General features: G+C 53.5%; 2 protein-coding genes across 2 annotated transcripts; one reads left to right on the forward strand and one right to left on the reverse strand.

Moving 5' to 3' along the window:
* Positions 1–19,480: 19,480 nt before the first annotated feature.
* Positions 19,481–36,832, forward strand: LOC111142498 (proline dehydrogenase 1, mitochondrial). The gene is made up of 13 exons (XM_022495715.1): positions 19,481–19,741; positions 25,114–25,148; positions 25,649–25,798; positions 27,310–27,374; positions 27,541–27,657; positions 28,112–28,191; positions 29,371–29,452; positions 30,122–30,214; positions 30,309–30,455; positions 31,298–31,473; positions 32,611–32,709; positions 36,059–36,147; positions 36,222–36,832. Exons 1-13 carry the CDS (start codon positions 19,584–19,586, stop codon positions 36,407–36,409), a joined length of 1,479 nt encoding a protein of 492 aa, XP_022351423.1. The 5' UTR covers positions 19,481–19,583; the 3' UTR covers positions 36,410–36,832.
* A 619-nt stretch (positions 36,833–37,451) lies between these two features.
* LOC111142467 (DiGeorge syndrome critical region gene 6 like) lies at positions 37,452–42,625 on the reverse strand. Its single transcript, XM_022495641.1, has 5 exons — positions 42,469–42,625; positions 42,229–42,389; positions 39,391–39,491; positions 38,475–38,615; positions 37,452–37,992 (listed from the first exon to the last, which is right to left on the reverse strand). The coding sequence occupies exons 1-5, from the start codon at positions 42,576–42,578 to the stop codon at positions 37,909–37,911; spliced, it is 597 nt and encodes a 198-aa protein (XP_022351349.1). The 5' UTR covers positions 42,579–42,625; the 3' UTR covers positions 37,452–37,908.
* Positions 42,626–64,519: the final 21,894 nt, after the last annotated feature.

Raw genomic sequence — 64,519 nt, forward strand, 5'->3', positions numbered from 1 at the left:
CCCACCTTTGCGCTGAGCTAGGCTGCCTCCCTTCCTGTGGGTCAGTTTGGTCTCTCATGTGTTTGACTTTGGGGTCTGAACCATGAGGCGGGGGAGGGAGAGCTCCAGGGGACCAGGCAGGACGAAAGAGAAAGGGAGAAGAGAAGGCAGCCGACAGGCCTTGGGACACGTGCTCAGTGAGCACACACCTGCACACACACACACAGGGGGAGGAGGATGGCCAAGGTGGACTGGGAAGCTAGCCCAGAGCCTATCCTCCCCATGGGCACTGTGTCTGGAAGAGCACCCGCCTCTTCATTCCAAAGATGGGATCCTACAGCCCAGGGAGCCTAGAGGTTTGGTTCCCCAAACCACACTGCCAGTGGCAACAAATGGTGTATACCAGTTGAGCCACTGCCCACCATGGCAGGACCCCAACCCAGACAAGCCCAGCTCCTCCTGATGCTCAGAAAAAAAGGCTTGTGGCTACCAAGTGCGTCCCCTCCCTCGATCCCCCCACCAGATCCCATCCACCCTTCTCCCATCCCCACTGAGGGTTTTCTCTTGCCGGGTCTGCGATGAGGCCGGGACCCTGCCCACCTACAGATACGGTGGCGGGGGAGTGTCCGCAGCAGAGCCACCCAGGGTTCGTCACACCTCTGCTGGCCTCTGGGTGGCCAGATTCGCCCTTGTTCAGCTGCAGGCCCCTCACACCTCCTCCCCCAGAGGGGCTGCTCACAGGCTGCCAGGGTGGGCCGTATTGCCTCCTGTCCACCCTCCCGGAAGCCACTGCCCGGAGATGCTCTCGGCTACGGCCAGTGCCCCGCACCAGCCAGAGTCCCCATTCGCTAGGGGCCGTGGAGGAGAACAGTAGAGGAAGGGGTCCAGGAAACCCAGCGACAGGATAAGAGAGCCAAGGCTGGCACCAAGGGCAGGGGAGACAGCAGGGTTCCCTTACCCCCTCCCAGGAGCAGAGCCTGGTAGGAGGCCTCTGTCTGCACACAGAGCCTGCAGCGGGGCTCTATTCAATTTGTTGCAAGTGAGAAGTTGTTTCTGTTACTCATCAAATGCTTTCATTACAAAATGCCCTTGTCCTTGAAAACACTGTGCTTTGGATGGAGCAAAGTGAAGCTGGGTTAGACCTGTTCCCTGTGGAGAAGGCTTGAAGTGACCATCCTGCCAAACCCTCACTCCATGGGGCTGACTGAAAGCCTGGTGTCACCAGGATCAGGGGTCTGGGTTGGGCCCCCAGGTGCACCCCAAGGCTCATTCACCACCATGGGCTGTCACTTACTCTGCAAATATTTGCTGAGGAACCCCATGTAGGGTGAAGGTATTAATCCCAACACCCTGAGGAGGGAGGCTGGCTTCGGGATTTGTTTGTACCCTTTCTCAGAGGGACCTCATATGTTTGACCAGCTTCTCGAACTCATCAGAGACCCAGCCGCGGCCACTGCTCTGCTGACCTGCCCAGCCAGAGACCCAGTACCACACACAAGTCACATCTGACCTGGCCTGTCACCCTGGTGCTCTCCATGGTGGGTAGGGGGTTGCTCACGAGGGTGGACAAAATGTGCTGTGGGGCTGCGGGCCCTTGAGGAGGAGAGTGTGGACTGGGAGTTGGGCAGTGGGCACGGCCAGAGGGGTTTGAAGGGGCAGCCTCCCCTGCATAATGGAGTAGGATGGGGGGAATGGTAGGGGTCCTTCCAGAGTCTGGACCTGAGGGTCTGGGTTGGGGGCATTCTCCTCTTCTATGCAATGACTTCCAGATGGACATCCCTATTGGTTGGCACTGGGCCCTTGGGGGCCAATGGGCACCCCTGGGGCTCGTTATGGGCCAATGTGATTGTTCTCAGGTGGGCACCACTCAGCCCGCCCCTCCCCTGTTTCCTCTGGAGGCAGAGGACCTTGCAAAGAGCTGCGGGGAGCCAATTATCCCCAAGGCAAGCGGGCTGCAGATAATTGGGAAGACAGGCTTTTAACGAGGCGGGCCCGTGGAACCAAGCGCTGGCGTGCGTCCTCCCGAAATGGGACTCTGGGATTCAGTGGCTTGCTGTGCCCCACAGCTAATTGGAAGCCCTGGTGTACCACTGTCAACCTAGGGAGGTGGCTTTTTCTTGGCGACTGAGGTGTGGCAGAGCAGATACCTGGGGACTCTCTTCTTTCTCTGAGATCTACAGTGGTCCTTAACCCAGAGCTCACCATGGCCTAGAACAGCCCCTTGTCTGTGAAGGGGATATTTGCATTTTATCCTGCAGGCCAATAGGGCCAGCAGCCACACTCCCTCCTGGGCCTCCTCACTCCTGGTTGGGAAACAGAAGAGGAAAAACTAAAACACGAGTTTCCTATCAAAACAGAAGGAATGCTTGTGCCCTGCCCCTAACATGATTCCCCTGAACTGTCGCAACAACCCTCCATGCCCCCAAGAAAAGAGAAGACCAGTGTGGTGAATCCTGTTATGGGTTCAGGGTCCTCTGACTGCAAACCCCAGGGCTCCAGGGTGGGGGCGTAATGCCCCAGCTCACACTACCTCCTGGGGGGCATGGCTCTCCCAGGGAAAATCTGGCCACCTCTGACTTGAAAGGGATGTAAGAGATCAATAACGAGGGACCAACACTCAGCAAAGATCCTGGCCAGAGTCAGGGGACAGTGGGCATAGAGGCAGTAGGGTCTTCGGGTACACTCCAGACAGGAATAAAAACTGCAGAAAGTTGCAGTTGGAGTCGGAACTCATTTGGCCTGCTGCAGAGGGAAGCTGTGTCCTGGGGTAGAGGCGATGGGGCAGAAGCGGGGGAGTGGACGGTGATGATACATCCACAGTGAGTCTTTGGCTCCAAGGAACAGAAAACTCACGGCAAACTGAGTGGGATTGTGAAAGGAACTTGCAGGCTTATGTAGCTGGGAGGATTTGCAGCAAGTTGGGCTTCAGGTGATGCTTGATCAAGGCTCTGCTTGATCAGCTCTGCTCCTTGAGTTCCCCTCAGCTGTGTTGCCCTATGGGCCCAACGCATCCCCATCGCCCTCAGTCTCTATCTCTCACCTAGCCATCCAGTAGCCACCGTGGGCTCCGTTCTTATTGCACCAACCTGGACCATCAGCATACCCAGGGCAGGACACAGTGTCTTGTGTAGCCTGATCTGGACCAACTGCTATGGCAGGGACAAGTGTGTGCTGATGAGCTGAGCCAGCCAGGCCCTGGTCCTCATACCAGGAAAGGTTCAGGCCCAGCTATGTCCCAACTGTTGTAAGCAGGGAAGGGGTGGTGCTGATGCGGTTGGCAGGGGGGCAGCTGAGGTTCATTCTAAGTGCAATAGGTGGCCCTGGGAAGTTCCTCAGACATAGATAGGGGCAGGAGGACAGTTAGAAGCTTCTGTCCAGAACAGAAGCCAACCAAATGTGGAGGGGGGCAGGGAGGGGGGCAGAAGAGGGGGTGATTGAAGGAGAATGGGGGGCAATATCTCTAGGGCCAGTAGTTCTGTTGAGTGGCTAGGGAGGACAGGGCCAGGGCTAGTTTTAGAAGAGTCAGGTGCAGGGCCAACTGAGCCCAGGGGTGGGTCCTTCAAGGGGCCAGGCTAGAGATAGGGCCATGGACCTCGCTAGTATTGGTGGTGGATCCTAGTTAAGGCCAAAACACTGGACGGGTTTGCCACAGAAAGAAGGTAGACATCGAAGGGAAGGGCCTGGAACTGAGGCACGGTCAATGGTGGAAGCAGGGAGGAGGAGGGCTTGAGGTCGTTAACAGCAAATTCTGGAACACCCTCCCTGAGGCTGCTCTGCGAAGTTGCAGCCCTGTCTGTGGGGGAGGACCAGGTGTCTGTCTAGAAACACTACTGTGAGTGCCACCGGCTCACCTGCCATGCTGAGGTCTCTGGGCTCTGGAAGTTACATTCTTCGGGATGTGTGGCACAGCGGCAACCTAGCTGGGCGGTACGGCCCCTGGGATGTGTTTGTCATGAGCACCACTTGAAACATTCTGGAGACTCAGCCCACCCTCTGGGGCTCAGGAGTGGAGAAGGAAAACCCTGAGTGGGGCTCCAGGCTTGGCCAGGACAGTGTCCAGGAGGGTGATTCGTGCATTGTGTGTGTGCGTATGTGTATATGTGATGGGGGAGCGAGGCAGTGGAGAAAGGATCCCAAGAGCCTGGTGCTGGAGGCAGGCAGCAGAATGGCCTAAAGGAGAGGTAGTCCCCAGGCTAACAGCTTGCCCGGGATGGGGAAAAGGAAAGGTGAGCCTTGACATCCCCCTGCAGCCATGGGTCAGGGTCTAGGGGTGGCAGAGGAAGGGCAAGGTCCCAGTGGGCAGGGGTGGGGCTGGGGGCTCTCTGCTCTGATGGCGCCATAACCCTCTGCTGCCCTCTGCTGGTCAGCTGTGCCATTGTAGGCTTGGGACTCAACCCACTGTGGGACTGGATCCTTGAAGCTGGAGCCCAGGCCCTGCTGGGGGCCAGCATGGGGTTGAACTGCTGAGTTCTGAGGGGGCTGGGAACCTGTGCTAAGCCCTGTACCCAGCCTCACTCCCAACAGGAGCACCAGGATGGGTTCTCTCTGGCAGACCGCAGGGGCCAACCTGGCATGTGCCCGCTGAAGAGATGCAGCAGCAGGAGGACCTCTTCAGTGGCCGCAGCCTGGGGACAGGAAACAGTCACCTTGTCTGCTCTGTGCTACGGCTCCCCATTCTTGGTCTTTGAGCTGAGGTCTAAAGGGAGGAGCCGCCCTCCCACTGTGGCTTGTTCTGGGTAGCAGCAGGTCGGCGTGAGGACAAGGTGCTATGAAAGCAGCAGGAGCACAGGAGCTGGGAGCCAGGAGGGGTGGGAAGTCCCAGAAAGGAAGGTACGTGTGCACACGCGAGCACATGCGTGATGTGGGGTGAGTGTGTTGGGTGGGCACAGGCAGGTGTGTGTGGATCTGTGCACGTCCATGCACAATGTGCGTGCATGCATGTATGTCATGTCTGCAAAGAAAAGAGATTGGTGAGAGATACCCCTGCATTTCAGCTCTGGCTTCCCACCTCAGGTGCTGGGGTCTCAGACAATGCCATTGGGTCCACTGCCTTTCCGTCTATTTATCAAGATGTCTACAAAAAGCTACCTGCTAGTTCTATAATCAGAAAGGAAATGAGCATTTTCAAAACATCTGGAGGGGGTTCAAAGCAAGACAAGGCCTCCGAGAGGCTGAGGGTGAGGCCTGGGTGATCCAGCACCAGGTCCCTGGAAAGTGGGATAGAGATTAAGGCTGAAGTGGGGCGGTACTGCAGGGCTCTGTTTTAGAACCGTGTGTTTCTATATAGAAATATAATATAATTATAGATTATATATATATACCCTACAACCTCTGGGCTGCCAGTCTCTGCCAGGGCACCTCTTGGCTGACCTTCTTACGGCCTGGAGGTGGGACATCCCCACTGTGCCTCACAGCCCCACACTGTGACACCTAAGACACCCACCCCAGTCCTCCAGACCCACCCCTGGCCCCTGGGGTTTGCCTGGGGTGGGCACCGTCACTCCAAGGTTCAGCCCCCCCCCCCCCCCCCCCGAGAGGACATGGGTGGGACCGTGGTTTCCTGCTCTCCCTTCAGCCTCACCAGCTGACGGGCTCTGGGCTGGCCGGGGACGCAGTTCTCCTCCCTGCTACCTCCCCTTTCCCCCCTGCTTTCCCTTCCTGCCCCATGTGTGTTTAAACATTAATGGTGGGTGTGGGGAGGAACTGCACTGGTTTCTGTGATAACAGAGTCTAACACGGATTGCCAGCTGGACGGGTCTTATGCGTGGATGCTGGTTGCAGCCTCTTTGGGAGAGTGCCTGGATGCACAGGTGGACGTCAGCCGTGTGCTCTGCCGGGGCCAAGGGGGCCAAGGTCATTGTCGCTCAGCACCTGGAGGCACAGTGTGTACCAACATCAGAGTGTGGCTGGCGTGGGGAATGTAAATCAATGTTAGGCTGGGAGACTAACCGTGGCTTCAGATGCACTAGTGCAGGAATAGGAGTGGGGGTGGGGTGGGTTGGGGAGGGTGGGGTTACGGGGGACGGGGTGCAGATGCAGAGGGGGTGCCAGACCAGCCTGGGCTCCTCATGCCCTGAGAACCTTTCCACGGACCCTGGGCGCCTGCAGAAGGGGCAGCCAGTGAACTGCCCTGGGAGAACCCATCCACCTGCGGGTGTGGCCGGGCTTCTGCAGGGAGCAGAAGTGCTGATTGTGCACTGGGGCGTTTCCCAGAGATCAGCCAGAGGCCTTGAATAGCATCCAGAGACATCCTGGACAGAGCCAACCAATCAATCACAGATAAGGGACGGAGAGCCTGGGTTGAAGGGCATCTGCTTGGGATCTGCCTGGTGACCCACATCTCCAACTGATCTGAATGATCACATGTTAAAAACCAAGCTGTAGGGTTATTTTATGGTGTTATTACCTTTGTAAAGAAAGGGTCATCCATAGTCTTGCCTTCCTTAGTTCGTGTGTTCTTCCTCCGTTCCCACCACCTTTACGGACACACGAGTTCCCTCGTAAGGGTGTTCCCTCCCTGTGTATCAGTGACATGTGCCCACAAGGCTAACACCCAAATAGATGCTCATGTTCTCATCATAAGGATGCCCCATGATGGCCCTTGACCTTCAACCCCAGCAGTGATATTGATTTTATTTTATTTTTTAAAGATTTTATTTATCCTTTTGAGGGACAGAGAGAGAGTGAGAGCACAAGTGGGGAGGAGCAGAGGCAGAGGCCAAGGGAGAAGCTGACTCTGCATAGATCTCGGGAGCTTGATGAGGGGCTCGATGCCAGGACCCCGAGATCACGACCAGAGCTGAAGGCAGATGCTTAACTGACTGAGCCACCCAGGCGCCCTCAGTGGTGACATTTAGGGATGGCCTGAACCATCTTTATCAGGGGGTACAGGGTGAGTCCCTGGTCCAAACCAACCCCAACCCCCGCTCCAAGGACCCAGTGGGCCAGGCCTGCTCTGCCCTGGTCTCTGAGCGACCCTCAGCTAGACCTGGGGTGAAATGCCTCCCATGCAGCCCAAGGAGCCGGCCCTACAGAAGGCCTGAAGCCCCTGGGAAGCTCTGGGGCAGCAGGCGGGATCAGAGGCCTCAGCCATGCTGTGTACAACTCCTTTCCATCCCTACTTTATCCAGGGGCCCTGTGTCAGGGATCCTCTTGAAAGTCCTGATGCACCTACTGGAGAGGCAGCGTAGGGAGCCCCTTGCCTCCCCACTATGCCCAGAGCACCATGAGAGGCCGTTTGGCCCCCTAAGTTTGGGAGCTGGACTGATGGTGACTGCTGGAGGTGGGCTCATCCCTACATGGCTGGAGGGAGAAGAAGGGCATGGGGTACCCATGGCAAAGGGTCAAAGATCAAAAGCAGAGACTGTGAGCCACCCCCCTGGGGCATTCTGCTCGCTAGAGGGGCAGCTCAGGTTGAGTCTGGCTGGTAGCAGAGGGCGTATCAGTTTCTCCATCTCCAAGTTTCACTGTGAACCCCTGAAGCCCCAGCTTTCCCTCACCGAGCCAGAGTCCTCCTCATCTCAACTCAGCTGTCGCCTCTAGGAAGCCCTCCAGTCACTGTATGGTTCCCAGGAAACACAGCCAGCACTGAGGCCCCGGCTACCTGCCAGTTTGGCATACACAGCCAGGCCTGGCCCTGGGGAAAGAGGAAAAGCTTATCCCTGTACACTAGGGGCCGCCTGCCTTGGGAGGACAGACTGCCATGGGCAGGGAGTAAGACATTCTACTTATGTGAGGCAGCTGGCTGGGCGAGGGCCATTTCCACCAGTATCCAAAGCTATGAAAGTCTGGTCACGTAATCCAGACTCAGGCCAGCCTCTCACGAGCGTCTAGGACTTCAGCCAGAAGCCACTGCTTTGCTTTTTCTTTCTATGGCTGTTACTTAAGCACAGTACATATATTTTATCACAGAAGTCACACATGCCTGTTGGGATAAAAAAGCTCAAGGTAGACAGAGATATATAAAATAACAAGTGGTTGTTTCTGTCCCACCACACTCCCAGGAGACCCCCCCACGGGGCTTGAGGCACAAAGCCACCAGAGCAACCTGCCACAGGCATCTTTTTGTATCCTGCCCCGTGGCTTTGGGGGAGAAGCCAAGTGTGTCCCCAGGGCTCTACTCCCTGGGGGAGTCTCCACCTGAGCTGGGGTCATCATCACCAGGCTGGAGCTGAGAGGGTCTGGCTGGCCCAGTGTCACTGAGTATACCAGCTTCTGGTCAACCCCACAGGACCCAGGGGGGACATGTCTGTGACATCCTGCCCAGATCTATGGTCTCTCTCTCTCTCTGTGTGGGGCCCCTCAGAAAGGGCTGCAGGGAGGCCAAAGTCAAGCTTCTCAGGATAGCTTTGTCTCCAAGACTTGGCCAGAACCTGTCACAAAGGTCCAGGTCCTTGGTGACCTGCCACCTCCCCTCAGGCAACCAGCCACCATATAAGAAACCTGTTGGGGGTGGGGGCTCTGTCACTTTCTTGTCCTCAGGCCTAGGGCCAGCAGCAAGTATCCTCTTCCACGTGGGGCCCCCGAGCTCTAATCTGCTCAATTTCAAACCCTGCCTTGATCTCTCCAAGGCAGCAGGAGCTTTCCCCTGAAGCTCTACCCAGCTTGTGGGGACCCTGGTCTCCTGAGGCTTCCCTGCACCTCGCAGGGAAGTGCATTTCATGTGCACCCCACACAGGTGGCAAAGGCATAGGTCTAGATTGTCAGAAGCTTAGTGGGTGCCAGGCCTGTGCTAAACACATCTTGGCCCATCGACTCTTGGCAATGACCCCCAGGGATGGGTACTGTTCCTGTTCTCACTTCCCATGAGAAGTCCCAGACTCTCTCTGGTCCTAGATGCTGAGCTGCGGCCCGGCTCTGTCATCCATGCCCTCTGGGTGCAGGGTTATGCCTGGGTCATAATGGGAGCTGGGATGGCCGTGGCCGTAATTTGCAGTCTTCCTGCGGCATGCACACCTACTTTATCCTGTTAAAGGCATCCTGAGCCGGGAACCTGCCCCCCTTCTTCATGGGCAGAATTCTATTTCATTTACCACAAAGACGTACATGTTTATCCAGCCTCAACCCTATCATTTTTTTGCTTCCCTTCTGCTGCCAGGGGCTGAGCGTCCTCTGACCTTGGCCCCCTCTCAAGGCCTGTACCCCTCCTGGGCTCCCACATTCCTGCTTCCCCGGCTGGGATCCAAGTGCCTTTTCTCACACAGGCATTGAAAGTGACCAAGCAAAATGGCAGGCATGGCAGAAGGGGACTGCGTTCATATAAACACAGTACAAAGGATCTAGCAGACAATCTTAACTTCAGGAAACACAATCGTGTTTTACTAGCTCTGAAAACAATGAATAACATCCCTTAGCCAAACAAAGCTCGAGCAGAGTCTGCGAATTCTGGCATGGAGTGGATAAGGGGATAATGGGCCAATGAGGGAATTTACACGACAGGGGAGCAAATACTGGCCTGTGTTTGGTGCAGGCCGATAACGGGAAAACAAGCCCCAAATTAAACAAATGTGAATGAATTCCTCTGCGAGCAGACAGAGCAAATATATCAGTAAAAATGGGTACAGAGCAAGTGGCAAAACGCAATAAATCAGAATGAATTCTGATGCGGGGGCCACGATTTGGGTAGACAGATGTTTCAGGAAACATGGGTGAGAAGCATGCAGCAAAATCATAACTTTGACAGAGTTCCAATGTCAAGTTCATGGCTGAAGTGAAAACAAATATTTTACCGAGTATCCATATGAGACAGGACACAGGAGGAGTTCAGAGGGAGGGCTGTCTGGGAAGAGAGATGGCACATGACTGCAGCAAAAGGGGGGTCTGTAAGTGTCCTGTGATGGCTGAGCAGGCTGCCTGCTAAGGTCTGTCTCCTGGCTGGTTCTTCCTCGGGGAACCTCTGGACCTGCTGGCTGGCCCAAACTTGGTGGGGCGGGGTGACCAGCAGGTGACTGCCACATGACTGAATCCACTGAAGTCTGGCCCTCTTGGATCCATTTCCGTCTTCAGAGCTGGAGGACAGGAGCCCAGCCCTCTGCCCCCACGTAAACTCCCACCAGGATCTCTGGACCGGGGGCTGTCCTTCCTTCAAAATGTGCCAGCCACCATTCCCAGCAGAATTGGTGTCTTAGCATTGGCTGAACACCTGTGAAAAACTCGGTTGTTTTATTTATGTACATATTCGGCTGGCTTCTTGAGGGCCAGCCTCATCTCTGCAGGGACACTCAAGAGTAGATCAACGCCCTGGAGACCTGGTGCACGGTGATGCTCAGCCCCATTCTGCCTCAGTCTGGAGGTGAGCAGACCATCTCAGCGACCAATGTGTGTCCTGCTTCTGGGCCCTCTCCCCAGCTCACAGGCTTCCTTGAAGCAAATGCCCTGTGAACACTTCCCCTTTTATAGCAATTTGTGTACTATACAACTCACCCATTTCAAGGGTTCAACTTTATGGTTTTTAATATAATTTGCCAGGTTGAGCAAACATCACCGCTATCGAGTTCTGGAACATTTCATACCCAAAGTCCATACCTATTAGTAGCAACCACTAATTCACTTGTGGTCTCTATAGACTTGCCTATTCTAGACACTTCATGTAAATAGAATCACATAACCCATGGCCCTTGCGTCTGGCTTCTTTCACCTAGCATAGTGTTTTCTAAGTTTGTCCGCATGGGAACATGCATCAGTACTCTGTTCCCTTTTTCTGGCCAAGTAACACCCCACGGTGTGAATGTGCTGTACTTTGTTTCTCTGTTCGCTCATCAGTGGACACTCGGCTTGCTTCCACATTTTGGTTATTGTGAATTGTGCTGCCAGGAGCTGGAATTACTCATCATTGTCCCCAAGGCTGTTTGCCCCCTGGCTGAGGGGTTGGTAGATGCTGTGAAAAAGGTGGAAATTGACTGAAATGGACTTAAATTTACCAGCTTCTTCATCCAGCTGTCCCCTGGAGACTGCAAGTGGTTTACTAGGCTCCAGAGTCCCAAAATAGTTGCCCGAGACAGTTCAGTTGTTCATTCATTGGGGAGATGACTTCCTGGGGGCTCCCTACTCCACTGTTTTGCTGCCACCATCTTTGAATCCTTCGCTTTTGAGCCACAGGCTACAGAATGAATGTTTTACTGTAAGACGTTAGGTGATGAATCCAATGTGATCTTCCACCTGCATGAGGCTGGACTGAGTAAGCCTAGGGATTGCCCGGGTAGCTGGGGTGCTGGTGTCAGGACGGGCCCCACCACTGACCACCGCCTGACAATGGCCACCTCATCTGTGAGTTTTGCCTGGACCTAGCCTTGACCTTGTCAACTTTGTTTTGGCTTAGATTCCACTTTGGTTATTTCCTGAGTCAGAGCAGGAATAGAGATGCATGGCATGTTGGGGGAGATGCATGGGACCGTTAGACTCTGGGCATTTCATGTGCTCAATCATTTTGCCAAAAGAATATGTGATATGGATGGTCACAAGCCTTCTCCATTATCAGGGCAGTGACAGGTGTCATAGCTGGTGATGCCAAGGTACTCCTTTCTCCCTGTCCTGCTCCCTGGGTAGGAGCAGATAAAATCAACAGGATTATTCCCCAAATGGGCTGAGCATGGTACTGACTCCTGGTGGGGAGGGTTAGGGTTAGGGTTAGGGACCTTCTCCTGCCCGGAGTTTGCTGGCAGCATGTCACCAGCGTTGACTGGTGTGTGCACCTGTCCATGAGGCAAGACTGTGCCTCCTGCTCAGTTGCACTGTTTCCCCTGATGCACAATGCCTGGAGGGAGGCTGATTGCTGAGAATCTGGGTCCCATGTGGTACCTGGGTACAGATGCTCTTGGGAGAACATTGCAGCCTGGGCAGTTGGTATCACAACAGAGGAGAGAATGGAACATCGAAGGGATGTCTGCATGGAAAGCAGGAGTCAGGATGCTGGGCAAGGGCTGGGTTTGGTCCACGGTGATTCAGGGGTCAGGGCAGGCCCAGAAGTTGCATCTCAAACCCACAGCCAGCAGCCTAGAGCCAGAGGGTCAAGGTTCCCACATCATATGTGCTTGCTCCTTCCTTCATTCAATAAGGACACATTAAAAGGCAGTGTGGGGAACAGGGCAGCTGGCTGGGGCTCGGCAGGCAGGGTCACCAATGTGAAAATTAATAAAATGTTGCATGGAGCACTGCGAGTTATACTCAAATGATGAATCATGGAACACTACATCAAAAACTAATGACGTACTGTGTGGTGACTAACATAAGAAACAAATAATAATTTAAAAAATTTTAAAAAATGACCTAGATAGATAGATAGATAGATAGATAGATAGATAAATAAAATGAACGGAAAGTGGTTTAGAGTCAGGAGTCAGGAAGCCAGCAGGGGGCGCTCTCACACCCAACGGGAAGAGGAGCTTCCTGCAAGGCTGGGCTGCTTTAGCTGCCTCAGTACCCCAGTAGGAGGTTTTTCTCCTCCTCCACCAACGCCCAGGGAAGGAGACTGTCGCAACTCAGCCACTATACTTCAGACTCCCTGTTTACTTCAAAGGACTTCTTTGTTCATAACCGTTCCTTCCAAATTGCCCTCTCTCCTCTATGAAAGAGTATTCCGTTCCTTTGTTCTCCAGACTTGCCTATGGTTTTGCCCCATCTTCCCTTCCCTGAATTGCCATTCTCTGCTTTTCCAGAATAAACCCATTTTTTTATTGGTAAAATAACTGGAAGCTTTATTTTTAAGGTTTAAAGCCTGCAACTAATTCAAGAAGAGGGAGTTGTAGCCAAGCCGATGCCTAGCCAGGGACATGCCTGCCAAACGGACCCTGAGGAGTAGAAGGGAGGAGCCTGGGGTGCAGGGGGAAGGACAGGTACCTGAGAGCAACATGCAAACAGTGGCCTTGAGCTCAAGGGTGGGGGTTGGGGGGGCTGGCAAAATGACCAGCGTGGTTGAGAGAGGGATGGTGGGTGTGGGCAGGGGCCCGGCTGCTGATGGTGGGTGAACCAGACTGAGTCATGCAGCTTTGCCATGATGGCAGTAGGGAAGCCCTGAAGGGTTTTCAGGAGGCGGGAAGATCATCCGTGAAAGGAAAGAGGGGGGGTCTGGTGGCCACCCCCAGCTGCCAAGGCTGACCTGCTCTTGGTGAGCTAAGTTTCTAAGCTGCTGAAGGGACCCCCGAGTTCCTGCCTCTAGGCCTTGACTCACCTGTCTCTTTTGTCTCTGCTTTTTTCTCTCCAACCTCAGAAGGAGCAAGAGTGTGCAGAAAAACCATGACTGCTTCAGGAAGCCTCCCTCAACCTAGAGCAGTGATGATGCTGTCCCCCAAGGAACCTGAGTAAGGTGTGGGGGAAGGAGGAATCGGGTGGGTAGAGGCCACTGATAAACATCTGCAGTGCCCAGATCTGCCCCACAACAAAGAATTATTCAGCCCCAAATGTCAACATCAATGACATCCAATGCACTGAAATGCATGAAGCACATGGTGAGCCTGTCGAACAAGGCTAGTGAGGCTGAGCGAGGCTGCCACCTACAGTCAGACCCAGCACCTGCCGGAGTGCCCGAAAGTCCTGATGAGATGTAGGAGGGGCCAAGGGGCGAGTGATGGGGAAGAGGGTGCTCTGGTGGGCCGTCAAGACAGGTCCCTCCCAGGAGATGATATTTGGAGCTCCGTTGGCAGGTCACCCACGATGTTGGAAGGGAGGGCATCAGAAGCAGAGGGGCAGAGGGGGGAAGGCTTTTAGGAGTGAAGGGAGGCCTGAGGGAGGTGGCAAAGCTAAGGCTTTGCTGTTAGCCCCATGGGCAGCAGCACTGAGGGCCTGAAGCGGTGGGGCTAGGAACCGTGGGGGCTGCAGGTGTTTCCAGGGGAACCTGAAGGTCCATGCCTGTGCGTTGGGTGGACAGTGGGACTGGGAAGACGGAAAGAACGGAACTGAGCAAGCCCCTAAGGAGCCCCCTTCCCCTCGCGCCCTAGGCCTAGGAATGAGGAAGAACAGCTTCCAAAATGCCCCTGTACGGGAGAAGCGGCACCGCCTTCTGGCCTTGCTGGCTTCTACACCCTCCCCGCCTCAGCAGAGGAGCCCGGGTGTGCAGGTGCGCGATGGCGCAAATGCGCGGGTTCCGGACCCACAGGGCAAGCCTAGGGACCTGGGAAACCCAGGGGGAAATCGTATGACTGGTTGCGTATCCGGTCCCAGGAGGCGCGGGGTCTCCTAAGGGAAATATTGAACCGGGGATAAGCAACCGAGGCGACAAGGTCTCTTTCGGGGATGTGGCCACAGGCTGAGAAGGATGGTTTCAGGCGCGCTTGGCGCCGTTGGGCAGCCGAGGCTGCCGCAGAACACACTACCTTCGGTAACTCGCAGGGGTCTGGCCTCCTAGGAAGGGTCGCGGCTTGGAGCGCGGGGCGGGGCCTCCCCAGCGGAGGGCAGTGGTCCTAAGGCGGGGCGGGGCGAGACCTTCGAGGAGACCGAGCCGCTGGGGGCGCGGGGCGCGGTTTTCCTAGCAGGGGTCAGGGTATCTGGGGCAGGGCATCTGGGCAGGGCGGGGCCGCACTACAGCCGGCGCGACTCGGAGCGCGGGATAGGTTTTGCCAGGCCAGGAGCCTCGAATCCTAGGGCCGGGCGGGGTCTCCCGAGGAGAGGGCGCGGCTCAGGGTGCGGAGCGCGGTTTCTCCGACAGAGCGCGGTTTCTCCAACGGAAGGCGCGGGCTCTGCGGCGAGGCGGGACTTCACTAGAAGACTAGGCACCAGGCACGGGGCGGGGCCTCTCAACGAGGAGGCGTGGCTCAGGGCGTGGGGCGGGTGTCCACCGGAGAGAGGGCGTGGCTCAGGGTGGGGGTGCGCGTCCTAGGGCGGGACAGGGTGTCTCGAGGAGTGGGCGTGGCTGGCGCGGGGCGGAGCCGGCGGGGCGTGGCGGGGCCCGACGGGGAGAGGCGGGGCCGGAGGGGAGAGGCGGGGCCGGAGGGGAGTACTTAAGAAGCCGAGAAGGGAGCGCACGCCCCGCCATGGCTGTGAGGCGCATCGTTTCTGTGTTGCGCCGCGGCACTTTCCGCATCGCCCCGCTATCCACCGCGCCGGCGGCTCGCGAGCAGACTGCCGCAGGCCAGGAGGCTGCGCCAGGATGCGGGACTGCCGAGGCCGCGCGGCCGCCGGTGCCTGTCGTGGACTTCGGCAACACTCAAGAAGCGTACCGCAGCCGGCGCAGCTGGGAGCTAGTGCGCAGCTTGCTGGTGCTGCGTCTGTGCGCCTCGTCCGCGCTGCTGGCGCACCACGAGCAGGTGGGTGCGCGGGCGCGCGGGCGGGCGGGCAGGCGGGTAGGTGCGCGTCGCGGCGTGCAAGCAGGGACACGCGCCGGATCCTCTCTGTGTTCCCGGAAACTTCATGAAGTTTTACTGTAAAGCGCGGGCCCCTGGAGCATCGCTTGTAGCCGGGAAGTCAGAAAGGGAGGTGTTTCCTGCATTCCCTTTTGGGCCTCGTGAATTTTCCTATATTCCAGTCACTACTAACTAAAAACAAAGACCAGTTTCTGAAGTTTTAAGGTATATGCTGCTTGCAGTAATGCAAAGTTGTCACCAGAAATTTAAATGGAGTGTCTTCCATGTTGCCCGAAGGGAAATCTTGGTGGTGTCGAAGGGCTCATGGCCTGGGAACAGCCATTCGGAACAGTGTTGGGGGAAATGGGAAGCCACTTGAACTACAACTTTTATTACTTCAACATAGTGACTTGTGGAAAGTGTGAGGGCTTTGGGGAAGTAAAAAGCAGAACACCATCTTAGCCACTGTCAGTCTGGACTTTTGGAAAAGACAGTTTTTCCAACTGGGAACAGTTTGCAGGGGTGCAGTTGTTGGTGCTAAGGGTCTGGAAGGCTCTTCCTCAAGTGAGACTGTGCTGAGTATGTGGTATTGCCTACCTTGGCCCCTGGAGAAGGCTGGGGAAGCTGGACCAAAGAAGAGCACCAAGCCACACTTTAGGCTTAGGTGAAGATGAAACCACAATGGGTGGGAGGTGAGGGTACAGGTCACAGAGTCAGAGTTGGGAGGGTCTGAGTGCATGGTGAGGCCAGCAGAGTGTTGGACTGGGTCTTTCCAGAAGTTGTACTCTGATGCAACCTGGGACTGATGGTAGTGGAAGTGGAAGGGGAATGTGGAGGAGGAAGGGGTAGAACTGGAGAGGTAGAGGCTTCTGGGAAGCCATCTGTGTTTGTGGTAGATGTGGATGCCCTTTGGCAAATTGGTGGCTGTGGAGTGCCAGGCCAACTGGCGAGGAGGGTGGAAAGGGACACTCACCGGTCAAGGAACCTGGTTGGGGGGGGGGATGAAGGTGATGAGAACCCTCTGGGGAGCACCAACGTCTGAGGGGCAGACTGAAAGGAGCAGCAAGCTCTGGGGGTGCAATGGTCGGTCAGGAGGGAGGAGGTGGCTGGGGGGCAGGAACACCTAGGGGAGGGAGTGGCTGGCTGTGAGGTTTCTGTGGAGGGCAAGGACAGGGACTTGGCTCCTGCAGTTGAGGTGTCATGGGACTGCTGGGTGGTACTGCAATGCGTGGGGCAGGATTGGTGCGGAAGTCCTGCCTGCCGCCATGTGGCTGGAAGGGAGGGAGTGAAGGCTTGGAGCCATCCAGGCCATATTTCTCCCATCTCAGCACTGAGCATTCTTCCTTTGGATCAAAGCCAGAGGAGAAGCTAGCAGAGCTGGAGACTGTTGGGTACTGTGGGTGACCGCTGCCCAAGGGCCAGAAAGTGCTGGAGTGCAGGGACCACGGTGGGTGCCTGAAGGTGTGGGAAGGCTTCTCCCAGGCTTCCCTCCCATCCCACCTGTGCCCCGAGGATGCCTTCAGGGAGCCCACTAAGAGTGCTCTGTGTGCCCCCTGGAAAACCTGTTCCACCCCAACACTGCCAGTGGTCACACTGGTGTCAGTGGCCTTGGTGGCTGGCACTGGAGGAAATCGGGCAATGGGGCAGACACCAGGCTGCAGAACCAGTACTTACTTACCCTGTCCTCTGGCCTGGGGTAGAAATTCTTCCTGCTGAGGAACGTGGGTCTGTGCAGCTCCTGGGGGTGGGGGGCAGTTGGAGAATCATCAAATCTCTTCCCAGGGAGTGTCAGCCTAAACCAGCCCCGTTTGAGCTGCTGCATTGGTTTGGGACTCCCTTCTTTGCCAGAAGATAAGGGTTCAGAAAACTCAGGTCTTTCATGACGAAGGCTCCTGTGCTTGGGTGTAAGCCAGTGCAGACAGGGGTAAAAGAAGAGGAAGGGGACAGGCTGGATGGTGTTTGTGGCCTTGGGGGACAGGGAGGAGAGAGAACCAGCTTTAGCCCTCCTTACTCTGCACACACCTGTTTGAGTCTTTTTCAGTGAGAACAAGTATATGTGTTCCTAGGGCAAGTTTCTAAGCCCACGAAGGATGCCCCCATCTGGAGAAGAGTGTGGGCTGCCTTCCTCTCAGGCTGTGCCCCCCAGGGATATACCTGATGCTAGGAATTTTTTCAAGGGGTGGCTTTGCTCTGGAGTTAGCTTTGGAATCGCCAGCCCCGCCCCATGTGCTTCCATAGCCTTCTGTGATGGGCTGGCTTCCTATTGCCAGGGGGGAGGGTGAGTGACCTGCTCAGTGACCTGGGCGGCCTTCCCTGCCATTCCCTTTGAGCCCCGCCTCCCTTTGGGGAGCTGGTCAGTGCAAAGTGTGGGGGTGGGGGGAGGTGTGGGAGTGGGAGGTTACCAGCCCAGGGCTCCCCTGGGCCAAATTCCAACATCTGCCTCGCTCCTGCTTCTTTGATTAACATTGGCTGTGGCTGCTTTCATGCTTCACTAGCAGGGTTGAGTAGTGATGACCATGACCGTGGGGCCCACACAGCCTACGTTATTTACCATGTGGCCCTGGACAGGAGAATTGGCTGGCCCAAGAGTAGACGGCTGACCTGTTTCTGCATGGGGTGGTTCCTGACACCTCTCTGGGCTAACACGTACCAGAGCCAGGTGATGGTATTCAGGTGTCTGATTGTGCCCCACCTACCACTGGGGTGAGCTTTGATATAATCAAGACCCTCCTTTTCCTCTGGCCAGGCTGCTGTGGCCAATGGATTCCCTGACCTCTGGCCTAGGCTGGGTGGGGCCAAGGCGGCCTGCTCCGTTCTCCCTAGTCGGTCTCTCATTTTCCGTTACTCATCCTCTTTACAAAAACAGTGAGATGCAATGGAACGGGGTGCACAGAGAGGCTGTGGCAAGACAGAGGGGATGGCCTGGAGACTCAGGTTTATTCCTGAGGGTCTCGACCAAGTGCCAACCTGTGATTCCAGGCATGTCTCCCCTCTGGCCAGTGTGGGGCTGCTAAGGATTGGTTTAGGTGTGAAGGTATTTGATTTGCTCATACTTCTTTTTAGACAAGGGATTGTTCCCAAAAGGGGTTCTGTTATCCATTGGGTTTGGCAGACCTCAGGCTTTTTCTGTCTCAGAACTAAGCCTGGGGGACAGTGGACACACAGGAATTCCCAGATGTGCTCTCCCATCAGCCTTCGCTTCCAGCCTCAGAGGACTCCACTGTCCTCATTCCTTCCTGCCCTGGCTATCCCAGTGCAGGGGCTCTGTGCAACCTCTGTGTCTTGGCAAGCCCCCCACTCTGGATCTAAGTTAGCAGACATCTCCCACCCATCACGCCCTCACCCCTGTTCTGAATCACTTTGTGGAGGTGACTTTCTTCTTCGAGGTTCCTCCCCTACTGGGATATAAGCTCCTTATCTGTTTTGTTTAGCCTACCAGGCACAAAGCAGCGGCTCAGGACTTGGAATGAATGACAGCAGAAATTGGGGATGTGGCAAAACGTGATTGGAGGAGAAAGCTGAGTGATTTATGAGCAGCTGTCTTCCTCAGGGGCACGTCCACTCGAGCTGTGGGTTCGCTGTGGCCCTAGATGATGGTACTGAATCCCCAACTGGTCCTACAGTGGGCTCCCATCTCCCAGACTCCGTAGATGCTCACCTGACTTATTGTTAGCCCAGGGCTCACTCCAGCTGAAGTTAGACTCCTTCTGAATTTAGCCTGTGCTCCTCTGCTCGGCAACCACTGGAGGGCCGGCCCCTTGCCAGGCACTGTTTTAGGGACTTGGAATAAGCAGTGAACAAAACATTGAAAAATCTGGGTGCTCGCCTGCTAGGAAGCTGTATCAAATTCTCCTCCCATCCAGCATAACCCGCTGAGGTGTGGATACAAAGAATGTTATGATGAACACATGCACTGAGATTCCCAGAGAGACCTGCTATTCATTTCTTTATCCACCGAGTGATGGTCAGACACCCGCTGGGTGCTGCTGGGGTCACCTGTGAGCATGCAGGGCAGGGAGGTGAGTGGCCGTTGGCGGGGCTGGGGGGCATGCCCTGGGACCTCTTCCTCCACGAGGAGTGGATTGACAGTAGCTACAGACTGAGAAACGAGCTGCTGCCAGTGGTGTCCACTGCTAAACCAAGGCCGGGAGTCGAGTTTGGCCCAGGGGAGAGTGTGCCTAGGTTTTATGGTTGGAGCAAAAGGGGTGGGGGAAGCAAGTTGTCCTGCTGGGGACAGGGGAGGCCGGGCAGCCAGGACAGCCCTCTCCTTCTGCCTTTCAGCTGCTCCATCTCGCCAGGAGACTTCTGGGGCAAAGGCTGTTCGAAAAGCTGATGAAGATGACCTTCTATGGGCAGTTCGTGGCCGGCGAGGACCAGGAGTCCATCCGCCCCCTGATCCGGCACAACAGGGCATTTGGAGTGGGCTCCATCCTGGACTATGGGGTGGAGGAGGATCTGAGCCCCGAGGAGGCTGAGCGCAAGGAGATGGAGTAAGGCGCACCTGGGCCTCTGGTCGTTACCCTGAGGCATCCTGAGGCCAGCTGGGGCTGGGCTGGGAGAAGGCTCCCCCCAAGGCTGGGAGAGCTTGGTCAGCCTGCTCATCAGTGGCCTGCCTGGGCTCTGCCCAGGGTCCTGGCAGTTTTGTGCTGTGAGAATGACAGCTCTGGGCTTTCACAAAAGGCCTCCTGTGCACAAGGCTGGAGGAGGGGCAGGGACTGGGGAAGGCAAACCACAGTCCAGGGCCAGATGTGGCCTACCTGCCTGGTTTTGTGCAGTCTGCAAGCTGAGGTGGGGTGTTACTTTTTTTTTTTTTTTTTAATGGTTGAAACAAAGCAAGAATAATATTTTGTGATACGTGAAAAGTATTTGAAATTCAAATCACTTTGGCTCTAGAGGGGCAGAGTTGAGTAGCTATGGCAGGTGCCATATGGCCCGCAAGGCTGAAGATAGATGCTGCCTGAGCATTTATGAAAGATGTTTGCTGACTCTGGCCTAGGAGGGGCTCTGGCTTCCTGTTGTGCTAAAGCATCTCTTCAGAGGGAGTGCTGACCTGCTGAACAGGGGCCTTGCCTAGCTCCTTTCTGTCTTCTTCTTCTTCTTTTTTTTTTTTTTAATTTTCTTTCATTTCTTAATTTTCTTTTATTCTATTTTTAAAGATTTTATTTATTTATTTGACAGTGAGTGAGCACAAGCAAGGGGAACAGCAGGCAGAGGGAGAGGGAGAAGCAGGCTCCCCGCCGAGCAAGGACCCTGATGTGGGACTCAATCCCAGGGCCCTGGGATTATGACCCGAGCTGAAGGCAGACGCTTAACCATCTGAGCCACCCAGGCACCCCACCCCCCCTTTTAAAGACTATTTTTTTTTAAGACTTTATTTATTTATTAGAGAGAGAGCATGAGCCGGGGAGGGGGTGTGCAGAGGGAGAGGGAGAAGCAGACTCCCCACTGAGGAGGGAGCCCAATGTAGGGCTCTATCCCAGGACCTTGGGATCATGACCTGAGCCAAAGGCAGGTCCTTAATCAACTGAGCCACCCCGGCACCCCTTCTGGAAGGGTTTTCTAATCAGAGGGTGGGCTCTGCCTGATGAGTGTGGAGCCTGGCAGGCCTGGTGTGTACCCAGGGGTCCCAGAAGGGAATGGCAGCCAGGAGCAGTGTGGCAGGCTGACCGCGGGTCTCCTCCTGAGGTCACCAACTTGCTGTAGGACCTGTTCTCTGTGCAGTGAGCATGGGGACAGATAGGTACCTCCCTGACTGACCCTCTGGGCCACAGAACAAAATTAGAGAACGAGGCCACCCTCTGCTTCCTGGAGAGGTGGCCGCACAGGTGATCCAGGCAAGACCAGCCCTTCCTCTTTGCAAAATGCCCATTTCTATGCTGGTACTTGCACCCCTCCATGTCAGGCGTTTGCTTGCATTTGGGGCCCTTAGTTCTGAGAGCAGCTGTGCCTGATCACGTGAGGCTTGGGACAAGCCTGCTGAGTAACCTGTCCTGTCTCAGGCTGGGGTGTTTGCTCTGGCTTGGGGACAAGAGAGGCCGGGAGTAAGGAGAAAGGCATCACATGAGGCTCCTGCCCTGGGAACGGAATGTGCAAGCAGCAGCAGCAGCAGCAGCAGCAGCAGCGGATTGGCCTGGGGAGCCCAGCCCCTGCCTCACCATTTGCTGTCTTAAAGGCGGGGTTCTTCAGCTTGGCACCCCTCTGTGTACTCCTTGTGGGGCTGCAGCCTTCAGTGGGGCTGCCTGTTGAATGAGTAATGAGCTCTCTGTCCCTGCTGTGTCTGGGTTGAGGGCTGAGTGGTTTCACAGTGGGATTTTCTCCCTCTGGTAGGAAGGCTCCTTTCCCAGGGCAATCCGGCTGGCTGGCTGCCTGTTCTGCGGGGGGAACATGGGGAGGTGGGCCGGCCTTGCCCTATCATGGAGCCAAGGAGCCTGTGGCCCAGGGCGACCCTGATGTTTGTGCCTCTGATGCTGTAAGGATCCCCACTTGATGGACTTTGGGATGTGAATGTTGGCCTCTCCCATCCTAACATGGGGACCACCATCCGTCATTGGTGACAGGTGTCAGAGACTCATGCCTGGCTCTGCTGCCAGGTGGTCCAGTGCCTTTGGAGAGCTGTACTGTCAAACTGCCTGGCTTACTGGGTGTTCTCGTTCTGGAGTGGCTCCGAACCATGCAGTCCCCATCCACACAACCCCCATGTGGAGCATTGCTTCTGTGCCCTGGTTGGGCAGGGGGCAGAGGTCTGTCTTGATAGTCTTGTCTCGAGGCCCATAGACCCTGCTCTGGGGAGTGATAGAGAGGCCACCACCCCAAGTTAAGGCCATAGGAGTTGGGGAAGGGAGGGCACAGGTGGCATTGGGCCTGCCCTGGACATGACCATGCGAGGCACAGAGATGATGGACTTGTCTGAACGCACAGGGTGCCCAGTAGCCTTCCCAAGGGTCTGAGTAGGGGGCCCAGGAAGCAGGAGGTGGGAGGCTGTAAGTGCTGGACAAAGAGAGTAGCCATCTAGGGCTGGGGTGGGAAGATGTTTCCCAGAACACCTGCTAGAAGGCAGAGGACCGGGCCCTGGCTCTAGAAGAGCCCCACAGAATCTCCCCAGCAGGCTGAGAGCTGTGGGGAACAGGGGCTAGGGTATCTCCCGATGATTGGCTGTGAGAAGGACCCCCAGGGACAGTGTGGACTGGAGGTGTGTCTATTGTGGCTCTGCAGACCCAGGGCTAGCTGGGGGTAGAGCCCCAGGGCACTGGCAGCTCTCCCCGGGGCTGGTGGTGCAGGGTGCACAGAGCACCTGAGTGCTGCCTGGAGTCAGGGTCTTGGGGGGCCAGGGAGGTAGGTGTGCAGATGAAAAGGAGCCCCACTGCACTTCTCTACGCTTCTCTCCCTCCGGTCACCTGCATTCCCCAGCGGAGACCCAGAGAGGGCTCTCCTCACTTTTTGCTTTTGTTCTAAAAAGCATCCGACCAACACATCCCCCAGTGTAGCGGGTGGAGCTTGAAGGCGGCCAGGGGGATGGACGGTCAGGCCTTCCTGCCACCTGTCGCCTGGGCCGCTGGGGTTCACCCTCCTCTGCGCTCTGCCCCTGGGCGCGTTCTCTTCCCTCTTCCACATCCTGGGCTTCGCAAGTGTGTGTGTGTGCACAGTTGCGAGTTTCCCCGCTGGTGACGTGACCCTTCTCCCCTCCACTGCGCCTGGCAGCCGCCATCTTAGTCTTCTCGTGACCCACCCTTCAGGCCCGGTTGAGAGTGTGGCCCGGATCCTTGCTGGTGCCATCTGCTTGGAGACAGGCCACTGCCCTCTGACCACACGGCAAGGTGGCCAACCCGGTTCTCCTGCTCAGTCCACTGCTGAAGTGCTTCCTGTCTGGTCTGTGCCCGGGAGGCTCACGGATGGAAGCAGCTGCAGCCTCTGCTTTCCTGCCGCTGGGCCTGCTGGCAGCGAGGAAGGGAGTGGCCCGTGCTCCCTTGTGCCTTTGGAGCCTGGCTGGGCTTGGAGGGCGGGCAGGCCAGTGCTGGGCCACTGGGGGCCTTTTAGATAATGATTTCCCATGTGAATGGAATGCGGTCCTGCCTACAAGGCAGGAACCTTGGAGACGAATACCTGTGTTTCTCTGAGCCATGGGCTGTGTGGTTCCAAAGATGATGGGGCCCGAGTCATGCTTCTGCCTGCTTGTACCTGGGCCAACAGCCTGGGGCTGTTCTTATGGGGCACCTTGTTCCCGGTGGGGATGTTGTTGCATGGGGCCGACCTCTCCCTCATGTTATAGAGTCAAATGTTGTCACACAGTGACACCTCACCCTCTTCTCTTCTAAGCATCAAGCACGTGTGTCTAGCTGGCATGAAATGGCTCCTGTTCCCCATCCCCAGGTTGGGGCCTTACGGGCTGTGCAGCAGGGTGTGGGGGGGGCCTCCGCCCCTGGAGTCCTGGGTCCCGATCTGGGGCATCCTGGCTCAGAGTTGCCAGGTATAGGCACTGGGGTCACGCAAGAGCCAGGGTCCAAAGGGAGGGCTCCCAGGAGGGTGGCCAGCTGCCCCCGATTTGCTGTAGGAGCAGGGAGGTCAAAAGCTGCCTCGGTTGGCTCTTTGACTTGACTTGAGGCCACTGCAGGTGTGGTTATCTCTTAGCAGCATTGCTAGCTTTACCTCTGTCTCAAGTGGGTCGGTGGGGTGGGCGGGAATAGGTCTCCTTTTCCTGTGAAGTATGAGCAGAGCCTCAGGGATCCCAGGGTCTGAGCCTCTGGGAGGTCACTGGATAGCCACAGGGCTTTGGCTGAGCTCTTTCTGTGGGAACTGACTTAAGAGCCTTTAAATACAAAGTCAGATGACGGATGAAGCCCCTCGAATGCCACCCCCCAGGCCTAGGTAAGAGTGATGGTGAGCAGCTCCTTCCTCTGGGTGGGCTTAGCCTGGGACATTTGCTGTCCCAGACGGTAGGTCTGCTGAAGGGTGGGCAGTGTCCACTGTGATTCTGGCAGGGGTCCAGGATCGGGGTGCCGTAGGGCAGGGGCAGGCCTGATGGGGGTAGTGAGGGCACAGCTGAGGGACTGCAGGGAGGCCAGGGTGGCTGGGCTGAGCCTGAGTTCTGGGCAGAGGAGCCATGGTCTCAGGCTGGCCTACTGTCCTGTCCTCATGAAGGTGGGGGGTGTTATTTGGGTATGATGGGAGGGCTTGCATTTTAAAAGAAAAATTCTGGTTGTTGCTTGGAAGATACACTGGAGGGGCAAGAATGAAGAAGGGGGCTGGCAGGTACTGGCCAGAGGTGGAGCTAGCTGTGGGCCCACCCAGGCAGGAGTCCAGAGCCGGGCCTAGGGCTCCTGGCAGTTGGAGGGGCCTGGATGTAGGGGGCATAGAGCAAAACGAGGAGCCTTGATCCTCACCTTTGGGAATTTTGTGCACTGGTGGTTCCTCGGGTCCATTCCTTCTCAGTCCTGGCTGGCCCTGAGGCTCTGTCTTTCTTTGAGAAGGAATGCCACCACAGCTAGCTTTCTTCAAGCACCTGTTCCATGCCTTGGGCTGTCAGCTGGCTGTACTCACTCCTTACCTACCCACGAGGAATCTGAGGCTTCTCCAGAGTGTAGGGCTTGGAGGCCCGGTGGGTCTGTGAGGCTGCTGCCCCACCCTGCTCAGGGGAGGTGACCCTGCAGGCCTGGGGTGGGTGTGTGGGGAGGAAGGTGGGGCACGTGAGTCACTCTTACCTGCCTGGGCTAACCCAGCCCTTCTCCTCCAGCCCTCCTTGTTAGGTCAGTTTCAGGGCTCAGCCTCTGGCTTCCTCTCACCCCCACCTGCTCAGAGGGAACCCGTGCTTGTCACTTGCAGCCTGAGGTGGCGTGACCCACCCTCACCCTCTTCTTCCTTCCCACAGGTCCTGTACGTCAGCTGTAGAGAGGGAGGGCAGTGGTGAGTAAGAGGAGGTTGCTCAGGACCAAATACTCTCTCTACTTGTCCCCTTCCCTGTTCCCAACCTCTCCCTGGGAGACCTTGGTTCAAGGGCACAGGCGAGACTGGGGGCTGAGGCTTCTCCCTGCGTGCACGTGGCTTCTCCCTGTACGCACCCAGGCTGTTGCCCTGAATCTGCTGACATCCTCAGGATGCTCCCAGGGGTCCTGGTCCCCTTGGTCCTTGGGGGGTCTGGCCTCTGCCCTTTTGGCCAGGTTTGCCATGTGACTAGGGCTCAGTTGGGGAGAAGGAACGGTGAGCATAGAAGCAGGGAGTGATGGGCAACACGGTGCAGGGAGGCCACATGGCCGCCAAGGAGCCAGTCCCCAGGGCAGGGGGCTGGGGGCCATCAGCAGGTCCTGCTAGAGGCCGGGGAAGCCCTGTGTTTGCCCAGAGTTGGGCGGGACCGAGAGCACTGCATGCAGCCCATGTGTGCTCAGGCCACATGCCTGCCCCTCCAGGTACAAGTAAGAGAGAGAAGCAGTACCAGGCCCACCCGGCCTTTGGAGACCGCAGGGACGGAGTCATCAGTGCCCGCACCTACTTCTATGCCAACGAAGCCAAGTGTGACAGCCACATGGAGACGTTCTTGGCCTGCATCGAAGCTGCAGGTGGGGCCCCGCTCTCTGCTGGCTGGACACCTGCCAGGGAGGGCTGACCCCCCATGTGTGGAGGTGCTGATGGCTGAAAGTGAGGCCAGCCTGGAGCACTCACCTGGGGCTTCCCCTCTGGGTGGCCTAGACAGTCATGGGGATGACTGTGGGTGACACTGGGGAAGCCGTAGGCTAGGCTACAGTCATACCGGGGTCACGCCTGAGTCCAGCCCTGTCCAAGGAGCCCGGCACCCCCTGCCTCTTCCCGGACACCAGTGCCTGGATGGGAACCTCAGGAAGGCTGTCAGCCAGCTGAGCCACCTTCCGTCTGGGTCAGGGGCTCGAGCCTAGCCACATGTGGCACTTGGGTTTGCCAGTGGCAGCATTGTTCCAGGAGCTGGTGCCGGGGAGGACTCCTTCCCCAACCCTGCCCCCGCCTCTGGGAGGGGAGCTTGCCCAAGGAGGCGAGTCAGGTGGGCATGCCCCAGCCCCACTGCATGGCCCCAGCAGCCCTTCCGTCAGTGGGCTCCATACCTTCTGAATGTTGGAATGGGTGGGAGTGAGTGGTGCTCAGAAGCGCCCTTGTGCGAGCGGGGCTGGGGAGACGCCGGGTGGTCAGGCAGAGACTTGGCCGTGCGGGTGGGTCCAGAGCAGGGGGGCGCCTCCTTCCTCTGTGCCTGCTCTACCTAAAGCATACATCAGAGAAGTGAAGACGGGTCATGGGTTTCTGGAAGGGAGAAGAGAGGCAAGTGTGGTTGAACACCCTCTGTGTCCACCCTCTATTCTGCTGGGTGGTTCTGGGTTCGGTGAACCTTAGGGCTCCCCCCAGCCCCATGGGCAGCCTGGGGGGATGGTATCATGGGAGAGGATTTGAGGCAGGGGCAGAATGACCCAGTCTTGTTGGCTCCTTTGTCCGCTGGCTTCCAGGATCCATGTGGCTAACCAACCCTGCCAAGTTGCCTGTTCCAGCCTCTGAGGTGGGGTGCGCCCATGTATTTATGGGCTCAGTAGGAACATCGTCATTCTGCCTATAAGTGGTTAGGCAGCCAGCCCAGGATACTTGGCCACTTGGGCTCTCCCCTCATGTTCAAGGCCGGGTGGGGGGTGGTGGTGGCTGGGAGGGGCCCCTGGTGCCCCCCAACCTTAGCCTGAGCTGGCTGAGCTCCCACTAGGGCTGCTTCTGGGGAGGGTAAGAAGGCCTATCCAGGAAGCGCGGCTGTTGTGGACATGGCCACAGCCCCTGCTAGGGCCGGGTGGGGAAGGGAAGAGTGATCTGCTGAGGCCTTGGCACCGTTAGCAGTCTGACCACTGGATCATTCAAGGCACCGTCGTGGTCTTGGGACCCATCTGGAAGGGAGACCCAGTACTGTGTATGTGGTAGCTGACTGGTAGGAAGGGGGCCATGCCCAGCCATTCGCAGTCCGTCACCTGTCTGGTGAGAGCTAACTCTTGAGGGGCTCGGATGCTGGGCCCAAGCTCCTGGTCCTCCCCATCCCCCTCTAGAGCCGTAATGGTGTGGCTTCTTACAGGCCAAGCCAGTGAGGACGGCTTCTCAGCCATCAAGCTCACTGCACTGGGGAGACCTCAGTTTCTGGTAAGTGCCAGAAACTTCCACCCACAGAATTGGTTTAAGAACTTGGGGGTGCTGGGAGCCGGGCACATAGGTAGAACTGGGAGGGGGCCCAGGAGCTCTGTGGGGGTCTTGGGGGGTGGGAAGCTGGGCATGTGCTGGAGACGATGGCTCAGGCCTGCACTCGTAGCTGCAGTTCTCAGATGTGCTGACCAAGTGGAGACGATTCTTTCACCAAATGGCTGCAGAACAGGGGAAGGCTGGCGTGGCTGCCGTGGATACGAAGTTGGAGGTGGCTGCATTACAGGTGGGACAGCCTTGCCCTGGTGGGTGTGAGTGGGTGGGCACTGTCGGGGCTGAGGGGATGAGGGGAGCCCTGCCCAGGAAGGACTGGCCAGGTAGTGTTTGAGGTGGGTTTCCAGAGGCCTGTAGCATGCCCTGTTTGCCCGCCCACCGCTGGGGGCTGCTGGGAAGGAATCTGAACAGAGGCTGAGGACATGCTGGGTGGGAGGATTCGGGGAGAAGGGTTTGCCTTTCAGAGTACTGCAGAGCTGTTGGTCCAGGGAGGGGCACCAGGAATGGGTAAGAATAGACCTGTCTGTGAGGCAGGAACACCCAGACTGTATCCTGTTCACATTAACGGTGTAATAAAGTCAAAAGAGCAACAGAGATGTATGGAGGTTGGGGTGGGGGTGGGTAGGAAATGTTAGTGAATGGGTCTGGGGTGGGTTCATGGGCCTGGCAACTCCTTACTTCCCAAGGAAAGTGTGGCCAAGATGGGCATCGCATCCAGGACGGAGATTAAGAACTGGTTCACTGCAGAGACCCTGGGCGTGTCTGGGTAAGAGTGGGCCCTGAGCCAGGAATTTGGGAGTATCTGCCCTGATTCAGCCATGGTTCCAGCAGAGCCCCAATGGTTTCTCCCAGTCCTGGTTGCCCTCCTGAAGAGCATGGGCCTGGGGTGATAATGCCGAGGGACCTTTTCCCTGAGACGCACAGGAGTTGACCAGGGAGCCTGGAGTCCACGGGACTGGGGCTGCAGCTAGCCCGGGGCTAGTCCAGACTATAGCTGGGTAGGAGTTGCCTGAACTAGCAGGGTTGCTCACAGAATTGCTTGGGTTGTGAGTAAGGGTGCCACACTCGGCCCTCCCCGGGACCCACATGGTAAGCTGGCAGAAGGTCGGGGCAGCTGAGATCCTACAGGGGCCCACACTTCATCCTGAGGGGTCTGGAAGCTGGGACTGAGATCACCAGGGCCCTTAGGGTGGTAGCAGCTGTCCCCTTACATTCAGGGTCTGTCTCCTTCCTGGCCTCCCATGTTTGGCTCTTTCCCAAGCCTGACATAGCCCATGGTGTTCTCCGTGTTCAACCCTGTTTTTTTTTTTTTTTTTTTTTTTTTTAAAGATTTTATTTATTTATTTAATAGGGAGAGACACAGCCAGAGAGGGAACACAGGCAAGGGGAGTGGGAGAGAGAGAAGCAGGGTTCCCGCTGAGCAGAGAGCCTGATGCGGGGCTCGATCCCAGGACCCTGGGATCATGACCTGAGGTGAAGGTAGGCGCTTAATGACTGAGCCAGGTGCCCAGGTGCCCCTCATCGCTGTTTTTTATTTTTTTTAAAAAATATTTTATTTATTTATTTGAGAGAGATCACAAGTAGGCAGAGAGGCAGGCAGAGAAAGAGAGGAGGAAGCAGGCTCCCTGCTGAGCAGAGAGCCCAATGTGGGGCTCGATCCCAGGACCCTGAGATCATGACCTGAGCCGAAGGCAGAGGCTTAACCCGCTGAGCCACACAGGCACCCCTAACGCTGGGTTTTTAATAGCTGTTGCTGCCCCTGTGCAAGAAGGTTCTTGTTTTGGTTTCCACTTTGGTTTCCATTTTTATCTGTCTTAAAACTCAACACCGAGGCGGGTTTTGTGGGGGTTGGGCTTGGGGAGCTCTTTTAAGACATGGGCTGGTTTGGGAACTGGGCCCCCCAACAGATCCTAGTGCCCCTGAGCTGATGCAGCTTCTCCCACAGCACCGTGGACCTGTTGGACTGGAGCAGCCTCATCGACAGCAGGACCGAGCTCTCCAAGCACCTGGTGGTCCCGAATATGCAGGTGACTGACCACGCCTCACTCCTGAGCCCTGTCTCATTGCGGTGCAGAGCTGAGAAGGGAAATGTTCCCTGTCCCTTACCCTGGGGGGTAGCTGCCAGGGACCCAGCTGGCTGAGACCAGTGTCCTTCCTGGCCGCACAACACCCCTGTAGTCCAGAGGAAGAGGCCAGATCCCCGAGTGCCCCGCATGGGGGACAGAGGACCCCATCATCTGTCCTTGCATGCTGGGTCATCCCAAACCTCGGTGGCCTGAAATGGCGATAATCCTGTTATCCTCCATCACAGTCGTGAACTGATGAGCTGGCTGGTTCTAGCTCAGGGTTTCCCTTGCCATTCTCAGAGGGCGGTGGGAGCTGGGGTCATTGTGGAGGGGTCCCACTATGGGAACAGATACCTTGGGTGCAGGCCTGACCTGGGGCAGTTAGCCCTGTGAGTCAGAGGGTGCTGGCTGGCAGGTTCTGGGGTACCATGGTGCCAGGTGGCCTCAGGGAAGGGCACAGATGAGGGAAGGGGTGGGGATGAGGGGCCTTGCTGGTCCTGGGGGCCATGCCCTGGGTATTGGCGGGGCCCTGCATACATGGGCAGGAGGGTGCCCTGGGGCAGGGGGTGTGGTGGCTTTGAGAGGTGGGAGCTTGGAGCCCTGCTGTGGCCTGACTCCATGCTGCCCCAGACAGGACAGCTGGAACCACTGCTGTCGCGATTCACCACGGAGGAAGAGCAGCAGATGACGAGGATGCTGCAAAGGATGGACATCTTGGCCAAGGTCGAGGGCCCTGGGATGTGCACAGAGCGCGGGGTGGGGAACCTGTCTCACCTGACCCCAGTCAAACCCTCTGTCGGACCCCTGTGCCTCTCAGAGAGCCACCGAGATGGGCGTGCGGCTGATGGTGGACGCCGAGCAGACCTACTTCCAGCCGGCCATCAGCCGCCTGACGCTGGCAATGCAGCGCAAGTTCAATGTGGGGAAGCCACTCATCTTCAACACGTATCAGTGCTACCTCAAGGTACAGCCCCTGCCCGCCATCTCCCTGCCAGCCCTCGGCTGGGGGGATGCCCCTTGTCTAAGTCCCATGCTGGTGTGGGGAGAGGCCTCTACCTGAGTGCGACTGACTCTGAGCAGGAAGAAAGGCCCAGGGCCCTGTCCCCAGCTGTGTACCAGCCCCTTCTCTGGGACCTGGATCCCAGAATGGGTGTCCGAGGGGTAAGGGGAAGGTGAAGGAGCCTTTTTACAGTCTGCTTGATGTGCCTTAAGCCCCAGATTTTGAAGGCCTCACAAGTCACTGTTCTTTGCTGCCATTCTTTTACTTTGGGTCCCATCGGATAGATGAAAGCTCTGGTCCCCTCCCTATAAAAAGACTTGCTCAGAATTTTGCATGTACCGGAGGCTTCTGGGTGGGATTGCTGAGCACAGACCTAGCCTGGGTTGCTCTGGGACCAGGCAGGTCTTTGGAAGACATGGTGTGGGATGGGTGTCAAGGCTGTGGGGGGGGGCGGGGATGTGGGTGGGTGGGTGGGTCCAGGCAGGTGCCCATAGCATGCAGCACCCCTGCCCTTGAGTCGGTCCAGGGAGACTCTCGAGTGCACCGTGGCTGCTGGCATGTTATCTTTCCCCCAACAGGGTTGTCCTAGGCTGCACAGAAGAATCCCCATTTCTAAGAAACCGATCAAGGGGCCTTCCTCATCCCTGCTTGTCTCCCGGCTCCCCTAAGCACCCATAGGTCAGGTGGCTGCTGCTGGCCCCGGTGTCCCACGGTGACTGTACCCTGCGAGCACCTGGGCCTCAGCGGACACAGGCTGGAGAGGGCCTCATCCTGGTTATCCTCAGCTGTTGGCCCCGGTCCCACAGGATGCCTATGACAACATCACCCTGGATGTGGAGCTGGCTCGCCGCGAGGGCTGGTGTTTTGGGGCCAAGCTGGTGCGGGGGGCATATATGGCCCAGGAGCGGAGCCGCGCTGCAGAGATTGGCTATGAGGACCCCATCCACCCTACGTATGAGGCCACCAATGCCATGTACCACAGGTGCGCCAGCCCTCCTTGGCCCTTAGGGCCCCATGGCTTCCTGGGCGGGGGAATGAGAAAGCAGGGCAGGGGTGCTGGTGATGACCCCACATGACGCCCATCTGGAGGGGGAGCAGCCCTGCACATCAGAAGCCTCTGCAGGAGTGAGACCTATGCTTGAGACCAGAACTGATGAGCTTCTCTGCTTTTTAATTTACTGTTTCTTTTTTGGATCCCCTGCTTTTGTTCTTCCCTTTTCCAAAACTGTCAAAGTACATTTTTAGCACAGAAAAGCCTACCGAATAAAACTAAACTGGCCCAGTTCCCCCAGCCAGCTCTTGTTGACACTTAGGACAAGGGAGGGATATGCCCTGAGTGGCCCTCCTGACTTGTATACAGCCCATTTGCTTTTCCTGTTATGCATCGGGGTAATCCAGACATCCTGTGTCTGCTTTCATTCTGTTTGTGTGGCTGACATGCCATGCAGCAGGGACCGGCCGGGCCTGTGCCTTCACTCTAGGAGGTTGTGTGTGCTGCAAATTCGGACCCCGAGCGTCTGCCTGGCTCCTGCTTCCTCCCTGGTGGGGCCCTCTACTTTCCCAGAGCTTCCGCAGCTGCCATGTGCGCTCACATCAGCTTTGGCATCATGCATTTAGCCCCGTGGCCCTTGCTTTTCTACGAGACACCCACCAGGATCCTCCCGTGTCTGCGTGCAGGCCCACGGTGTTAACCCAACAGCTAGCAGCGTGCCCCTCCGGGTCATTACAGTGGTGGCCTATGGCACACCTGGCCCCCGAGTGCTCACAGGGACATAGCCATGGCACATTCCTAGCAGTGGGGTTGTTGGGCCCGAGGATGTGCACCGTGGCTGTCAGATGGTAGCACCCTCACACTGTGCGTGGCGGGAGGGCCCCCCAATCCCTTGTGGACTCCTACCCAGAAGCAAAGCTGCAGGTGTCAGGTGTCTGGGCCCCTGTCAAATGTGTCCATCCCTGGGTGCTGCTCACATTGTCTCTCGTACCTGCGAGGTGCTGAGGAATGACAAGTGCAGCCTTGGTCCCACTGCTGTGGCCACGCTTGGGAGGGGCGGGCTCGCCAGATGGCCCTGGGCCTGCCTGCGGCCTCTGCAGGTGGGGGCTCACGTGGCACTCCCCTCAGGTGCCTCAACTATATCCTGGAGGAGCTGAAGCACAACACCAGGGCCAAAGTGATGGTGGCCTCCCACAATGAGGACACAGTCCACTTCACGCTGAGCAGGTAGGCACCCCCCTCCAGCTGTCTGGTGCTCCCCGGTGGGGGAGGGGCCCGGGAAGCAGGAGTGCTGGCTTCAGTGTCCTGCAGGAGCCTGCCTCCCACGCCCCCCGCTGGGTGTTGGCGCTGCAGTGGCAAAAAGGCTATTTGCAGTTCCTCTGGTTTATAAAATTAATACCTGACGTATTAGAGTTGCAAAGTCGAAACTGAAATTTCATTAGGTGATGTAAACAGCTTACTGAAATGCACAAATACGGCGTGTAACGTCCGCACCCCTCGGGGGACCTCTGGCACGTCACCTTGTTTCTAAATAATTTCTCTCACTGCTTTAAACTGCATCTGGAATTTAATATAGTCTGTTTTCTCTTCAAACGCCTGTCCTGTGGAGCAAAACTCTGGTAGAACCCATACAAGTCAGATAGAGAAATAAGGTGAAGTAAATTCTTAAGTGTCCCAGTGTCATACCCTGTTTTCGTGTGTTCTGTCTCAACCAAAGCAGCACCACATGGGGGGTTCTAGCCCCGATTGCCACCTTCCTGGGCTTGAGGCCCCACAGAACGCACAGCAGCCCCGGTCTGCTTTTCCCAGGTGAAGAGCAGGGCGCCCAAGGCCTGTGGCCAAGCTGGGCTCCGGGCAGGAGGACAGAGGAGCAGCCAGGGTGGGGCACTGCCTGACGAGCTGACTCTGGTTGCCCCCCACCCAGGCAGTGATGACGCACTGGTTCTCAGCTTATGAGGGCTCTGCTTTTCCACAGCCCGAAACTGCAGCCAGAAACCTTGACTTCTAATGCACAGCAGTCATGGCCATCAGGCTGGGGATGAGAGTGCCGAGGCCACCCGGACCGAGGTCCCTCTACCCCCACCCGTCCTCCGGCCCAGAGTCCCTGCCAGGGTCAGGTCTGACTGCTTCCGTAGGGTGGGTGGGGAGGCAGAGTGGAGTCCCAGCTGGATAGGACTGTTCTGCCTTCTTCGCTCCATCCCTAGGCCCTTCCCAGGTGCTCATTTCCTGCCTCAGCTGCCCCATCCTTGTCATTGGATGTCAGAGGGCTAGGGGCACCATTTGTGCTCAGCGCAAAAGAAAAAAAGTTTTTTTAGGTCTAGGCTGACTTTTAAAACAAACACCTGGTAAAGTTATAACTCTTAAAACCTGGTTTTCCCTTAGACATAAAAATATTACTGTGATGGAAACCTGATCAAAGCTTGAACCCTCAGGCACCAGGGTCCTCCACGAGACGGTGTACACAAAGAGCATCCCCGCACCCCTGGCCCGGCACTTGGGGACCTGCACCTCTGCACAGTGCCAGGCCCCTGTGTGGCTCAGTGGTATGGGAGGTGGTGCCCTCTTAGATTTCTGTTATGAACTCAGCAGGCTCTGCTAGGCCACTCGCATTTAATGGAGGGATCATGGGTGGTCCACTCAGACCCCAGCTACACAGAGGGCAGTGGAACCCTGAAAGCTGTAACCTGTCCCCAGGAAGGCTTCCTTCTTCCTGTCTTTTGAATGTTCCTGCCCAGGACATGTCTTCGCAGAGGCAGCCTCCTGCCTTGACCATGTCATCCCGCCTCCCCCTGGACTGCCAGCTGAGCATGCTGTCCTTTCCTAGCCTCCTAGGCCCAGGCCAGGCTCCACAGATGCCACTATCATGGGTCTCTGATGCCACATCAGGGATCTCAGTCTGACAGCCTGGGTCAGCCCTGACCACGTGGCAAAGCAACCCAAACAGTGTATTCTGAACAACAGTGTATTCTGTGGGCCAGCAGTGTGAGCTGGGCTCAGCTGGGGCTGCTTTTGCTGGCCTTGCCTGGGCTCTTTCTTGCATTTGTGGTCAGCTGAGGCCTGACTGGACCAAAATGGCTCCCCCTGTTGGCAGGGGCAGCAAAGGGGGACTGTATCACGTGGCCAGTTTCCAATAGGCCAGCCCAGGCTTTGCCATATGGTGGCCTCAGGCTTTCAGAAGCCCTGGAGAGGGCAAGGCTCTGCCCACATCACATTTGCTATTGTCCTGTTGGCCAAAGGAACTCAGGGGGCAGCCTAGACAGCAAGTGGCAAGCCCCCACCTGCTGGGAGAAGCTGCAGTCACATGGCACAAGTATGGCCAGGGGTCAGCAGCCATCACTGCGGGAGCCACCGGAAGGTCCCCACCACCAGTAGTCAGGTGGGCAGCAATATGGTGGCAGCTGTGCTCTAACAGGGTTCACGTTCACATTCCAGTGAGGACCAAAGATTCTTAAACGGGAGACCAGGGCAGCATGGTGGAGATTGTGGCCTGCTTTACACTGGGTGCTCCCCTGCCGCCCAACGTCGGAGCGAGACTCTGCGGGAAGGAGGAAAAGGGCTTGTGGGATGTTCCTCATGCCAGGGTGAGGTGTTCTCAGTGGTCCAAGAGCCAGGGGCCTGAGACAGTGAGAAGAGGGGGACCCTGGAGACAGCGAAGCACACTCATGGCCGATGGCCTGGGTGTGTGTGTGAGGATGACCCAGGCTAACACGCCCCTGGAAGGAGGTGGAAAGACGAGGGCGGGTTCCAGAGCGCTGGTGCAGATATGTGGAGTCTGGACATGTGGATACAGGAAGCTGGAGGTAAAAATGTGGGAATCCTCAGCACACCCTGGGAATTTCTGTAAGATCCTACGAGGGGGCATGTGAGGACAGGAGGGGATGCTGGACAGGGTTGGGGGCCACCCACCCCAACATCTGAGCAGCACTAACAGAAACATGAGCCTCATCTATTCTAAATGTTCCATTAGCCACACAAAAAAAGATAAAGTTAATTTCAGTAATACCCTTCAGCTAGCTCAGTATACTCAAAATGTTACCTATATTCAGCATTTCAGAAAAATAATGCATTCTTTTTTCCAGTTTTCAAAATTCCATGTGTGTGGGATACTTACAGCCCCTCTCAGTTTAGGCAAGCTGACTTCTAAAGACTCTGTGGTCACCAGTGGCACCATCCTGCTCTATGGGACAGAGCAGCCAGCACGAGGAGGACAAGAGACCGGGTCGGGCTGAGGGACTGAGGATGTGGCTCTGAAGCAGAGGGGCTCAAAAAGGGGCAGGGGAGGGCCTCTGAGAGCCTCCCCAGGCCACCCCTTGGGGCAGGCTTGCCTCGCTGGGTCAGGGTACCAGAACAGAGGTCAGGGCAGAAGAGAGGGAAGGGGGAGAAAGTGTAGTGGGAGGGGGAAGAGGGAACTTGGTGGCCATGGGCTGAGGTGGGAAGAGGGCTGATAACTTGGTTTGGGCAGCACGCAGTCTACACCCATGCCCGTACTGCAGGGGATGGAGGCTGTAGTATATGCATGAGGACCAGGTGGCTGGTGGCGGGGAGGGGGCTCACCTGCCACGTTGTCTGTCTGCAGGATGGAGGAGCTGGGCTTGTACCCTGCGGATCGCCAGGTGTACTTCGGACAGCTCTTGGGCATGTGTGACCAGATCAGCTTCCCACTGGGTGAGCTAGGTCTTCCTGGGGAGCAGGGCTGGGGATGTCTGGGGCCGGGACTCACTGCTTGCGCCCGTGTACAGGCCAGGCGGGCTTTCCCGTGTACAAGTACGTGCCCTATGGCCCTGTGATGGAGGTGCTGCCCTACTTGTCCCGCCGTGCCATGGAGAACAGCGGTGTTATGAAGGGCGCCCGGCAGGAGCGAAAGCTGCTGTGGCAGGAGCTCAAGCGGAGGGTCCGCACAGGCAGCCTCTTCCACCGTCCAGCCTAGAATTCATGGGCAACCATCGTCATCAACCTTCACACTTGGCCTCCAGCCCTGGCCTGGGAGGGGCTCTGGGCGGCCCCAGGCCATTGCCACTGCTATAGCCCAACCCCAACCTCACATGGACTCACTTTTCATGCCTTGACTGAGACCTGCTGGAAGTGGGGCCTCAGGGCTCCTCTGGCCCCAGCTCTGGATGTGGGTGCTCAAGCTGTGTCTGATGCCTGCTGGAGCCACCGTGAACTGTTAGGACCTGCCTTTCAGCAAGTGGGCGCGACCCCCATCTCTGCCTGCCCCCATGACCTTGGACCTGAAGTACCACCTTCTGCCAGGATTCATCCAACCCACGCTCCTCCGAGCCCCACAGGCGGGCAGTCGCCAGGCTGGGAAAGACAGCCTTGTCAATAAACCACTACTTCTGCGGCCCTTAACTTTATGCCTGCAGTGCCCTCTCCCTTGCACCGTCGTGTGGGGTCAGCAGCAAAGATGGAGTGACTCTGATGGCTCTGCCTCCCTGGCACCATGTGTCCCTGGGGACCAGGCCCACCGCGGGTGGGGGGACCCACCAATCCCTCCCTTCAGGCTGTATCACAGGTTTGGCTCTGTGGGGTGCTAGACACTCCCACCCCTCAACTCCAAAACCCAAGATGACAGGAGGGTCCCTGGGCTTGGACCAGTGCAGACAGGATGCTCCTAGGGGTGGGCTTGGTGCTTCTCTACCTGGTGATTATCTCCCTCAGACTCTTCCAACTGTTCAGACCAGAGCAGACTCATGGCTGCCTGCCCCCATGTCCAACCTCCCAGAGCGGACTAGATGTGGTCCTAGTGTCCTGGGGCTTACCCTTGGGGGAATGTGGCATGGCTGAGCCTGCAGCTCCATGAGGGAGCCCCAGAGGGGGTGCCCCTGGGAGAAGCCTCCATGACAAAGGGGGTGGGGTGGAGCACATCTGCTGTTTCCTCCCCATAAGCTACAAGGTGAGTGCCCTAGTTGGGCCCCGGTCATGGCAGATATCAAAGAGCTAGCACACAAGTGACACACAGGCCACGCTGAGGTACCTTTATTTCTCTCGGCCTCACAGGACTTGGCGCTTGGAGTGTCTCCCACTTAGTTTGGAGGCTGCACCTGCCAGGGAAGGGGCTAAGACCAGAACATGGGGCATGGCGATGGTGGGTATGTGGCCAGTGGAGTGAGAAGGTGCTAGGACCTCCAGCCCCACTCTCCCCTGACTCCGGAGCGGCCAGCCAGCAGAATGGACCCACTCTTCCTTTACCACACCATCCTAGCTCTGGACCAAAAAAAAAAAAAAAAGGTGGATGGCAGGTGCAGCCAGGGTCCACCTGGCCTCTCCTCAGAGGGTCGACCCCTCCTGCAGGCAGCTGGGAAGGTGGTGGCCAGGTGTTGGGAAGATAAGTCCCACTCAGCTTTGTGCTGCCTGCGATGACAGGAACAGGGCTGTCTTCTCAGCCATGATGGGCGGCAGGTGACTGGTGGAGAGCCCTGCTGGTCACAAGGCTGTCTTCCCCACCTGGCAGCCCCTCTGCTGCAGCTTCCTGATGAGCTCCAACAGGTTCATCTGTAGTGTCAGCTCCTAGGACGCAGAAGGGCTGCTGTGACACCAGAATGCCACCCGGTATCTCCTGTCCTGGCAAAAGCCCCCTTTTCCCTGGGGCCCAGAGGCAGATACTGGCGCCTACAGAGTGCCAGGAAGTGAACCTGTCAGTGATTCCTGGCCATGGCTTGCCAGAAAGGCACAGAAGCGGGGATGTCAGCCTGCAACAGGGCCCACAGGTACCCTGGGTCGGTGCACACAGAGGTGTACGCAGGGGCGGAGCACATGAGGGCCCTGTGAGCAGCAGGCCTGGGGAAGGTGGGCAGTACCCCCACAGCCAGTTGGCTTGCCCTCTTATGGGCAGAGGCAGTGTGCCCTGCCTTACTAATTCTTCCCTCCTCCCCTCTCCTCACACACTCTGGGGCTGGCTCCCCAGGGGCCAGTGGTAAAACCCCAGAGGGAACTGGGCCTTTGGGAACCAGCACCCCCTGGGCTGGGTCAGGCAGGCCTGAGAGACTGACCTGTGGGTTGGTGGTCACATAGAAGCCAGCAACCCCAGCCTTCTCCAGTGTGCTCTGCTGGTCTGCTACCTTCCTGTCCAGCTCTAGGACAATCTTCTGGTCCATTGCTCGCTGCTCCTCACGGATCCGGTGTTCCACTGCCTGCACAGTGAGGGCGGCTCAGCCCCCTGCCCATCGCACACTACCTCAAACACACACTGGTCGCCTGCCACTTCCTCCAACCGTTCCACACTCCCAGTGGCTCCAAGACCACTGATGGTGCCCTTACTGCATGCAGGTTGCTCCCTTCTTGGCTAAATGAACCCTGCAGAAGAGCTCAGCTGCCCTACCTGGAATGGTCTCCTTTCCAGGACCCCCAGCCAGGTGTCCTCCCATTGCTGGGCCAGGCCTTGCCCAGCAAGGACTGCTCGGGACCACCATGAGCTGGCCAGATGCCAGGTAACTTCTGCTTACCATCAAGTTGCCAACTGTCTCTGGGCCTTTATACATGTTCCCTCCCCACTGGGGCCATCCGCTGATCCCAGCTCGGTACCTCTTCCCTGTGCACCCTGGCTCCAGGCTGCTTGGGACCCTGTATAAGCCTTTCTATGCACCCCCACCACCCATAGCTTCTTGCTTACATATGGGTCTCCTGGTTGTCCTGAGCAACCTGGGAGCAGACTGGGTCTCTGTTGGCTGGCCCCACCATCCCACCATTGCCCTGAACAGGCCCAGCCCTTAAAGAGCTATGGTCTTGGGACGCAGAGGAATCACACTCTCTACCTGATCCTGCCACATCCCAACCCCCACAGCAAAGAGCCACATTTGGGGACTCATCAGGCCTCCAATGGACCACCCAAGTTGAGGCCCAGAGCAGCTCTCTACCACAGCCCAGTCAGCACAGCCCAGGTGATACCCACCCGGCCCACACCCCTACCTCCAGCTCACGCTGCTGAGCTGCCTGGAGCACGGGCAAGTTGTGGGGTCGGCAGGCCTGCTGGGCTTCTTGGTGCTTCTGTCGCAGCGCCTGCCTGAGCACTAGGAGGAGATGAGACCAGAGAAGTCCAGCAGGTGGTGGGGGTGAGGTGGAGGGGGGCAGGAAGGGAACAGTTCTCACCTCAGCACCTACCCTGGCTGTCCCACCATGGGGCAGCCAGGCCAAGGTGCAGAGGTGAAGCCCTGCCTGATGACCCAGCCTGCCTGAAGCTCTATAATAGAAACGGGGTGGAGTTTGGGGGGATGTCTAATCCCCTGGCTCACTCAGTCTTGCCCTCACCCAGGGCAGGGCCTTTCTCCAGCAGTGAGGGTCCAGGGGACTCTTCTGGAGGGTGCAAGGCAACTGAGGAGGGTGAGACAAGGCAGGCTGGCCAGGGCTGTAGCCAGTGCTCAGAAGACCAAGAGGAGTGGGAGACTGTAGTCCAGAGGCTTCTGGGTTCAGATTGCCATAGGCCAGCAGTCCTGGGTGTGAGCTGCCCATCACCCATGCGACATTCACTGAGATGTCCGGGAGACGACCTAGGCAAAGTCTGGAAAAGGACTCCTCTGTGGAGATAAACATAGATCACCCACAGGAGAACAAGAACTACTCACTGACAGCAAGACAGTAAGTGACCATGGCTGCCTGCGTTTGGCAGAGACTCAAGCACAGGCAGAAGAAGTGGGAAAGTGGGAAGTAGGAAAGCTTTACGGTGGCCAAAGGGGAAGGTGCATCCTGATGGGAGGCTGCTGGAGAAGCTGGAGGGGGGCCGAGGCAGGGAAAGAAGAAGAAAAGATGACCCTAGACACCTTCTTATACCAGAAAGCAAGGAGGTACTCCAAGAATGATAGGGGCACATCAAAAGGATAGAGGTGGCAGCCCAAGAGCTCTCCCACTGACCAAATGTGGCCCGGTTTGAACATTACAAAGAATAATGAGCTATATTCTTTGGACTTGTGACTATATGCATCCCACACCTCACCAGAAATACTTACAAAGACAGCCATTCTCACGGCAGGAAAAAAGGTAATACCAATTCTATAAACAAAGCAAAACAAAACAAAACAAAACAAAACTCTTCTAGAAAACAGAAGAGAACACTTCCCCAACTCACTCCATGAATCCAGCCTTACCCTAATATCCCATTCAAAGACATTAAAAGAAACTACAAATCAATGTCCATTATGAACATAGAGGCACAAATTCTTAACAAGAGTTTAGCAAATCAAATCCAGCATAAACAAAAAGGGTAATGCATCCTGACCAAATGGGATTTATCCCAGGAGTGCAGTTCATCCCAGGAATTACCAAATGAGTGTAAGTGACCAGAGTTAACCAAAAAGCCATGTGCCCATCTCCAGAGATGCAGAAAAGGGGATGCAACAGAACCCAATGTCCACTCCTGAAACACTAGTTTTTGCCACAAATGTTTAAGCTGCTTATCATTGTGTCTTGACCTGCTGTCCAGTTTACAGGAAACACAGAGGATGGAGAAACGGTTAAACGACAGCATGAGGAAGCAATGTGGCGGATCCAGAATGGGCACATTCTACAGTTAGAGTGCCCCAGACTCTTCAAAAACTCAATACCATAGTGAATGGGACTATTCCAGAAGCACAGAGACCAAAGTAACCAACGGCAATGCATAAACCCACACTGGCCTCACGAAGCGAGTTTATGACAAGTTGGACAATGTGACAGTGGACTGAAGGTCAGAAGACACCCTGGAATGGTTAAGTTTTCAGGATGCTATTCACCGGGCTCACATGGGAGAGTGTTCTTGATCTAGAGCACTGGTTCTCAATCCTGGGCCAAGGTTGATCACCAAGGATGCATGAAGAGAGTTCTGTTTGTCACTGGGGGAATACACCACTGTCAACTAGTGGGTAGAAGCCAGGGATGCTGGCTAAACGGCCTGCAATGCACAAGACACTGTCTTACCATTAAGACTTGTTCAGCCACAAATAACAATGCTGCAGTTGAAATCCTCAGTCTGGAGAGATGCTGAAAACTCAAGGTGAAGCCCTACAGGGTTACATATATTTAGGGGTTATTAAGGCTTGGGCAAAATGTTAATTACTGAATCTGGCTGGAGAGGATACAGGTATACACTACTCTTTCAACTTAGCTAAATGTTTTAACTTTTTTTTTAAAAAATAAATAAGTTGGGTGAAAACAAAATAACAAAGGTGGGAAACTGATGGGGCAGGGAGAGATGCCCAACACACCTTGGAGGAAGATACTCCCAGAGACCCCTGAGTAGGGATGCCTAGGCGGGGCTAAGGCTCAGGAGGCTTTGGCTTAGGGTGTGGTTCGGGTCCCAAGGGTGCCACAGGGCATAGTGCAGGGAAACTCAATGAGCAGGTGGTGGTGTGGCTCTCTGCGCTGCCGAAGGGGAACTCACCCTAAAGGGCACGGCAGAGCTGTCAATACTTTGGGATATCATTGGGGGCGGTCAACCTCTACCGCTGACCGCCACTACCGGGGATCTGTCGGTGGACTGACCAGGCAGGGAGGCCTTGGGCCTTCCTGCTTGGAGGAGGGTGGAGACACAGGAAAGTCCGGGCAGGGAGTGTCTGGATATTATGATAACAAGGGGCTGTGCAACTGAAAAAAATTTAACTGCCTCAACCCCTTTGTCACACACACAAAAAAACCGCTAGCAGTCTCCGAGCCCTTGACCTGGTCAATTGTAGGGACATCATCTGAGCGACACCCAGGTTAGGGCTCGGCCTGCACAGAGACCGAGAGCTAAACTCCCGGGGGAAATGCGTGCGTCGTCCCGCCGCCCCCGCGCACCTCGGTGCTCATTCTGCAGCCGCAGGCGCTGGTTGTACAGGCTCTTCTCGGTGAGGTGCTGGATCTCCAGCAGTCCCTGCACGATCTCGAACACGGTGCCGTCGAGAAGCGCCAGAGCCAGGTCGCTGAGCGTGGTGTATGACAGGCGCTGCTGGAAGGAGCTGCGGGCAGAGGGGCGCGGTGAGCGAGGGCGGGACCCAGGGCCATTTCAGCCGCCCGCTCCGCCCCGCGGCCGCACACCTGGGCAGCTCTTTCACGAGGCTCTGCAACGCAGACAGCAGCTGGTAGTGCCGTTCCTGCTGCCGGGCCCCATCTACCGCCTCCTCAAAGGCGCCGGTGTAGCGCTCCATAGTGCCCCAGCCCGCCAGCCGCCGGCCGGAGCAAGGCGAATCCCCTCTGCGTCAGTTCCTAGGGCGGCGCGTCCCGCCCACTTTACGTCCGGCTGGAACGCGATGCGTCCCGCCCCCTTTTACGACAGTTAAAGCTCGGCGCCGCCACTCTCTTCACTTTCCAGAACGCGGCTCTCTCCGCCCCTTTCCCGAGGTTCCTTGGAGGGTCTTTCATTATCCCCGCCTTTAACTGTGCCGTTTTGCCTTCGCGACTTCAGAGGCGGAACACCACAGCCTGGAAATCGCGAGATCTCAAGGAAGCCCGCCCTGCCCTCACAGACTCCTGTGCAGACTCCTGTCCTGGGAGGGAAAAGGGGATTGGGAGGGGCCTCGTCCTGTGCTTGCGCCTGCTGGGGCGCCGGGTGGCCACTGCTGTCGCAACCTCCCGTTTGCTTTTTCCAAAAAGCGCTTGAGTCACTGATCCCCGAGCTCCGCCAATACAAGCGGTATGACCTTGAGCCATTTTCGTCACCTTCAGGCCTCGGTCTCCTTGTTTTCCATTCACTGGACATTTGTCTGTGTTAGGTTTCCAGAGAGCCCCTCACCCCAAACACACACACACCTGCGCGGGGTCTGGGAGCTCCAGCAGCAGCGGCACCTGCGATCTGGAGGAAGCGCCTGGCTTCGACGGTGATTGATCCCCGCTGCCTTTCCCAACCCCAGCACCTTCCGGGAGGATGCCGTTCCCCGCCTCACCTGTGCCTCCATCAGTGTTGTGAACATGTCAAAGAAAACGTGGCCCAGTGTCTCAGTCCGGCCTTGAAATAAGTTTCCTGGAATCCACAATCACGGGTTTTCATAAACCACAAAAATCTATAAACCAAAGTTTGCATTGCTGAATGTCTTGCTGGGCTCATGGGGCCGGGGGATTCGCGCCTTGGAGAACGAGCATTGTGTCTTCCTCATCTCAGCGGGTGGAGGGTGTTCAGTGCTGCCAAAAATTGGGACGGGGCTGCTGTATAGCGAAATGTAAAAGGAGGTAGACTCCTGAAGAAGACAACCAGAAAGAAGGTTTGTGTGGCTAACTGAGGCAAACGAATCCAACTGGCCATGGACAGAATGCCCAGACCTCTGGAGAAGAGGGCATGCTTACCCCCTGGGGGCTCTGTAGGGTCAGGGCCAAGGAGAGGAGTCAGCCTAACTTAGGTCATTCCCCAGGATGATCCCTTGATGAAGACTCGTTGACGAAATTTTGGGCACGCTCCTCTGAGTGCTCTTCTGACTAGGCCTGGTGCTTGATGATGTGGGAAACAAAGGCAGACGAAAATTAAGTTTCCTTACTACTTACAGCCTATCGACAAGTCCTTGAAACAGGCAGAGTGACAGAGGGACTCAACTGCCTCAATATTAATATTTTGCTAAGGGCAAAAAGCAATCCTAACCCAATCCTCCCTCTGCCCCGCCCCGGGATCCTGTAAGTCAACTTAACATACAAAAGTTCCTTTAGAAATTTCCTTTATCTCTAAATCCCCACCCCCACCCAGGTACGTGTTGGCCCCAGCGAATGGCCTGATACACATCTGAAGGGTCTTATGACTAAGGTTTTATTAGACGGTAATAAATGACATTTTCCCAATGATAGCTGGCCCCCTCAAGGTCCTGGAAACCTTGCTTCCAAGTTCCTTACAGACTTAACGCTATCCCTAACCTCCTCCCCATTTGAAAGTATATAATGGGCCACTCCTCGTGACCCTAGTGCAGCTCTTTCTGCCTACGGGTCCTGCCCCCATGCTTTAATAAAACCACCTTTATGCACCAAAGATGTCTCAAGAATTCATTCTTGGCCGTGGACTTTGAACACTACTGTTCTTTCCTATATCACTTGGCTTTGTCTTCAGCCTGCCTGGTCCAGTTGTAGCAAGAATCCTGTTAAGTCAGTTTAGAGAGAAGCCCTTACCCTTGATATCTGATTGACCTTGAAACTGATCAAATTCCTTGTCCCCTACTCAAGAGGACCCATGTGGCTGGGCGGCAGCAGTCAAAGGAAGAGTGTATTGGGGTACGTGTTCCAGAGGCTCCTGAGGGCTTGTCCTAAGAGCAATAGGGAGATCTAAAGGTTTAGGGGCACAGACATGATCAAATTTGCCTTTCACAAGTTACTGGGCAGCCACCATGGTGGGATTTGAGGTGACAGGGCTTCAACTGGGGAAGGGTGGAAGGAGGGCAACATATGGAGGTGGGAGGGTTTTAGAGCCATCTGAGGTTCTACTGAAGTCTCCACATGGGTCCTCACAGTTTTCTCCAGGGTGTTTCCTTAGTCCAGGCAGGGCTGGCTCTCCCTTCCCCACATGTTCTTGTGATCCCTTTGGGCCTGGAGCCAGGAATGAATAGAATGAATGAATGACAAGCAGGCACAAGCCACAGTGGAGAGCACCCTGGCACCCTGCGCTGTACTTCTGACTGGTGACAGGAGCCGGAGCTGCCATGTGGGAGCTGAGCAGCTGCGAGTGGCTGCAGGAATGGACTGAGTCTAGGCCTGGGTACTGTCACCTCCCTGGAGATCATTGGCCGTGGGCCATCACAGCATCTGGGTGAGGGTGCCCACCTGAGTCCTGGAGGAGACCTAGATGGCGGGAGGTGCTGGGATCTCAGTCTGGGCCCACCTCTTGGTTCCCCATCTTTGAAGGGCACCCTCATGAAGCCTGGGTCTGAGATAGAGACTCATGTTCTGGCCAAGTGGGTGACCACAAAGCTCCTCTGCCCAGGCAAGCTTGGTGTACCTGGTTGCTCCAAGTCCTGAAAGTCCTGGTGGGCAAAGTCAGGCAGGTCTGGGTTTGGAAGCTGCTCCAGAGCCTTGCTCTGCTGCTGGAGCAGGAAGGCCCCCTCTGGCAACCCTGGCCTGACCTGCATTAGCAGCACTCCTCCCTAGTGTGGACATAGGTCGTGGGTCACTCAAAGCTGCAGACTCCTGGGCCTCCTCTGGGTCACCAATGAGGGCCTGGTCTGGAGGAAGAGGTTCTGACCCCCCTAGCTCCTAAACCCCTAGATCCCTAGGGCTGGTGGTGTTGGCACCCTGGGAGGTATGTCTGCAAAAACAGGGGGCTGGCATGTAGATGTGACATGCAGACAAAGGCATGAAGGCTGGTATAAGGGACATGCAGACAAAGGCAGACAAAGGCTGGTATAAGTATTGGGAGAACATCTGTGATCCTTCTAGAACACTGGAGGAGGCCTGCAGAGGCCTCTTTCAAGGCCACTTTTCACTCACCCCCTGATTCCCTAAGGGCTCTTCTGAGGTGGGTGCTCGCTGCCCAGTCACTCAGAACAGAGTTGCAGATGATAAAACCCTCTGCTGCCATGGGGAATGGGTTCTCAGTGTTGGGGTGTCCCACCACCTGTGCTGCGCTTCTGGCCCTTTTATTTCCTTGTCATCCTTTTTGGTGTGTGGGGCAAGGACAAACATGCGATTGGTTTGTCAATGTGTGCTGTAGATTTTCATGAAGTTAGTATGTGGAGAGTCAGCTCATGTTATTATAGAGGCTGACAGGTGTGCCGTGTGCAAGACTGAGACCCAGAAAAGCTGATGGTGCAATTCGGTGTGAATCTGAAGTTCCGAGAATGGCGAAGCCGTTGGTGTAAATTCCATTCTGAGGGCAAGAGATGTAATAATGAGTTGTTCTAGCTCAAACAGCAAGTCAGAGAAAAAAAGGTTGAATTCTTCCTTCCTCCCCTTTTGGTTCATTCTATTCAGGCCCTCAGTGGGTTGGATGGGGGCCACACACATTGTGGGGGGGCAATACCTTTTGGAATCGATTGATTCAATGGAAATGCTGCTCTGACCTGGAAATGCCCTCAGACATATCCAGAAATATTGTTTAATCTGGACTCCCCGTGGCCAGTCAGGTTGACACATAAAATTACCCGTGACAAAGTCTACCCTTTGTCAACGTGGCATCCATACACATCTCAAGAGGTCATGATTCTGCTTAATGTAATATAACCTTTGCACAATGGAAAAGGCACTAACTCTTTCCCTAGAAGTGGAGATGTTTACTTTTCTCTTCAGAAGGTATCACGTAACTTAAACACTATGAGGTGGAATTGCCCGTACTTCAATCCCATGATAAAAATTGGTACATCTTATGCTACACAACAAGAGCCCAAGAGAGGGTAAAAAAGATACACACAAACTTATTCATAGTAAGATAAGGAGGAAATGCTCATGATTATGGTCCTCGTTTCTGTAACCGATCATGGGGCCGTAGCTGGTACCCACAGTTACCTTCTTTCACTTCCCTTCTATATTCCCTTCGCCTTTAATGAGCGCTTCAGCTGGTTTTGTTCTTTACCCAGTGGGTAGACCCAACCCTTCATTCCTGCCTATTACTTGGGTCATTGCAGTTTTACATTAACCTGGATCACAGGGCATGGTGAAACTGAGAGAGGCCCTAAGGGATCTCCTGTACTCCAGACATACTGTATCTTACTTCTATCATGGAGTAGTAGTGCAATTTTCCCTTGGTAGTCAGAATTAGTCACCCCAGGCAACACCACAATTCCTTTCCTTTGTTTATTGATTCAGAGGCATGAAGAGACCAAAGTGGCCGAGTGGCAGTCCTAAGCTCCAGGTCAATGGAATCGTTGTGTCTCCTGGTGGTAGCTTTTCTCCCCTTGTGTTTTAAGACCTTCTGGCCAGCAGAACGCGAGGCTGTGGGACTGGGAATCAGAAATGTTGCTAGTGGGTGACCTAGGGTAATGGGAGTGGTGCCATTTCTATTTACATCCCTTGCTTCCTGGACCTATGACTCCTGGACAAACTTCCTGGACCTATGACTGTTGGACAAACAGCACCATCTGTGGGTCACTGGTTCAGAGAAGATACAACCTTCTGGAGAACCATGCCTCAACCCAACAAAGTATTGCCACCTAGCTGGTACTGTAACTGAGTCTTCAAAAGACCACTCTAGCATCCTGTTAAGCCAACTGGTTCAGGGTTGTGGGGAACATGGTAAGATCAGTGAATTCCATGAGCGTGGGCTTATGGCTGCCCTGCTGGGGCTGTGAAGTGAGTTTCCTGGTTGTAAGCAATGTGGGGTTGTATACATGACAGTGGATAAGGCATTCTGTAAGTCCATGGGTGGTAATTTTGGCAGAAACATTGTGTAGGGAAGGCAATCTGTATCCAGAGTAACTGTCTATTCCGTTAAGGACAGAATGCCACCCCTTCCATGGTGAAGGGGTCCAGTGGAATAAACCTGTCACCAGGAAGCTGGCTTATTACCCCTGGATAGTGGCACAATATTGGGGCTCAGTGTTGGTCTCTGGTGCTGACATACTGGGTACTCAGTGGTGACCATATCCAAGTCAGCCTTGGTGAGTAGAAGTCCATTTTGCTGAATCTATATATAACCATCATCCCTGCCACCATGGCCACTTTGTTCACAAGTTCAGTGGGCGATGACAGGGGTGGCTGAGCAAACAGGCTGACTGGTATCCAGAGAAGAGATCATGCTGTCCCCTCAATGATGAAACACTTCCTCTGTTGAGGTCATCACCGTTTGGTGAGCATTCACATTGGACACAAGTATCTTCATTTTTATTTATTTTTTGCCTGTACGGAAAGGTGTATCCACACACTTCTTTTCCCAAGTTTTCCACCAGTTTTCCAGTCGTGTTCCTTCCAAGTTCCTGACTATCCAGCCAAGCCATTGGCCACAGCCCCTGAACTGGTACTGGTACATCTGGCGCTTTCTCCTTCCTAGCAAAAAGCACAATGAGGGGCACTGCTGGACTGCACACTAGGAGGGTTTCCCTTTACCACTGTCCATCAGGGAGGGCCCCAGAGAGGGGCTGTAGTATGTTGTTCTCCATTTCCAGGTGGTGCCTGCCCATTGTGCAGAACCACCTAGAAACCACACCCACATCATCAGCATCGGAAACTCCCCATGCAGGCCATGGGTGCTGGCTGGGAGAGAAGGCTATAGCAGGAGTGGGGACCGTGGGCATTTGGGCCATGTCTTCATGTACCGTGGCTTTTGGGCATGATCAGGCCCAATGACAGCTGTACACTTCCACTTGATAAGGAGGTGCTGCTGTCATGCCTGTTACAGCTTGGTGGATCAGATGGCATCCATGATGGGGAGCTCAGAGGGCATGGTGACTTGGTAGCCACAGTTCAGTATTCAGTCTCTACTGAGACCCAGTAGCAGGTCAAGAACTGCTTCTCAAAAGGAGTGTAATTATCTGCAGATGATGGCAGGCCTTATTCTGAAATCCTGAAGGCCTGCACGGTGGTTCACCAATAGGTGCCTACCAAAGGCTGCAAACAGCATCTGTCTCTGCCCTTGCTGGTTCAAGCCCCCTGGGGTCTGCATGAGCACTGGCATGGATAGGAGGTGAGCACACCTTAGATGATACTCCAGGGACTGCCAGCCTCAAGGTGTAGCCTTCTGGTTCTGTGCCAGGCCCAGCATGGCCCACTTCCATGCAGGGAGGAGGGGTGGGGAGCCGCCTTCTTCCCCAGAGCCTCTCTGGGTCCCTCCCCTCTAAGAGCACCCCTTTTGGACACTCTTGGGAAAGACCACCCATGAGGTCCTAGTCCAGGTAGATGGGGCCTGAAGAGCATTCTGAGTCAGGGTAACTGGGGTGGATAGGTGTCCTCTGGGCATGCTGGTGGCTCCAGGTTTGCGGGGCAGGTTGGGTCTGGGGAGGAGGGCTGTACTTAATGCCACTGCAGGGTAAGCTGAAAAATTGTTACAAAACCAAATGTAATGTGATATGCAATTTACCCCCCGCCTTTTTTTGTGGTAGCATGTGGAGGAAAATGTCTAAATGGCTTAGAGTGTAAAATTATTAGTTCAAATAAAGGAATGAATCAGTGATTTATAATAAAGTGCAGATGAATCTCAAAACTACAATGCTGAGTGTAAGAGGTCAGATATAAAGGCCATATATTATATGGTTTCATTTTCATGAACTCTCCAGGCAAATCCATGGATACAGAAAGAAAACAGATTGGTGGTTGCCAGGGCCTGGGGAGAGGGTGGAATGGGAAGTAACTATTTCATGGGAGGCAGTTTCTCCTTGGAGAGGTGAAATGTTCTGGAATTCGGTAGTGGGGACAGTTGTACAGCTTTGTGAAATCTGAATCGCTCATTTTTAAGAGGGTGAATCTTATGGTATAGGAATCATATCTCAATTTTTAAAATTGGGTGTTAAATAAATATGTAGGTACATTTTTAAAAATAGTTCACCTGGGGAATGGGTATGACTCTGTCTGTTTCCCCCCACTACTGAGATCCAGGAAGACCTCCCAGATGAGAACAAGCACGCTTTGTTCAGAGCTTGCCCTACGTGGCCCCCGCGGTCAGCCACCAGCATGTGCAGACACTCCAAGGCAGGCAGAGGAGTGGGGAAGCTTTCTGGTGGAAAAAAAGAGGAAGGCATGTCCTGATGGGAGGGTCAGGCTCACTAGAAGAGGGGCATGATTCGTGAGGCGGAGCAAATTTGGCTTTCTCCCATTTGCTGTGTTGGAAGACAGAGCAATATTGAAGGAAAGGGTTGATCAAGTCCTGACCGCTTGGGACCAGTTGTTGCAGAGACTGCGGTCGGACCTTCCAGGCTGGGACCTGCAGCTTGTGGGTCAAGGCCTTGCTAGTTGGAGCAAGCAGGCTCCTGGGCGCCTGAGTAGATTTAGAACATTCTGTGCACCAGTGTGCCTGGGTGGCTCAGTCGGTCAAGAGTCTGCCTTAGGCTGAGGTCATGATCCCAGGGACTTGGGATCGAGCCCTACATCAGGCTCCCTGCTCAGTGGAGAGACTGCTTCTTCCTCTCCCTCTGCCTGCCACTATGTCTACTTGTGCTCTCTATCTCTCTGTCAAACAAATAAATAAGATCTTAGCACACACAAAAAAGTAAATTCTGTGGACCAAATAGAATATTACTCAGCCATAAAAAAGAATGAAAGTTGGGGCGCCTGGGTGGCTCAGTGGGTTAAGCCTCTGCCTTCGGCTCAGGTCGTGATCCCGGGGTGCTGGGATCGAGCCCCGCATCGGGCTTTCTGCTCAGCAGGGAGCCTGCTTCCTCCTCTCTCTCTGCCTGCCTCTCTGCCTACTTGTGATCTCTCTCTATCTCTGTCCAATAAATAAATAAAATCTTTAAAAAAAAAAAAAGAATGAAAGTTTGCCTTTGGTGTTGCAAGGTCCATGGATGGACCTTGGGGGCATTATGCTAAGTGAAATAAGTCAGGCAGAAACAGATAAATACTGTAGGATCTCACAATATGTGGAATCTAGAAAAACAAAACAAAACAAAAGCAAACTCCTGGATATAGAGAACAGATTGGTGGTTGCCTGAGGAGGGAATGGCGGGGTTGGGGGAGCTCCAGGAGGGCCAAATTGGTGAAGGGAGTCAAAAGGCACAAGTTTCCAGTTATATAAGTGAGTGTCACGGGGATGCATTGTACACCACGGTGACTAAAGTTAATAATAACATATTGCTTATATGAAAATATCTAGGAGAGTGGACCTTGAAAGTTTTCATCACAAGAAAAAAAATTCCTATAAGTATGTTTGGTGACAGATATTAACTGGATGGTGGTGATCTGTTTGCAAAATATACAAAGATAAATCAGTACATTGTACACCTGAAATTAATATACAATGTTCATGTCAATTATATTTCAATTCTTAAAAAATTTCGTGGACTGGAATCCATGATTGATCATTTTAAGTCAATCAGTCTTCTTGGATAGAGAAACTTCAATGTTTTTATAACTACGGTTAACCAGAAGAAAACAGTAACAATTATGATAATGACGAATGATGGTAACGTCAAAAGTAACAATCATCACTCCTATAAGTCTCGATTTCCATTCTCTATGCCAGTAAACCCCTTCAATCACCTATCTTCATAATGTATTTTTCCTCGGGGTCCGCTAGGGGTGCTAGTGCTTCTCCCGGCCCAGCTCAGTATTTCTCAGCCAGGAGTGTCCTTCCAACTCACTGCCTTGGGCAGGGGCTGATCCGTGTCCCTGGAGTGATACATGGATAAGTTCCCTAGAAGGTGCGTCTGAAGAACGGGCCCCAAAAGGGACAGTGGCCACGCTGGGGGTTCCCTTCCCAGTACTCAATGCGGCCCTGTGAATGGGGTCTTGGAAAATTTTTTGAGCAGCGCCTCCAACAACTGGAGTCCAGCAGTACAGGGCCCGGCCTGTGGACCACCTGCGGTGAAGGGCACTTTGCGCTGGTGGATCCTTAAAGCGCCAAGCCAGCGAGCCTCTCGGGAGGGTGGCGGGAACGGGCACTCCCTCCCAGAACTGCAGGTCCAATCTCCGGCTCGCTCCCAGTCGGCTCCGGAAGGCCACTTGAGCGATCCTGCGCTCGCCGATGGTATCTCGGGGCTTTGCCTAGGGCATCGCAGCACAGTCAGGATCCCTCGACCTTTTCAACCCCAGCTCCGGGAGTAAACTATATAAAAGGGCCGCGGGGTGGCGCAGTACCACTGAGGTGGACCGCACCGCAATGGATCCGGGTCCCCAGAACCACGAGGGAGCGCCGCCAACCTTGTGAGCCTGGCCTCGTTGCGGTTCCCAACGACGAGATGACGGGAAGCAAGACGTGGAGACCCAGTAAAGCCCTCCGCAGGCTTCGTATCGGTCATCCTGGCCAGGCCACAGTTCCGGAGAAGGGACTTGGAATATTTGGGGGCGTTCCGAAGAATGGGTCCCACACAGACACGCGCAATGGGTGGGGCGTCCTATCTAGACTCACCCGTGGGGCTCAAGCTGGTCCCCACCTCCAGAAAGGGACTCGGAAAAGCGGGACCCACGCAGGCCCGCCTCCAGGCCCCGATACACCTTCCAGGCCATCTGTGTGGGTAGGGCCCGTCCGTGTCTCTGAAGGGGAACTTGGGAAAAGTTGGGGGCAACTCCGACCACCGGACCCCGAGAAGTACTGCAGTCCAGCCAGGGCCCTGTACTGTCCCTCACAGACGGCTCCTGCCGGGTGCCACTACGAGTGGGAGCTTGGAAAATAATTTCAGCAGGTGCCTCTGACAGCTGAGATCCACGCGAGCTTGCGGCTGAGCCTACGATGTACAATCCGGTCCTCCCCGAATGGCCGGGTCCCACCTCCCAGAGGGAGAGGGGAAAAAATGGATAGCATGAAGACCCAAAGGCCGGGTCATACGCTTTCCCGTTACCCCGCAGCGGCTACGGTTGCTTTTCGAGGGCGAAGGGGCACCAGCAGGTTCTGGTCTACACCCGCACCCGGGAGGACAGCGACATGGTCACTCCCCCAAAACCCTGCCTGTGCATTCTCCGGCGAATAGATGACGCGCCAATGCACAGATTCCCAGCAGGACCGGGAAGATTCCGCTAGCGCCACCGGCCTTCTGGAGTTCTGCGGTCGCGCGTTGGCCAAACCCGATCCTTGCAGATTTTCTCCGGTATTCCGGGGGAAAACTATATAAAAGCGGCCGCCAGGTGGCTCTCGACAACCGTTGTTAATGTCAGAGGGCCGTCGCCAGATCTTTGGCCAGCAAGGTTGCACCGCCACCACCCAAAGGCTGGATCACCTCGGGGCGCACCCCGGAACGCATCTCTCCGCCGGGGGCGGCGGGGAGGGGCGGGCTGTGGGCGTGTAACGCACCCAGGGGCGTCCTCCTGGGAGCACAAGGGGAACTTGGAACATTTCTCGGAGAGGCTAGCAGACCGGGCACGCTGCCTAGGTTCTCCTGAGCAACTCAGGCGGTGCCCAGGCTCCCGGGAGACTTGGTCCATTCTGTGGGGGCTAAGCAGAGCAAGGACTGGGGAACTGAAACGTTGAAAGTACTCCAAGAGAACATGGATGAATATTGTCATTTATAATTAGGGAGTGGGGAAGGAAAGGATCCACCAGCGCAAAGTGCTTTCTAAAGCCAGAAAGCCGAAAAGCAAATGATCAATAACTTGACCTCACAGTTTAAACAAAACAGGTCTTTGCACACAGCACAAGCAAAGTCAAATGACAACGGGTGGGGAACATTTGTGCAAATACATGTAGAATACGATATTGATTTCAGCGTTACTTATTATAACAAAACTGGGGGGAAAATACTAGCCCTTAGGAGGGACCAGGTTAGGTAAATTCCAGGACATCAATACGGTGAATTTGTGTTTTACTTTATTTTTAGTTTTACTGTTTAGAAGAGGCAGATCTAGAGGTACTGACATGGGAAGATGTTGATAATGACCTGCTAAATGAAAACAGCAAGTGATAGAACTTCTCTTGAAAAAAAAAAAAAAAAATTCATGTAAAAAGAATACTTGGGTGGGGAAACCTGGGTGGCTCAGTTGGTTAAGCAGCTGACTTTTGACTTTAGCACAGGTCATGATCTCACAGGCTGTGGGACTGAGTCCTGTGTGAGGTTCTGTGCTGAGCAGGGAATCTGCTTCAGATTCTTTCTCCTTTTCTCTCCCTCTCTGCTCCTCCCCACTCTTGTGTGCACTCTCTCTGTCCCAAATAAATAGACAAAAATCTTTAAAAAAATACTTATATGGAAAGGCAAAGGAATTAGAATAGCTACAGAGATTTTGAAAAACCGGAATAAAAATCTCCTGTATCTTAAAAGTTATTATGTAGTTACTAAATGCTGAGTGGTATTGGCAGTAGATCAATGGAACAGTAGAAACCCAAACAAGTATGTGCAACTGATTTTTGGCAAACATGCACAAGTAATTCCTGGGCTGAAAGATGGTATCTCCGTCAAATGGAAATAGGGCAAGGGGACACCCACAGGCAAACTGAACTACACTAAAATCCCTGACCTCACACCTCAAACAAACATTAGCACCAAATAGATAAAACTCTTATTTATAAAATGTAAAACATTAGGAAAAAATTCTGTGGGAAAAATTGGGGATCTAGGGCTGGCAAAGAGATTTTAGACTTGACACCAAATGTGTGACCCATCAAAAGAAATGGACAAATTAGAGCTTATTAAAAGTAAAAACCAAGGTTTTGTGAAAGATCCTTTTAAGAAGACGAAACAACAAAGTACATCGTGAAGGGAAGTGTTTACACATCCAAATAATCACACGAATGAAGGGCAGATATCCGAAGCTACAAAAACTCTCAAAATGCACTGGTGAGAAGCAAACAGTCTGGTTACAAAATGGGCAAATGACGTGAAGAGGTATGTCACCGAAGAGGATACAGATGATAAAGGAGCACATGAAAAAATTAAAATCACAGTGAGGTATCATGACATATCTACCAGAATGCCTTGGATAAAATGTAGGAAAACAGTCTCAGATGTTGGTGAGGACATGGAGAAACTGGTCACTCACGCACCGCTGGTAGGGTTATAAAGATGTTATAGCTACTCTGGAGGAGGCCCTTCCCCCCCCGCCCCCCCCCCCCCCCCCCCCCCCCCGCCCCGGCTCTACAAATAAGCAAACCACAATGATAAAAACATGCAAGTACGACCCAGAAACTCAATCCCAGGCATCTATTCCAGAGGAAAGAAAATGGATTCAGGGCAGTCGATGATTAACTCAGTGGATCTGGTATGTTTAGAATTTGCGCATTCCAAAGAAAGGTCTGATCTTTACCTGGCTCCTGGGAGAAAATCTCTAAGCCCTTGTAATGTCTTGCCTGAAAAGAGTGTGTTTGTTGTATTGGGGCCTTGGATGTTTGAAGCCAGTAAGGGACTTATGGTGGTGGTGGTGGTGGGGGAGGGGGATTTGGGCCATGCAGAATTATTTTGACCTCTAGGAAGTCACCTTCATGGAGTCTTGTGAGAGTCCTGTGAGTCTCTCCCTGCCGCCCTCCACCCCCACTGAAATTCAGAAATGAACACATTTCTTTTGCCTTTGTTCTCCATGTCATTATGTTTGGGGCTAAATGAGGTAGCACTTCACAGTGTGGGGCCCAGGATGACCATGTTGCAGAATTTCTTTTCCTTTGGTGTCTGTGGTTCTTGGTCATGCCACTTTTAAGAATGAAGAGGTAGACCAGATAAAGGGTGGTGGGCAGAAAAACAAAGTTCATTGAGAGATAGTACAAAGCTCCCAAAGAGGGAGGGACCACCCCTCCCTCCCTCCCTCCGCCATGGGTCTTTCCAGGGAGTGACGCATTCAACCCAAGAATGGTCTGGAGGACCTCACCCCCAGGTCCAACAACCCTATGTTCACACAAAATTCTGGACATGAATGTTCTTTTTACTTATTTTTATTTATTTATTAGAGAGAGTGAGAGAGCGAGCACACAGGCAGTGGGGCTGTGCAGAGGGAGAGGGACAGGGACAGGCAGACTCCCTACTGAGTGGGGAGCCCGATATGGGGCTCATTCCCAGGACCCTGAGATCATGACCGGAGCCGAAGGCAGATGCTTAACCAACCGAGCCACCCAGGCCCCCAGAAAATGAATGTTCTTAGCAACTCTGTTCATCACAGCCCTCAAATAGGAAATGACACAGAGGTACTTCAAAGAGCGAAATGTTAAATAGTTGGGTGAAGGGGTGGGCGACTGGGTAGTTGTGGAAATGGAGAGAAGTGTTTGTAGACACACATCAGAGGAAGAATGGACAGGAGAGGGTAATGGATTATCTAGGACATGGGGAGACACAGGATGTATAAATGTTTGGGGAGGTTGGATCAGGGTCGTTAGGTGAACAGTGGTAGATTCTATTTAGACCCGATGTCTGGGGGACCACCAAGACAAGGAAGAAGGGTTTGTTAACCTTGAAAATAAAACTGTCTGTTGCTTTACCAGCAAAGTGGATTTATTTGGGAATAGAAGGGAATTGCAATTCAGGGCACCCGAGCTACAGCAAAACTGCAGGCAAGTCTGGAGAATGAAGGGGAGGAGTGCTATTTTATAGAGTAAACAGGAGTTGGGAACGTATGTTATAAACAAACAAACAAGAAATCCACTGGAGTAAACTGGGAGTCTGCAGTACAGTGACTCCTCATTGGCTGTGTTGTGACAGTCTTTCATTGGCTGGGCTGTTGCCTGCTGGGCTAGAAAAGTAGACTTCTTCCTTTGGGGAATATAAGGTGAATCTATTCCTACTGAGAGCTCCAATTTGCCACACGTGGTAAGGTGTGAGAACTCCCCCTTCTGGCGGTCCAACTCCTTTTAGTGAGGTTTCCCTTTATTCATTTTCCCAGCTTGGACCTCATTCATTCATTCATTCATTCATTTATAAGATTTTATTTATTTATTTGAGAGAGAGAGAGAGAGAGAGAGACAGTGGCAGAGATAGCAAGAGAGAACATGAGTGGGGGGTGGGGAACAGGCTCTCCGCTGAGCAGGGAGCCAGAGACACGGGGCTCAACTCCAGGACCCTGGGATCATGACCTGAGCCAAAGACAGAGGCTTAACCCACTGAGTCACCCAGGCATCCCTGGTTGGACTTTTTAAATATGTCATATCTGTAATACATCCCAGTCAGAAAATGTAGGAAGCGGTTGTATATCTAATTCTTGATGGAATGAGAAATCTAGGATTTTTATAAACACAGAGTTAATAATTAGGGCCTTAGAAGTAGACTAGATCACACAGAGGTTTTTTTTTTTTTTTTTTTTTTTAAAGCATAGTTATAAAAGAATAGGGACCAGTGTTGATCTCCCATGAACTTCAAACTTAAAAACCCAGGGCCTATGACTGTAAACAGTGCTGTGAAGGAGCATTGAGAGGTCATGGAGCCAGAACAAGAATGTCCTCAGAAACAAAGGTGGGCCACCCTGCCTGCTTCTCTGCCCCTGCCCACCACAGTCTCAGGCAGACAGCCCCTTCCCAGCCCTTCTTCCTCTCCCTTCCACTCAGACCCAGGGCCAAACTCGGTGGGCAGATCCTGAATCCACAGGCCTGGACTCACTGTGTCCTTGGCATCACCCCACATACCTGGCACCCTTAGTCATTCACTCACTGCCCCAGCTGTCCAAAGCAGAGGCTGGCAGCCCAAACCTACCGCACCGTAGTCCTCTTTGCAAGAATTGGGCCGCTTACCCAATGGGAAGACATTCCCTTCACATGGTGGGGACAAGCCACAGGGACAACAATCCTTTTGCACCTGGACACAATCTTTGTGTGCTCTTGCACACGAGACCAACTGAGGCCTCAGGAATGAGTGGCATGCTTATCACTATTGTTCTCATGAAACAGCCCCAAGACACATAGAGGAGATTTTGGCTGGTTGGGGATGCTGTGCAGAAAGCTGGAAAAACAGGCAGACACAGAAACATACACACATCCCAGGGGGCTTTGGTACTCTTGCCGGGGGCAGCAACCATGGGAGCAGAAAATGTTTCAAAAAGCAGTGGCTCCCAACTTCTTGGGTCCCTGGGCCCCAGCTGGTTCAGACAGATTCTGGTTATTTTACTGATTTTACTCTGGAGGGGGTGAGGGCTTGGAGCTTCCTAGTCTGTCATTTCTTGACCAGCACCCTGCATTTTAATCTGTCCACTCTACTCTTTCTCCTCAATACACAGTCAAAAATAAAACAACAATAATCTGCACCCATTGTATTCAATTTTCAAATTTGATCAAAGTTTAATAACAAAGGGAAGCAGTTGTGAACAAGTTTGGTAAGGGAATTTTATTTATCTTTTTCAAAGTTATCAAAATATTTGAGTATAGTATATAAAAACTTTAATATATTTAAAATCGGAGGAAGTAGATAAACAATTCCTTATGGTTCCTTCTGGTCCATCCCCCCACTTTCTTCCACCTCCAGGCTGCACAACCTCCCCCCAGCACCTGTGATTCACCTGATGAAGCATCTGCATTCCCACTGGTCTAGAACTTCTCTCACTCATCTCTATCTCCTGTGTTCCCCACATGCCTAAGGCCACTTCATTTACTGACATGGTGAATTATTTCTCTGCTGAACCCAAGGGCTGGATGAAAAAAAAAAAAAGAAGAAAGAAAAAAATCTCTCCTATCTGTTCTGTGAAGTCATAACCTTAATGGAAGATGGAACAAGTGAGTATAAATGTTCAGAAAGAGATTATTTCCACATCAGCCCCTGACCTATCATATGGCTAATGTGGTGGTGAACATAACTGGTATTATTGACATTTCCTTGGTGAGCTTAGAATATTCAGGCCCACAGAAGAAACCTGACTATTTGGCCAAAGGTGTATCAACTCAGAAGTAAGAGCAAGTCCTTATTCATTGTTTCATTGGCAGGAACCCAGCCACCACTTGTCCTCCTCTGCATTCTTATGCAGGAACATCAGGAAACTGAGCAGATAAAGTTGATAAAGGACGAAGAAGCTATGAGAATCCAGTCTTTTAAAGCATAAAAGACCACATAGATAGAATTGGTAGTCCTGAATCCACAAACATTCACCTAGAGTGACCCCTACCTAACCCAACCCACAGGTTATGCGCAGAAGGGTCTGAGACAGACAGAGAGTGAGCCCTCTCCTCTCCCCAGGGTCAAAAGGAAGAAAGGATTGGCTACTCTTTATATAAGGAAGACATTCATATCCCCATTGTGCAGATAACAAAATGAAAGTCATAGGTTGTACAAACTAGAGTATGTCCTCCTGAACTCCATATGTTGAAGCCCAAGCCCTCCATATGATTATATCTGCAGACAGGGCCTTTAAGGAGTCAACTGAAATTAAATGAGGTCATAAGGCAGGGTCTGATCTCATAGGACTGGTGTCCTTATAGGAAGAGGAAGAGGCACCAGGAGTGTGGGCACACAGAGGAAAGACCATGAGAAACCAAACCTGCTGGCACCTTTATCTGGGACTTGTGGCCCCCAGACTGTGAGAAATAAATATTTGTTAAGTCATCCAGCCTGCTGCATTTTGTTACAGGCAGCCACAGGAAACGAATATATAGGGTTTTGTACTTTAATTAGATCTGTTCTAAATTATTATTCAATTAACATTTAATTTCTAAGATTTACGCCAAATCCTAGGAAACCCTCATACTTGTCACATGGGGATTTTTGTCTCCAAGGTAAGGACTCCACTCTGGAATTTCTGAGTTAATAATTCCTGGTTAAATGTACATGCATTGCTTCTCTAACACCCACCCTAGTTCTTTGGAGCCGCCCTCCTCCCTGCTGTGCCCTGCCCCTACCCTCTGGATGCATCTTGGCTCGTCCACATGTGGGTTTCAGGCAGCAACAGGACAGCAATCCCAGTTCTGCCCTCCGTAGCCTAGGACATGGCCAGGCTACTTTAGATCTATTTAATGGTGGGAGGAACAATCCAAGGACTCATGTCTTGCTGGAGGTTTGGTGACTCTCATCATGCAAATCAGGCACTTTTTAAAAGGACTTTGCATAGGTAAGAAGCTGGAGGACAAAAATCATGGGTCTACTTCTGGGTACCACAATCCCTGTGGGGCCAGACAGGCTCTACAAATACAGAAAGAAGTTTAGTTTGGGAGGAAATTGAGTTCACTCCTTCAGATATCTTAATGAAGTGGTAGCTGAGTTCTGTCCTAGCATTTGAAAGCACTTGTGGACTGTGAAGTGCTACTTAAATCAATGTTAATCATTAAATGGACTGCATGGACAAATACTGTTAGAGTGTAAGGAACTGGCATAGATGATAACACTTTGACCTGGGAAATACCAAGAAAAGGAACCGTTTTTGGTAGTGCTGAGACCCTCTGATTGGGATTTACATGTATTTACTCATTTAATCCTCATTATAAGTCTGCTAGTTATGGATTGGTCATCCTTTTAACAAGGACAAGAGCTAGGTTCAGAAAGCTTTATTGAAATGATGAAATCACATGTCTAGAAAATGACAGAGCTGGCATGTAAGCTCAGCTCTGCCTGTCTCTGCACCTCCAGTCCCCAAACATGCTGGTTCCAAGGCGTGGGTCCCAGACCTAGGTTTTCCCTGGATATGTCACCTCTGTAGGACAGAGCTCAGGGTCGGGAAAGGTCTTATCACACCCTTCACTGTTCACATGCTGACACCAGGTGCCCCCCTTCTCGCACCACACAATACTCTCCAAGGTGCTGACCTAACTTCCTAAGCCAGCCCCATCTCTCTCCTCAGTTCATAGATCAGTCTCTCCCACCAGGACAATCCTCAGCCTTTATGACCTTTCAGCACCCATGCTGGTCCAGACCCAAACCCAGAGGACCAGGATATCTCCCTGTCTTAGGGCTGCATCTGTCATAGCCCCAGTGCATTCTATAAATACATGGCATCCCTCTAGGCCTTGATGATTAAATTATTCTTCCTGCTTTATAGCACTTTAGATATTCACATTGTCTTGAATCTCAGAGATTCTCACCCATTCCTTCACTTTCAGAATGGGTTCCCCACCAACTACACAGATGAATTAGACCATCTGAAGCAAAGCTGCAGCTCATGGCCATGAACCCACAAATATCCCTGCATCCCTCCCCATTGAAGGTTATATCTATCCCCGGGTAAGTCCAGTTTCTCAAATGTATCCCCTTCTATCCTGTTCTTTGGAGAACATTTTATTATTAATTAGAAGCTAATCTCCTTTACTTTAATCCAACCCTGTAAACTCCTTCAGTCTTTTCTTTCTGGAAACAGATCCTCCTCTGAACCAGTTTATCTCTAGTTCATGCCCAGTGTATTTCCTCCTCTTCAAGTGAACCCAAAGAGCTGCACCCAGCAACAATTCCTGCCTCCCTTCAGCCTCTGGGGGACTAAGGGTGAGCTCCCTGAGGATTTTGATATGCATACTTACAAATCTTCGTGACAACACAGTTACTTCCCATAATCAAATTGGATAAATTTTTCTCAGTCTTCCACTTGGAACCAAAGCAGTTGGTTTGGGGAACTTTATGTTTCCCTTGTGGGACCACCTTTGGGGAACTTTGGGGAACTTTATGTTTCCTAGGCTTATTTGACATCTCAAACTCCTGACTGAAAAACTCATGCAATCCAGTTTTCCACTGTTATCTCTATGATGACAATGTCTAAAATTTCATGTCTGGATTTCATTTCTGAGGAACCATCTATACTTGCATGTGAAACAGGCACTTAATATGAAATGCATCAGGATGCCTGAGTGGCTCAGTCATTTAAGCCTCTGCCTTTGGCTCAGGTCATGATCTCAGGATCCTGGGATCAAGCCTCGCATTGGGCTCTCTGCTTGATGGGGAGCCTACTTCACCACTCGCCTCTCTGCCTGCCTCTCTGCCTGCTTGTGATCTCTCTCTCTCTCTGTTCAATAAATAAATAAATAAATAAATAAATAAATAAATAAATAAATAAACTAAAAAAAAATGAAATGCATCTCACACTAAAGACTTCCTCTCCAAAATAAAAATTACTTTTCTTCTAGTCTCTAATCTTAAATTGTGGTTCCACTCTTTATTCAGGGATTAATCTTGATAGATCTCAGGACCATACCAACACAATCAAGCATTGCCTTTATCTCCTCTCATTTCCAACCCGACACCCACACACATACCCCTGCCTGCACTCCAATGTTTCAGTTGCAGTTACAGTGTCAGTTCTCAGATATTCCTTCTTTTTAAAAATTTTTTATTAACATATAATATATTATTTGTTTTAAGGGTACAGGTCTGTGATTCATCAGTCTTACACAACTCACAGCACTCACCATAGCACATACCCTCCCCAATGTCCATCCCCCAGCCACCCCACCCCCCCGCCCCCTCCACTCCAGCAACCCTCAGTTTGTTTTTTTTTTTATTTTAAATTTCATTTATTTATTTGACAGACAGAGATCACAAGTAGGCAGAGAAGCAGGCAGAGAGAGTGGGGGAAGCAGGCTCCCCGCTGAGCAGAGAGCCCGATGCGGGGCTCGATCCCAGGACCCCAAGACCATGACCTGAGCCGAAGGCAGAGGCTTAAACCACTGAGCCACCAAGGTGCCCCCTCAGTTTGTTTTCTGAGAGTAAGAGTCTCTTATGGTTTGTCTCCCTCTCTGGTTTCATCTTGTTTCATTTTTCCCTAGACATTCCTTTTTTAAATTACTCCTTAAGTGTTGTAACTGTCCCTCAGAACAATGTATTACTTAAAATATAACCCATGAGAAATTGTACTAGTTACCAAGCATGTTTAGATATAGCCCTAAGAAAAACATATGCAGGCAACAGGCCTCTGGGGGAGAGGATGATATACGTCCTTGAAGCCAAGCAGCTAGGGATGCCATTAAGGGTGGAATGCCGCCTGCTTCATTTTTCTGTTATCTCCCCTTCCTCCCGAGAGCACCTGTGGCTAATTAGATGATCCTTTTAAATGTGCTTGCTCAACTATAAACTTTATACTGCTTGACCAGATATATTTTGCCTCCCTTCTTGTTTATCTACAAGGCATATGATTAATGTGTAGCCTTCTTCGGCTCCTTTGTTGATTACTGTCTATATCTAATAAAAATGGGACTGAGGAGTTGTTCGGGGCAACAGTCTTTTCTACTGTTGTAGAACAGCTTTCTTTCTCTTGCTCTCTTTCTCTTGCAACTGACTTGTTTATGCCTCATTCCTCTCCTGTGTGCCATCAGGAAGCAGCAAAGTCTAGAACCTGCAGGACATTCACTTAATTTCTCATTGTATCTTTATATACTTTTTTGTTCTTTATTTCCTGTATCCCCTACTGGCCTGCCTGTAGAAAAGCCAGCTGCAGATTCAAAAGGCAAGTTTCGGGACGCCTGGGTGGCTCAGTTGGTTAAGCGGCTGCCTTCGGCTCAGGTCATGATCCCAGCGTCCTGGGATCGAGTCCCACATCGGGCTCCTTGCTCAGCAGGGAGCCTGCTTCTCCCTCTGCCTCTGCCTGCCACTCTATCTGCCTGTGCTCACTCTTGCTCTCTCTCTTTAAAAACAAAACAAAACAAAACAAAACAAAAACAAAAGGCAAGTTTCCCTTGACTATTATGTGTGAATTATAAACTCACCAATTCATGTACACAAGAGCCTGAACTTCTTTCAGATGATCTGTCACCAAAGGCCTGTAGTCAAATTAAACCATCATCTTCAGATTAAACATTTATTGAACAAGAAGTATTGGTGAGGATGTGGAGATAAAGGAATATTCATGCATTCTCAGTGGGAATGCAAACTAGTGCAGCCACTGTGGAAAACAGTATGGATTTGAGGGGGTTCCTCAAAAAGTTGAAAATAGAACTACCCTCTGAAACCCTCAGTTTTTATACACAAACAATGAAACATGCAACACTAAATCAAAAACTAATGAAGTACTCTATGGTGACTAACATAATGCAATAAAAAATAAAGTACATGATTATTTAAAAAAAAGAAAACAGAACTACCCTACAATTCAGTAATTGCGGTACTGGGTATTTACTCAAAGAATGTGGAAACACACTAATTCCAAGGGATACACACACTCCTATGTTTATAACAGCATTATTTACAATAGCTAACATATGGAATCAACCAAGTGTCTATCTATAGATGAATGGATACAAAAGATGTAGTATATATAGACAATGGAATATTCTTTCAGTTTCTGTCTTTCCTGGAAACTCTTTATCTCTCCTTTTATTCTGAATGACAGCCTTGCTGGGTAAAGTATTCTTGGCTGCATGTTCTTTCCATTTAGTACCCTGAATATATCATGCCAGCCCTTTCTGACTTGCCAGGTTTTTGTGGATAGTTCTGATGTTAGTCTGACGTTCCTCTGTCTGTAGGTAAGGAAATTCCTGTCTAACCTGCTCTCAGGATAGCTTCTTTGGTTCTAAGATTTGCAAGCCTCACTATTATATGTTGGGGTGTTGATCTATTTTTATTGATTTTGGGAGGTGTCCTCTCTGCGTTTTGGACATGAATGCTTGTTTCCTTCCCCAGATTAGGGAAGTTCTCAGCTATGATTTGCTCAAATATACATCTGGCCCCTCTCTCTTTTTCCCCTCAGGCACACCAGTAATTCTGACATTGGTTTGTTCAGGGCGTCATTAATTTCTTTCTTTTTTTTTTTAATTTTATTTTTTATAAACATATAATATATTTTTATCCCCAGGGGTACAGGTCTG

The sequence above is a fragment of the Enhydra lutris genome, unplaced genomic scaffold (assembly GCF_002288905.1).
Source record: "Enhydra lutris kenyoni isolate GAN:26980312 unplaced genomic scaffold, ASM228890v2 scaffoldscaffold8, whole genome shotgun sequence".
Classification (NCBI taxonomy): domain Eukaryota; kingdom Metazoa; phylum Chordata; class Mammalia; order Carnivora; family Mustelidae; genus Enhydra; species Enhydra lutris.

Excerpts from the sequence above, each read along its gene's own strand:
- LOC111142467 (XM_022495641.1), bottom strand. The coding sequence starts at position 42,578 with ATGGAGCGCTACACCGGCGCCTTTGAGGAGGCGGTAGATGGGGCCCGG. Across the intron at positions 42,390-42,468 it reads CTCGTGAAAGAGCTGCCCAG|CTCCTTCCAGCAGCGCCTGT; the intron begins GTGTGCGGCCGC and ends CTCTGCCCGCAG. Across the intron at positions 38,616-39,390 it reads CTCAGCAGCGTGAGCTGGAG|GCAGTGGAACACCGGATCCG; the intron begins GTAGGGGTGTGG and ends CTCACTGTGCAG.
- LOC111142498 (XM_022495715.1), top strand. The coding sequence starts at position 19,584 with ATGAAGATGACCTTCTATGGGCAGTTCGTGGCCGGCGAGGACCAGGAG. Across the intron at positions 25,799-27,309 it reads GGCCTGCATCGAAGCTGCAG|GCCAAGCCAGTGAGGACGGC; the intron begins GTGGGGCCCCGC and ends GGCTTCTTACAG. Across the intron at positions 30,456-31,297 it reads CGTATCAGTGCTACCTCAAG|GATGCCTATGACAACATCAC; the intron begins GTACAGCCCCTG and ends CCGGTCCCACAG.